Source organism: Ranitomeya imitator, chromosome 2 (genome assembly GCF_032444005.1).
Source record: "Ranitomeya imitator isolate aRanImi1 chromosome 2, aRanImi1.pri, whole genome shotgun sequence".
Classification (NCBI taxonomy): domain Eukaryota; kingdom Metazoa; phylum Chordata; class Amphibia; order Anura; family Dendrobatidae; genus Ranitomeya; species Ranitomeya imitator.
Window position 1 is genome coordinate 611,150,849 of NC_091283.1, and position 72,089 is coordinate 611,222,937.

Genomic DNA, 72,089 nt, shown 5'->3' on the forward strand with positions numbered 1-72,089 from the left:
TCAGCGTACTCAGGACAAACTGGACAACAACTTTTGGGGTCAAATTTCTCCTGTTACCCTTGGGAAAATAAAAAATTGCAGGCTAAAAGATCATTTTTGAGAAAATAATTTTTTTTTTTTTAATTTTCATGGCTCTGCGTTATAAACTTCTGTGAAGCACTTGGGGGTTCAAAGTCCTCACCACATGTCTAGATTAGTTCCTTTGGGGGTCTAGTTTCCAAAATGGGGTCATTTGTGGGGGATCTCCAATGTTTAGGCACACAGGGGCTCTCCAAACATGACATGGTGTCCGCTAATGATTGGAGCTAATTTTCCATTTAAAAAGCCAAATGGCGTGCCTTCCCTTCCGAGCCCTGCCGTGCGCAGTCAATATATGTGGGGGGCTGCCTTTTCCTTTGGGGAATTTCTCTGAGGCAAGGTAGGCTTTATTTTCTATCTTTAGGGCTAGTTAGCTCTTAGGCTGTGAAGAGGCGTCTAGGTCGTGTTAGGTACGCTCCACGGCTATTTCTAGTTGTGTGATAGGATTAGGGGTTGCGGTCGGCAGAGCTCCCACTTCCCAGAGCTTGTCCTGTGTGAGTTTAACCATCAGGTCGTTCCAGGTGCTCCTAACCACCAGGTCATAACAGCTCTCCAAACGCGACATGGTGTCTGCTAACAATTGGAGCTAATTTTCCATTCAAAAAGTCAAATGGCGCGCCTTCCCTTTCAAGCCCTGCCATGTGCCCAAACAGTGGTTTACCCCCACATATGAGGTATTGGTGCACTCAGGAGAAATTGCCCAACAAATTTTAGGATCCATTTTATGCTGTTGCCCATGTGAAAATGAAAAAATTGAGGCTAAAAGAATTTTTTTGTGAAAAAAAAGTACTTTTTCATTTTTACGGATCAATTTGTGAAGCACCTGGGGGTTTAAAGTGCTCACTATGCATCTAGATAAGTTCCTTGGGGCGTCTAGTTTCCAAAATGGGGTCACTTGTGGGGGAGCTCCAATTTTTAGGCACACGGGGGCTCTCCAAACGTGACACGGTGTCCGCTAAAGAGTGGAGCCAATTTTTCATTCAAAAAGTCAAATGGCGCTCCTTCCCTTCCAAGCCCTGCCGTGCGCCCAAACAGTGGTTTACCCCCACATATGAGGTATCAGCGTACTCAGGACAAATTGGACAACAACTTTCGTGGTTCAGTTTCTCCTTTTACCATTGGGAAAATAAAAAAATTGTTGCTAAAATATAATTTTTGTGACTAAAAAGTTAAATGTTCGTTTTTTCCTTCCATGTTGCTTCTGCTGCTGTGAAGTACCTGAAGGGTTAATAAACTTCTTGAATGTGGTTTTGAGTACCTTGAGGGGTGCATTTTTTAGAATGGTGTCACTTTTTCGTATTTTCAGCCATATAGACCCCTCAAACTGACTTCAAATGTGAGGTGGTCCCTAAAAAAAAATGGTTTTGTAAATTTCGTTGTAAAAATGAGAAATCGCTGGTCAAATTTTAACCCTTATAACTTCCTGGCAAAAAAAAATTTTGTTTCCAAAATTGTGCTGATGTAAAGTATACATGTGGGAAATGTTATTTATTAACTATTTTGTGTCACATAACTCTCTGGTTTAACAGAATAAAAATTCAAAATGTGAAAATTGCGAAATTTTCAAAATTTTCGCCAAATTTCCGTTTTTATCACAAATAAACGCAGAATTTATTGACCTAAATTTACCACTAACATGAAGCCCAATATGTCACGAAAAAACAATCTCAGAACCGCTAGGATCCGTTGAAGCGTTCCTGAGTTATTACCTCATAAAGGGACACTGGTCAGAATTGCAAAAAACGGCAAGGTCTTTAAGGTCAAAATAGGCTGGGTCATGAAGGGGTTAACATTCTAAAGATGCCTGAAGTTATGACTTTATGAAATGATGAGACTAAGGCTGGGTTCACATTGCGTTAATGGGAAAGCGCTAACGGACAGCGTTGCACGGCGAAATTAACGCCGTGCAACGCGTCCGTTAGCGCGCCCATTCACAGCAATGGGAACGCGCAGCACTAGCGTGTGCCATGTTCGGCACGCGCTATGCGACGCGCCGGTGTTTCCTGGCGCGCCGCGGATGCTGCTTGCAGCGTCCGAGGCGCGCCCGCGGTCCGTTCCCCGCTCTTGCAGATCGGGGATCTGCGAGAGCGGGGACGTTACCGCGACCCCGGGACGCGGCCCCATTAAAAACATTGCGTTAGCGCAACCCGCTAGCGCTAAACGGGTTGCACTAACGCAATATGAACCTAGCCTAATTGTTATTACCTTAAATGGGATGATCGTGGATGAGTTGTACTCCCCATGAGTAACCCCTTTAAATTTAAAGTTATTTTCACATGAGCATGTTAGGACCAGCAGGATTTGAGGCTACAATATAATGTTTAGTAATAAATTCAGGCTTTAGATCTTTTCTGTATTTTTATTATAATTTATCTCCTGTGTAGAAGATGTTTCTTTATACACATATGTAGAAGTCATTGTGCAAAATACTTCAAAACATAATAACTTTAATCTGTACATTTGGATAATATAAATCTTACAAAGGTCTGTTGAAAAACACCAAATTATTTTGATAAACCACAGTATAAGACAACACCATGACCTTCCTTATATTACATGCCTCTTTTACAGTACATTCATTCTTTTCGAAAAGCAAACTAAGGCCTTATGCACATATACAGTATAAGAAAACAGAATAAAGAATACTCCTATTGTGTTGTCTTTAAAGACAATTTTTTGGAAAATTCATAGTCTGGGCAATAAATACAGGAGAAGAGCCCTCACAACAGGGTCATTCTACTGGTTTAGGTTCATGGCACCATGACCCACCTTGTCTTAGGACAAAAGGGTTTGGCACTTGATAGTTACTCATGCATGTCCTTTACAGAAGAAGAGGGTGTCCTAAGCCTTAGGATAGTTTTTCTTTGCTCTGTTTTTTTTTATGGAGAAATTAACACCTCCCATGAGGAAAGTTCCTATCAAAGGTCTAAAAAAAAAAAGTCACTTTCTAGCGACTTGGATGGACCCTCATAATGTAAATCTCCCAACCACAACTGTAGAATGATCAACTCTGTAAGGGAGTATTATTATATTACCATAAAATTATTAGAATTAAATATTTCAAACACTAAAAGAAAAGTTCACCATACACGGGGCAAAAGTTTGCTTTTCTTGCCTTACGATGTACATAAAAAAATAAGCTTCTGCAAGTCATATTCATTTCACAGCTACCAGATTTAAAATGACATTCACAAAAAAATACAAAGAATTTTAAAGCGCTAAAATCACAGAGCTTCTTACAAAAGTGAAAACTGTACAAACAATGATTGTGAAATGCAATACGACAAAGGCTACGTGGAAGGTGGAAAGTGAAGGATGCATATAGTTGTAACCGATTTCTTAAACTGACTTAATGAATAACGAATGCACGGGCTGACATATTTAATAAGAGGATAGTGCGGAATATAACATTGATGTGTCAGGTAGATACTGGCGAGAGAGTTTAAATTTAAAGTTCACCCCCTAAGACAATAATGACATCCCAGGTTCAAAACTTTCGAACTACTAAAATATCATTAAGGCTAGGTTTAGATTGCGTTAGAGCAATCCATTTAGCGCCCAGCGCTAGCGGATTGCGCTAACGCAGTGTTTTAAAAGGGGTCGCGTTAAACGTCCCCGCTCTCGCAGATCTCCTATCTGCAAGAGCGGGGAACGGACCTCGGGCGCGCCTCGGACGCTGCAAGCAGCGTCCGCGGCGCGCCACAAAACACCGGCACATCGCTAGCGCGTGCCGAAAATGGCATGCGCTAGTGATGCGCGTCCCCATTGCTGTTAATGGGCGCGCTAATGGAAGCGTTGCACGGCGTTAATTTCGCCGTGCAACGCTGTCCATTAGCGCGGTCCCATTAACGCAATGGGAACCTAGCCTAACTTAGACATCTTGAAATGCTATACTCAAGAGGAATAGGGTCAACTGTGACCAACCAGATAATGTAGACTTTATTACAGTAGATTTTAAACTCTATTAGATTGTTCGTTTGTTTTTTTTTAAAAAAAGATCCAGATGGGTAAATGCCAAGGGGGAACTTAAAGGGATTATTTATCTTATAACACATATTTGAATTGATCACAAGACAGAGCCACCATGTCCAAGCATTAGACATACAGCTATGTGCATCATTATTTCCCCTTCTGATTAGCTCTCGAAGTAAACCCCTAAACTTTCCATTACCAAATGGAGGCCAAATAGAGACTGAGCTTTTCCATTTGGTAGAGCAAGTAAAAAAAGAATATATGTTAAAGCATACACCCGGATTCAGATATGACGTTACGTTGCCGAAATGAGCGGCGCACATACCATAGATTTGCGTAGGTGGCAATGATGCTGCTCGAGCAAATTATGTTATCACGCCACAGGGCTGACTAGTCTGGGGAAACTAATGCCCCAGTGTCAAACCTGCACCAATACAATACAATGTGAACATAGCCTTATTGGTTTTAGTGTGCACACTGTAATTCTTCATTTTGCCTGTGGGGGTGCTGCAGGGAAATTTAACGACTGCTGATCACTGGTCATTCCAATATCTTATCAGATTACTTTGTAAGAGGGGTCCTTTTTACAAAAAGAGATGGTAAAAAACAGATAACCATTTTAATAAAATGTTGGTGTGAACTGTAAAAACGGAAAATTTTATTTAATCCAGACTACCTTTTTTTAGTATTTTAAAGCACCGTGAGATATTTTATATATAAGGAATAGAGATCATGGTAAACTAGATACAGCTCCATATAAACTTGACACTTTATACATGGAGCTTATATTCTTTCTAAAGTGGAGATTTGTGTGGCTAAGATTATTGCTTTAGGCATAAGGAAAGGGTAATAATGATCAGAAGCTATTACGAGTCCAAATGGTTTCTTTTAGTTGTACAAAAATTGCAAATGTGATATAAAAGTAAAACACAGGAAATATATGTTATGGTGAATATTAATAATTTACAATTGTAATGAACAAAGGAAAAGAAATACAATACTTTTTAGTAAATTTTCACATATATACAGATTAGTTGCCGACTTAAAGACAACTGAGGATTATGGCAAGGAAATCTATTTTACAGAGAGAAAAAAATCTAGGATGGGGAATGTCTTTTGTAGTAGTCTGTGACTCTTGACGTTAATAGAAGGTTCTTTGTGCTCCCCGGTGTCACCGCAGTCTGAATCCAGAGCAGATGGCGAGGGTACTGGAAAAATGTGCTACAGCAGGTTTTGACATAGTCAAGGAAAGCCGTACCCTTTAATAAAGCGCCTTGCAGTATGGAAAGTGCTACGACCAACAAATAGAAATAAAAAAAATAATAATAATAAAGGTAAAAAAAGAGACGTTGCAAGTTCTTTTATCTTCTTTCAGTAAAGTGCTGATGACAGAAGTAGGTTGGTATGTGTTTAGTGCTACTCGGCAGAAATGAAGGTGTCCATGTGTTTCCATTGCCAGTCTGAATCTTACACAGGCCCATGACGGGCTTCATATTTTGCCAAAATGTTTTTGCATTTGCCAAGCTCTTTCCGAAGGTCGGCAACCTCCAGCCGTAAGGCAGAATTCTCCTTCTCGAGGAATGAGGCCCGGATGGCAATCTGGTTCTCTTTGAGCCTGCGTGCATCTCTTGATCTCTTGGCAGCCATATTGTTCTTTTTGCGCCTTGCCCAGTATTTTTCATCCTGCTCATTTGTTCAAAGACAAAATGGAACATGTTAGACTTTGGGACCATGGAAAAGGGAGGTGACAGATAACGTGGAGTAGGGAGAAAACTACCACATCTAGATTTTAGTCAGAAAAATACAAAGCAGAGTAATAAAAGGTAGAGTTATCAGAAGCTGACGTAAAGGTTCAGTAACTTGTCCTATCTCACGGTATACTTTCTCTGATCTAGTTACTGCAGTTAATCATTCTGTCACCCGAGCCATGCCCATCCTCATATTAACAAATTGCAAAATGAAATCTTTTAATCCAGTCCCGCTGTATCCAAGGTTGGCAAGATGAGATCACGTGCTCTCGAGAGGCGACTGACTGGGTTAATCTCCTTACCCCGTCCCTAGAATCAAACCACCAATCAGCCTACTTTACTCGAACAGCGAGCCAGGATTAAATATTCCAACGAGTGACCACAGCAACTGATGTGATTAAAGGAAAACGGAGGCTCTTTGTTACACTGGCAGGGATCTAGCTGGCTCACTGGTGCTTAGCGATAAAATCATTTTAATTAGCTTGTATTTCCGTTATTGCAGCACATGAATTGTTTTTGTTCCAAAGGATTCAGGTTTCCCATGCAAACAAAAAGTTGAAGAATACATCCAGATAGATTTCTGAGCATGTCCTGTTCACGTGTGAGGATTAGCGGTTAAGCTGTGAACATCCTGAGATACAGTTTGTCATTAAAGGGGACCAGTCAATTTGAAAATGGCATGTGATCTTCAGGCAGGATGTTATTGAGCAGGAGAAGCTGAGCAGAATCATATACATTGTTGTGGGAAACGTTTCTGTATAACTTGTATTTTATTCATTGAAATCCCTGGTGTCTGTACACATAAGAGTCCAGTTGACGATCCTACTAGTGATTGACAGTGATTGATCTTCCATGCATGACTGCTTACAGAGATATCTGTCAATCACTAGTAGGACCACCCACTGGAATCTGGAAACATCAGAGATAATTCATAAAATACAAGTTATACTGAATATTTTCCAACAAACATGTATATCATTCTGCTCAGCTTCTACTCCTTTACATTGTGCTGTCCACAGATCAGACTGTATGTTTGAGGTGACAGGTTCCCTTTAAACAGAATCTGTCAGCAGGATTTCACACCTAAAACTATTTATATGCACACGTAGGTCTTTCAAAGATAAGTTCAGCAACACCTTTAAAAGGCCAGTCCATTCCTACATTACTGAGAAACCAGCTTTTGAATTGATTTTCAAATGAGGCTCAAGATCTATCTGTAGATCTGAAGCCTCTGTCACTCCAGCTTGATTCTCCACCCAACGCTGCCTCCTCCTGTCTGACTGATAACTCCTTTACCTAAAGCAGTGTTCCCCAACTCCGGTCCTCAAGAGCCACCAACAGGTCATGTTTTCAGGATTTCCTTAGTATTGCACAGGTGATGCAATTATCACCTGTGCAATACTAAAGAAATCCTGAAAACATGACCTGTTGGTGGCTCTTGAGGACCGGAGTTGGGGAACACTGACCTAAAGTCAGACATCATAGAAGTGGTCAGGAACAGGAAGATTCCGAACTGAGTAAGGAATAGAGCTGGAGTGACAGAGGTTTCAGCTCTACCATAGCCCTCAGCCTCATTTGCATATAAATTAAAATGCTGATTTCTCAGTTATGGAGGAATGGACTGGACATGTAAAGTGTTGCTGGACTTGAAAGAGTTACATGTACATAGAAATAGTTTTGGGGGTCCTGCCGACAGCTTCCCTTTAAAGAGACACTTCCAAGTTTACACATGTCTCAACAAATGTAGTCTTACCTAAGTTTTAGCTACCTTCTACTATACAAATCTGTGATTTTAACAAATATATATCTAGTGACAATTCAAATAGTCAAAATATCTACAGTACCTACTAAGACATAATCCTTGGTCACAAGCCATCATCACTAAATATGATGCACATTAGAAATATTCTAGGCAGAACATTTAAATAAGCATGGTCAAGTCTATGATCACCTTAAAGCCTGGCATGACCAAGAAAACTGTACCCCTAAAGTTTTAGATGACATACAGTACTCATGGACAACGTTCCTTTGTGTCTCCATAGAGATTTATACTGTCTCTATGACTATTAATATCTCCTAGGAATAATGAAGAGAATAATTCAAAGGCACCAGCATGCACAATCACACTTACTGTAGTCTCCTGTGCCACCTGCCAAATATTCATTCCCTCCTAAAATGCATGTCAGTTATAGAACAAATTTTGCAATACAAGTATTTTTATACACTCACATGTCCAGTCCTCAGCTACATTGAACATCATGAGGTACATTGTACAAAAATCTGATAAAATTGAAAAAAATTATCTTGGGCTGTCTGGGTTCTTATAATATTGGTGTAAAAAAAATCCCCTTAAAACTAAAATAATTATTCAGCTCTCAGTAATATGGCTTCTTACAGGTATCAAGTGTCAAGGATAGGATAGAAATCAGATTCTGTTAGAAATAAGCAGGGCGACATGCCTTAAATTGCGTTTGGATAAGGCGTCCTGCTTTGTCCTGACGGTTTTCAATCCCATTCTTGAGACCAAACATTGGCTTTGAAACAGAGCTTCAATACAGTCATCTGAATGTAGCCCTAGACCAGCAAGAACATCTTGTGCACCGTTTCCAACTTACCTTCAGATCTTCTGGTATGAAGACCTTGCGGGCCTTCTTAATCATTGGCTGAGGCTTTAATTCTTCTTCGGAAAACTTGCGTTTCCTGGGGTCAAACATCTCTTGACCTGGGATACTGGACAGGGCAAGATCTGCTGGGTCTGGTTCATATCCTACGGCTACTTGGATAGTCTCTGGATCTATTGGACTTGGGGTGTTGCGGTTTCCTGGCAAAATCTGACCTGAAAGACATTGCCCAATTAAGGAATATTAGACTATTTTAGATTATTTCTAGATGATAAAAGAATTGTAATTACAGAGTACAGCAGATTTCCCCATACTATATGTAGCTGTTCTTTTTTTGCTTATTATCATATGTACTAAAGCCATTTTACAGTTCTATGTCGTCAGGGTTATGGATTTTATGCCCCTAACTGCATATATAGGAACAGAGGGTCTTTTCTTGTTAAGTGACAACTAAAAGTACCATGATCTATCATAAGCTGAATAAATGCATATATATAGGAAGACAGAAACAACAAGCACGTCATGACTTGGAAATGGTGAACACATAAGGCTGCCGTCACACTATCAGTATTTGGTCAGTATTTTACCTCAGTATTTGTAAGCTAAAACCAGGAGTGGGTGATAAATCCAGAAGTGGTGACATGTTTCTATTATACTTTTCCTCTAATTGTTCCTCTCCTGGTTTTGGCTTACACATACTGAGGTAAAATACTGACCAAATACTGCTAGTGTGACGGCAGCCTAATAAACAGACTTGTTCTTTACAGGGAAAGACCAGCACCTCCAGAGACAAATATAGGAAGAGGATAATGGCCTCTTTGGAGTCCACCATAAGCTGAGCAGCCTAGACAATATAAATACCAGTAATGCACAGGGCATTTTTCTTGCCCATTTCGTCTTTACAGTACATTTAACCAAGCTCCTGTTCTATTTTCTACCTTGTTACTATGGGAAGTTCTCCAGTCTGAGAATATGCACAGCTCATAGCCCGATGTTTTACTTATTTGGCTTTATTTCCCCAATAAATAGCAAAACTTAAAAATTCTATGCTGCAAAAAATGTTTTCATTACATTTATCATCTATTGCAAGGGAAAAAAAAAGCTCATCGGAGTCAAAGTCGTAGGCCACGTTCACACATTCAGTATTTGGTCAGAATTTTACCTCAGTATTTGGCTTACAGATGCTGAGGTAAAAAACTCACCAAATACTGAACGTGGCCTTTAAGAAATTAACAGCAAATTCCTTGAACGGAACCATAAAAAGGATCCAGTTGTTACTGTGCAGGCGAAAAAGGAGTTGCCTTTTATCATGTTTGCGTATGCGTTCTCACAGACAGTTGTCTTACTGCAAAAATAACTTCTTGTTCCCTGTCGAGGCGCTGCATAAGGTATACAATTCTGTAATTCTTCCCCTTGAGAAAGCGGTGTTATAGACAGGTGAAACGCGCGTCGGGGTATCTACACCCGGTCCAGGACCCTCCCTGCATTTGGTAAGCACTTTTTTTTATTCCCTGGTCTGCATATTGACAGAATGATCTGAGAGTTATGGCTGGGTTCTTTGGCTTGCCATTTATGGGCGATGTACTACTGCACTTGCACCTTATTTAATGCAACTATTGTACAGAGTGGGCAGGTGCAATTAGCAGGGTCCTCTTTTTCTGTGTCATTTTCCTGCAGAGATTTGTTTTTGATTTATTGGATGATATGATTTATTATGTTGATTTTTTGAATTATTAATAAATTTACTATTTTTATATTTTTATACCTAATTGCTCCTCCTGATTCCTCCGTGTGATATATATTGATTTTGGAGTTGGTTTGTTTTTTTGTTTTTGAATGGGCTATTTTTAGGCCCTGTTGTAATGTTTACAATATGCTATTGAGGTTTTTGTGTATATATATATATATATATATATATATATATATATATATATATATATATATATATATATATATATATATATATATATATTTATATATTTAATCAACCTACAGTTGTGCTCAAAAGTTTACATACCCCGGCAGAATTTTTGCTTTCTTGGACTTTTTTAAGTGAATGTGGATGATAAAACCAAAACTTTTTCTCCACTTATGGTTAGTGGTTTGGTGAAGCCATTTATTGTCAAACTACTGTGTTTTATCTTTTTAAATCATAATGACAACCCACAACATCCAAATGAGTGGAGAAAAAGTTTAAAAGTTTTGGTGCTATTCTCAGGAAAAAGGACAAGAAAGCTATGTTCCCTTATAATATAGCGAGTATCTTCCTTATTCCAAAAAAATACAGAAACATCAGATATTTTCTTTCTATCACTCCAAAGTATTAAAGCAAACAATACCAGTGTCTGCCACTAGAGGACAGCAGTCAGTCAGTTTACTGCTCAGCCACATCTATGAGCAGAACTGTCATTAAACAGCTGAAAATCCTGATTAAAAACCCTGTATTCTGGAGGCAGCAATCAAACCGAAAGGGTAGAGAAAGCAGCCTGATTAAGGAGTTGTCCAAGTGCTTGATTGGCGTGACTCTGAAATTTGCCAGTGACAGAAATAGCTTTGATGAAATCACATGATCTCTTCAAAGATTGGATACATTTGATTTAATCCTAGTTTAACCTCTTCTACGCTGCAATATTGCTATGCTAGTAGTTAGGATACATATCTCGATATCACCATAAAATATAAAAAAAAAACATGTCTTCTGGACTTGCTGTACAATAAAATCGGCTATTCACATATTATCATAGTAGGGACAAAAGGAAACGATCACGTCGTACATGCAGTCCGATCTGTGGCAGGACGGTAAAGAGAAGGAGAAGCTGAGCAGAATTACATATAGGTTTGTGGGAAAGATTCAGTATAACTTGTCATTTATTCATTGAAATCCCTGGTACTTTTATACATGGGCGGTCCTACTCAGTGATTGGCAGCTGTCTCTGCATGCGCAGTCATACACGGAGGACTGTTAATCACCGAGAAGGACCGCCCACCGGACTCCTATGTCTACAGACACCAGGGATTTCAGTAAATAAAATACAAGCTTTACTAAATGTTTTCCCATTAAAACGTACATCGATCGGTTCAGCTCCTCCTGCTGTATTACATCCGGCCTACAGATCAGATGCCATTTTCAAACTGACAGGTTCCCTTTAAGTAAGCCTTGGTTTCTAGCTCATGGTACAAATATTAGGTGCATTATAACCTGCTATAATATGACCCACTGGGCATGTGGACTGCTACTTTCATCACCAGTGGACAGCCAGCAGCCGATTGATTAGGTTGGACTTATCAGTTGGCATAGTAACCGATAGGTCACAAAAGATAAACCGTATTTCCCTCTAGCTTTGACTGAAATAACATGTCCTATATATAAAAGCCATACATATACAGTACAGACCAAAAGTTTGGACACACCTTCTCATTTAAAGATTTTTCTGTATTTTCATGACTATGAAAATTGTACATTCACACTGAAGGCATCGAAAGTTTGAATTAACACATGTGGAATTATATACTTAACAAAAAAGTGTGAAACAACTGAAATTATGTCTTATATTATAGGTTCTTCAAAGTAGCCACCTTTTGCTTTGATGCCTGCTTTGCACACTCTTGGCATTCTCTTGATGAGCTTCAAGAGGTAGTCACAGGGAATGGTTTACACTTCACAGGTGTGCCCTGTCAGGTTTAATAAGTGGGATTTCTTGCCTTATAAATGGGGTTGGGACCATCAGTTGTGTTGTGCAGAAGTCTGGTGGATACACAGCTGATAGTCCTACTGAATAGTCTATTTGTAGAATTTGTATTATGGCAAGAAAAAAGCAGCTAAGTAAAGAAAAATGAGTGGCCATCACCATCAAGAGCTACAAAGAAACTGGCTCACATGAGGACCACCCCAGGAAAGGAAGACCAAGAGTCACCTCTGCTTCTGAGAATAAGTTTATCCGAGTCACCAGCCTCAGAAATCGCAGGTTAACAGCAGCTCAGATTAGAGACCAGGTCAATGCCACACAGAGTTCTAGCAGCAGACACATCTCTACAACAACTGTTAAGAGGAGACTTTGTGCAGCAGGCCTTCAAGGTAATATAGCTGCTAGGAAACCACTGCTAAGGACAGGCAACAAGCAGAAGAGACTTGTTTGGGCTAAAGAACACAAGGAATGGACATTAGACCAGTGGCATACTGAACCAGCATGGCTACCACAGCATCTTGCAGCGGCATGCTATTCCATCCGGTTTGCGTTTAGTTGGACCATCATTTATTTTTCAACCGGACAATGACCCCAAACACACCTCCAGGCTGTGTAAGGGCTATTTGACCAAGAAGGAGAGTGATTGGGTGCTACGTCAGATGACCTGGCCTCCACAGTCACCAGATCTGAACCCAATCGAGATGGTTTGGGGTTATCTGGACCGCAGAGTGAAACCAAAAGGGCCAACAAGTGCTAAGCATCTCTGGGAACTCCTTCAAGATTGTTGGAAGACCATTCCCGGTGACTACCTCTTGAAGCTCATCAAGACAATGCCAAGAGTGTGCAAAATAGTCATCAAAGCAAAAGGTGGCTACTTTGAAGAACCTAGAATAGAAGACATAATTTCAGTTGTTTCACACTTTTTTGTTAAGTATATAATTCCACATGTGTAAAGTTTTGATGCCTTCAGTGTGAATGTAGAATTTTCATAGTCATGAAAATACAGAAAAATCTTTAAATGAGAAGGTGTGTCCAAACTTTTGGTCTGTACTGTATATCTCCATGATGACATTGGTTATGATGGTTCTTCATCAGATATCACAAGGTTCAAGAAATCGGGGACAACTGCGACAGAAATAGGCAATAGCAAATAGTATTTGAAAGATTTTGAAGAAATCTTTTAAGTGGTGTTCAGATCTCTAAAAAAAAAAAATCATCTAAAACCTTTGTGTGAACATAGCATACCAATCAGTAATGGTCCCAATAGCTGAACCCCAAAACATAAGGGACAACTTATAAGCAGGAAAATCTATCAATATTATACATCTGTAGCTAGGGAAAGTTGCAGGAAAACTCCGGTCAGAGCTACAGTGAGGCCAGCTGGCAGATGATGACAAATCAAATAAATCTATTCATTAGGGACTGATTTTAAGATATACTGAAATATCTTGTAAATTGTCCATAAATCCACATTTCTGGGTATAGCTGAAATCTCAGTATGGTGTAAACGTGTTGGGAGTCTTATTTGCAGGATGCAGTCATTCGGGGTGGAGCTGCTAAAAGCAGTTCACAATCCTAATTTTACTCTGTAATCCTCTCTAATGTTAAGTCTTCACAGTACATGCAGGCATAGGGGCTGCACAGCACATACGAAAAGGCAGACAGGTGGCAGATTAGACGTGGCTTATCAAGAGGGCACACACAGGGAGATGCCACCCAGCGGTGATAGATCAGCGGGACACATGTCCAAGTTATGTCCCATGTAATTTGGTTCCATTTCCACTGTACCAATTGTGCCGATGCCACTGCAATCTAAGACCTCATTCAGACATCATTTTTTTGCATGAGTTTCATTGGCGTCCTTGATCCAATCTTCATCAGTGTTTCGTTATTGTTTCAGGTCCACTCCGAAGCCGGCCTGAAAATGCTCCCTCAAAATAATGAGCAGTGGCATTTCTGTGTAAAGACAGCTTGCTGTGCATATGTTCGGTCTTTTGAGCGACTTTTAATCACTTTACATTTCCAAAGCGGCTAAAAGAAGTGGCCTCTATTCTTCAGCCATTTTTCCACTCTACAGACATTCCATACTTTAAAATACAAGGCAACGGAATGGCTCAAAACAATGCAGACAATCAAAAATGACAAAAATGAGGTCAGGAAACAAAAAAAACCCTAAAAAAAATATTCATGGGAAAAGAAAATGCTGGCGTTTCCTAAAGCGTCTTCCTCTTGTTCGCATGTAAAAGACGTCTTGTGCATCCACCCTGAGGGCTCATTTACATTGGTTTTTGTCATATCAGTGCTATCCGTTTCTTCCATGGACAGCACTCATCCCTATGATATTCTATGGGGCTCTTCACATGTCCGATTCTTATCCTCGGACCGAGTGGTCCACAGAAAATATCAGTGACATGTCTGATTATGATGCCGAGTTTCAGGAAAAAAAATCGGTTGAACAAGTTTATGAATCCGTGAAAAAACAATGGACATAGAGTGACTGCAGACTTTTGTGAAAAAAATAAATAAACCCTTTAAGCTCTGCTCTTGTTTGCCACCATCACAATCCCTTAGAGCTTGCAGGATTGATCCTTAAAACTTTCTTGCCTATCAAGTCTTGGAGGTAGAGATTGATTGTTGTAGATTTTAGACAAATGCTCGATAAGCCAGATAAAGAGCTTTCACGAATCATTAGACAAACCACCAAAACAATGGCCACCTTGTTCCTGACATTTGTCTCAGCTTGACTTAATGATAAGACTTTAGGAAACTGCTGCCAGGCAATGCCAGTAAACCACAAGTACAGCACAGAATATCCCAATCTAAGCCTCTTCCTATGAAAGACAACACCATGGTGTGGCTCCGATGCTTGGTCCGGTAGCACCTGTCTTGCCTATGTCTCTTTGTTATTTCCTGTTTTTCTCTTCTTGCCCCCTTCCGCACGTGCTCCATATTGGTGGTATCTATTCATCATAATCCAGGTAGAAGGTAAGATGTCATGGTAACAAAGTGTGCGCCAACTATTAGGAAAACAAGCGCGCGACTATATCCCAGGCTTTATTTCCTATGATACTCGCCATGCTTAAGGATGCTATATTTAGGAAACAGATTGTACTGTTTACACTCAGTAAATGGTGACCAGACCGTACAAGGCTGATGGCGAGATACCAGGATTCTGCCGGGAAATGAGAGGAGGCCGATCACTTACAGTACTTACTGTAGATTGCTTTCCGAGTACAATAAATACACTTATATTGTCTTTAGTCAGAGATCTTGGCATGTGTAAAAGCTAGGACACTATAGACATGTGCATAAATAAGTCCGAGAACGTATTCCCAAGTGCAATGGGTGGTAGGCTTCCGCTAAGTACATCCATCCTCCATGGTATAAGGAAACTAGCAGCCGCTGCACCATCAGCCTGCATGGATGGTTCTCCTCATGCAGTCTTTATTCACAACACTTGCTTGCCCAGTTCTCACTCTACCAATTTAATGAATGCCTATCGGACATTTTTCATACTTAAACTGATAGGCAACTGCCTAATATTTATAGAAAACTTTCATAGCGGCATTCCAGCCATCTAATAGTTTATCTGGTGGCAATTTCATCTACTTTGCATCTAGATATTCCATTTTCCAATTTACTTTACTCTAGGGATGCCATCACGCGTACAAATTTGTGCAGTGAATTTCAAGCAAAAGGAAACGCAAATCACATCAAAACTCATGACAAAATCCTCACGGGTCACATGTGGATTTGTCATGGATTTTGATGCCAATTTTCTGTAGATTTCTTCGATATGGATTACAAAGGTTAAAATCCACTGCATAAACTGACAAGCTGAGGATTTAAAATTTTTTTGCATTGCATGGACGATTTTTCATACACTAGCTCATCCACTGGACTAAAAAAAATAGTAATACACTGAAAATTCCACCTGTAAGTTGGGTTGGAAAATGTGCAAGTTTCAACACACCATATAGGTTTTTGCGTTCAGCTCACCTCTGCAGAATTCTAGGATTCCTTTCTTTTCCTCAATCCTGTGCAAATTTGTGTAGCAAATTTCACATAAATGCACAACAAATCCACATCAAAACTCATGACAAAATCGCCAGGGATCACATGTGGAGTTTTGAGGCAGATGTCCTGTGGATTTCTTCAATATGCAATGCAAAGGTTATAATCCACTGCATTTACAGAGAAGCTGAGGATATAAATCCGTGCAGTAGCTCGGTTTCGACTATAGATATTTTTGGGATCAGTTTTGGCACAATATCTCATCCATTTGACTAAAAAATAGTAATACACCGGAGATTCCACCTGCACACTGGATTGGAAAATATGCAGGTTTCAACATAACATATAGGTTTTTGAATCCGTCTCACCCGCACACTTCTTTCATGATTTCTTTCTCTTCCTCTATCCTGTTTCCTGTCAAACACTATCACAATGACATCTGTACTCGCCAACATCTGGAATCCCAGAACTGATACATAGTACCTGTCTGATAAAAGTAGCATAACCCTCAATGGCCACTTTTCTGAAGTAGACTTCCTATAAAATTTCATTTTCCCCCTTGCATGCTGACTCAGGTCCATTTTTGTTTATTTAGGCTTCTTTCACACATCAGTTGTTTGGCGTCAGTCTATTCCGACATCGTGACGGATCCGTCAAAATTGTTGAGAAAACGGTTCTAACAGATCCGTTGTTATGACGCATCTGCGTATCTGGGAAAAGTATCTATTTTTTGGAGCATGCTCAATTGAAAAAGCAGATTGGGGCGACGGATCCGCCAAATGTCGGTCGCGACGGATCCGTTGCCCATAGGTGGCTATTCTAGGAAATGGCGGACACGACTGATCCGTCGTGAACCGCCATTTCGGCGCAGACAAAAAACGTTGCAATGTCCGTCAATGTGTAGACGACGTCTGCCAAATTTCGAAAGATTCGTCACATGGCAGATGGAACGGACGACCATCCGCCACAATCCGTCGCTAAAGCAAGTCTATGGGAAAATAGCGGATCCGCTATTTGATGAAAACGGCGGATTCAAACTGACGCCAAAAGACTGAAGTGTGAAAGAGGCCTAGATATAAAATTGTAAAATAGATTAAAAATGGAGAACATAGTGAAGCTTAAACCTTTTGTGTCTACAACTGAGGTAAGATGTCACGTAGCAAACGTAGCAGTGTAGCATTATTAGATGTGCTAAGATGTAGGTCAGAGTATGCTCCATTTACTTCAATAAATTCCAGAAAATGCCACTCAGGAGCTGTTTAGGAAGTTTGATCCGTTAAGCTGAAAAATTTGGGCTAAGTCTGTTCAAAAACAGCTCGTTATGTAACATCGTTTTTTTTTTTTTTTTTACAGCTGAAGGAGGTATGGAGCAAAAATACACTGCAATAATGTGTATGACAGGGTCACAAAGATGTCTTAAAATAGAAGTGAATTTAAGGATGACCTTCAAAATAACAGGCTATTGGAGAAACCGACAGATTCACTGTTTAGCCATAAGAATAAAACAATGATAATCTTGTGACAATGGCACCTGTCCAGGAGTAGAAAATATTCGGCAGCAAGAGAACAGTCAGTTCTTCATATTGATGTGCTCGAAATAGAGGAAAAAAAAGGGCAAGTGTAAGGATAGTAGACCAGTTTGTGGATGGGTAGGTCAAAGCCAGATCTTGTGGTATGGTGTGCGGTGGTTAGTACCTGCCGTACGAAAGACAACTGGTGAATTACAACAGTACTTTGGGCACAAAAAGCTCATTGATTAGGAGTGAAGACTAGCTCATCATGTCCGACCCTAAAGAACAGCTACTGTCACACAAAGTGTTAAAAAACATAATGCTGTCTATGATAGACAGGAGTCCGGACCGCGTATTGCAGCTTTCTGCCTATGCGGCGGCGTAAGTGCATACTGATCATATTGCCCAGGCCCTGTCAATCTCTGCAAAACCATTAGGGCTTGCTTATATGTTGCACAGTTTTCCCCACTAATTTTTGCTGCAGTAAAAATGCAGCGTTTTACAGTACCAGTAAAGTGAATGAGGTTTCTGCAATGCTCATGCTACTTATTTTTACCTTGCACATTTGAACCACCAAAGTTTTTTCTTCAAATCTGCGGCGTGTCAATTTTTTCGGCGATTTTGCACCATTTTTCACTCATTCAAATGAATAAGAAAAAAAGCGCATATAAAAAAGCGCATGTAAAAAAACGTATTTTATGCAGGTTTTTTTTTTTCTGCCGACAGCCTTATTTTTGCTGCAGAAAAGTCTGAACATAGCTGGATTATGGAGCAATGGAAAAAAAATGTCCAAAAATAATAAATTTAAAGATTTCATTGGAGTAGGAAAATAGTGCACAATAATCGCAAATTTGCTCGTATATACGTGAATATATGGAAAAAGATTGCGAACTAAAGGACATTACACTCATTTATGGAGAATATACCTATTAAGGAAATGCTCCTGTTTTTCATATGGAATTACAGGCCGTTAAATGTTTTTGATGCATACTATTCGCAACGCAATGGAAAAAAGTGGTCTGGTCTGATGAATCATGTTATCTTTTACATCATATGGATGGATCGCTGCAAGTATTAAGCTTGCCGGGAAAAATAATGTCAGCAGGATGCAATGTTCTTAAGACCACCTCTTTACAGTAATGCACCCAGTCATGAAAACTAGTGCTAACAACAAGGTGTTTCTCCATTGCTTGTGCTAAAAAATGATAGAAATAACTTGTTGAGCTGTTAAGAATAGAATCCTTTTGACCTGATTTTCATATAAATTCCATATAAGTTTCTTACAATGTTTTGGCTTAAGCTAGGTTTTTTTTTTTTTTACAGTTTTTGGACAGATAGATTGTTCATAGTCGATCATTTTGTCACATACTCTAATTTTGCATAAAGTAGCATACCTATCCATTTATAGACATTTGAAAAGTATTTGCAAGTATTTCCTGGAGGGAAGTTTTGACAATCTCTTGTCTTGGAGCTTCAACTTCCGAGGACTACAGGCTATGGCTATGCTCACACGTTCAGTATTTGGTCAGTATTTTACATCAGTATTTGTAAGCCAAATCCAGGAGTGGGTGATAAATGCAGAAGTGGTGACATGTTTCTATTATACTTTTCCTCTGATTGTTCCTCACAAGGTTTTGGTTTACAAATATGGAGGTAAAATACTGACCAATTACATAGTCTACTTTGTGGTTCCTAGTGGGTTCCTGGATTCACAGCAGGGTCTCAATGGTTCAATCAGCACCATTTTCAATATGGCAAACAAGAAACCCTGTCCTGGGGCTCAACTTCAGAACGTCTCTAGATCAATATATCTCATCTTTGTAGACCCTCTGACACTAGAGCACTATGACAAGGAGATTATGGCGTTTCTTCAGGCTATATTAAAGAATGGAAGTTTTGGAGAACTTGTTAGAATCATAAGCGGTATTAAACAGAGCTGCTGGATATGTTGCCGCCATGAGGTACAATCATGTATTATACAATATAGTTCTCAGGGATAATTATGGACAATATCTCTCCTCAGAAAGGGACTGGATTCACCTTGGAAACACCGTGTCTGCGAATTGAGATACTGATTTGGCTTTTATCCTAAGTCATATTGCACAACTCGTTGAAGGGTTGATTATGACTTGTAGGATCGCTACTTCCAACAGGTGGCGCTATAGAGTTTAAGTCCTCTTTTTCTCAGAAGAGGCAATTTGCATATTATATTTCCCAGAGGAGCATTGCACGGCAAATAAGCCTCCTTACCTTGACAAGCCAGAGATGGTATGTCACTCTCCATAAGGAGAAACGATACCCCTTAGACACCAGTCCAGAGCCTCTCACCTAGCCAAATCAGTTCTCATGCTTCGCACTGACGAGGGCCAACAGCCCGAAACACCGTGTCTGCGAATTGAGATACTGATTTGGCTTTTATCCTAAGTCATATTGCACGACTCGTTGAAGGGTTGATTGTGACTTGCAGGATCGCTACTTCCAACAGGTGGCGCTATAGAGTTTAAGTCCTCTTTTTCTCAGAAGAGGCAATTTGCATATTATATTTCCCAGAGGAGATAGATAAAACTACAGGCCTCCTATTTTTTAGGATGATGTTTTCAATTATTGTCATACAGAACCTTATAATAGTTCACAGAAAAAAAACAAAAAAACAGCTATTATTCCACTAGTCAAAACGCGCCAGTTTCCATGGAGACAATGAAAGTAGAAAACTTCTCAGACAAATGTTCAGCTTCTTTTATAAAATTAGTTGCTGATAAACTTGACAATCTTTTCTTAACTGCTTGTTTGCCAATATTGTTAGATATCTTGACCTTGGAAATATCTGTCTTTTCTTTTTTTTTTTACTAGTATCAGTTCTCCTTTCTCATCATGAAAGGAAATTAGTTTCCAAGCCTCAACATTTAAAGGGGTTTATCAACATCACTGCCATGTTACAAAAACAGTGCCATATTTGTGGAAATGTCGAGTGTGGTACTGCAGTTCAGCCGCACTGATTTGAGTAGGCCACAGCACCAACAACCTGCAGACAAGTGTGATACTGTCTGGCTTGTTTCAGTAGAGCAAATTTCACATCACAACAGCGACTAACAGTGGGTCTCCTGATCTGAACGTACAGCCTCATGCACAGATATGACTTTGAGTTTGTGTCGGGAGACTAGCCACCAGATCGGGAACTGCGGTCGATATACAGACCATAAAATATGCTGATCTCTGGGTTCACACTGCGTTAGTGTGACCCGTTAAACGGACTACGTTACACCGTGGCATAACGCGGTGTAACGTAGTCCGTTAACGCTGCCATTACTTTCTATGGCGGACGCATCGCTAGCGCACGCCCATAATGGGCATGTGCTAGCTATGTGCCGTCATTGAGTGACGGACCCTGAGATGCGGGCTGCAGTGTTTCCGGGTCCGTCGCGGAGCTAGCAGATGCTCCATCTGCGCTAGCGCTGTGCCAACGTTGGCACTTGCGTTAGCGCAGTCCGTTTAATGTATGCGTTGAACGGACTGCACTAACGCAAATGTGAACTTAGTATGTTCTCCACAGTTCTAACAACCTCCTCAATGTATGCTGCATAAACCTATGTTGTTTTTTTGTATAGGTGTATGAGTAACACACACTTTCAACTTTTAGCACAGTTCTCCGAAAAGGACTACTGCTATAAACAATCTCTTCTTGTCTAAAGGATCCCCAGACAATAGGCTGTTACCATCATATCCTGCTGCTGGGATCCCCCTTACAAATAGCTGTCATCTATTAAGTAATTAACAAAAAATTGGTTTTTTTTAGCAGTGCCGCAACAGGGTGATATGAAGCATTACACTCAATGACATGAATGGTAAGTCTATATAATGAAGACTTCTTACACCTGCCATCAACTCTAATAATGATCCTGATCCTCTAATAACTCACAATTGCCCAAGGGGTATTTCAAAACTAAACAACCTCTTTAATTACAATGGCCTGCACAGATATGAGTTTATTGGTCGAAAAATGATCAATTCATTTGTATCTAGGAATTGATTGGTAAAGTTTAATAAGGTGATCCTAAAATATGATAGTACAATTCACTTTATAACCCAATCGCGCTTAGGCTATGTGCACACGTCAGGATTTCTTACAGAGATTTCCCGAACAAAACCGGACATTTCTGCAAGAAATCCGCATGCGTTTTTTTTAGCGTTTTTTGCCCGTTTTTTTTGCGGATTTTTTGCGTTTTTTCCGGAGGTTCCCAATGCAATAATATAGTGGGAAATTCGCAAAAAAAATGTGCAAAATTAATGAACATGCTGCGTTTTTTACCGCGATGCGCTTTTTTCGCGGAAAAAAAATGCAACATATGCACAAAAATTTCGGAATGCATTATAAATGATGGGATGCATATGTATGCGTATATGCGTATTTTAAGTATTTTTATCGCGTTTTTATCCTGAACGTGCGCACACAGACTTAGGGTATGTTAGATAGCAGTGTGTCCACTTCACATTACAATTTGTGCAACCTTGAAGTTCCACTCTCTATTAAGAGCTTTGTTTTCACATATGGACCTTTCCCAGCTACTTAGATAATCATTGCCGTATAGCGAGATAAAGTATAATAATCTTTTAAAGCGTATTTTAGTTAGAAAATAACAATGTCATAGTCATAACTTTCTTTTACTCCTTCTCTTTTTGCTTGGGACAGAAGTTCCAACCAGTCATCTTCTACAGACAGCCATGTTATAACTATATGGTGACTTTGGTCACCGGTCACAGAAGGAGCATATACAACAGATTGTTTCCTCTTGGATTTACCAGACGCGTTTCGAACGCAACTCCAATCTTAGGCTTGGTGTGAATGGATGCAGTTGCATTCGAAACGTGTCTGAAAAATCCATACTTACCCACGTCCCCCTCTTACTTCAACAATACTGGAGTTTGCTTTCCCCATATGGATGATTTTGCTGTGATCTTAAACTAATAGAATAAAAAAAAATATATTTTTAACACGTCTATGTAATTAAACTGGAAGCTGGTTCACCTTTTTTCTCTCGCATCTGCACAACTCTGTGCAGTAGGGTGGACTGCGAGCTTCCATATTGATTGACCTACTTGAAATGTGTGCTGGTTTTTCTTTCTTTTTACCTTCTAAAAGCTTTATATGCCTGCGCAATCATTGTTTTATTGCTTTTGTGCTCTGATCTGCAAACTATTCCATACTTTCTTCACATATTTGATAGATTAGGAAATAATAGGGGACTGCTAGAAGATAGTTTAATCCCTGCTACTTTCTACTGCTACTTTCAGGTCCTCCTGACAAAGCTGCATGCAAAACGCGCGTCGGGGTACTTGGCAGTGTGGTCCCTAATACATGATGGCACTTTGTTGCTATAGCTGTCTGTGTATATGATATGTGGTTATACGGGCACTAATGCAGGGGTTTTTTTTTATGACTGATTTAAAATATATCTTAGAGACATGGTTATTTACTTGTTAACATTATCTTATATACTCAGGGACCGCTTAAATCTATACTAAATCTATACTTATATAGACTTTATGTTCCTCGTTATATAAGGAACTTTAAATTTTATATAGACTTTATGTTCGTTATATAAGGAACTTTAAATTTATGGTATCATTAAGTTGCTATACTATTTGACTTGTATATCTTTATTGTCTTATATAACTGACCACACTGCCCATTTTCGTTTTAATCAAGTTTTATGGGGTTTTTTAATGATTTTTTTTTCTTTTGAAGTTGCGTTTAAATTTTGCCTTTTACTATAGTTGTTAATTTTTGAAAAATAATAGTTAATAATATATGTTTTGGTAGTAATTATAGTACTATATTCTCTTGTCTTAAGTAATGTCAAATTTGAAGGAAATGACTTTCTAAAATATAACTCATTTTTCAGCTAACACCTACAAAGTTGTACTGCCTAAAAAAATGTTGGTGTTCCCAAATTTATCATTGGTAATGCTCATTTGTGCTACAGCATATTCACAACATAACAAGCACATAAAATATAGACAAATAATCATAATAAGAGAGATAACCTGGTGGTAAAATAAATGACCACAATGTCTTAGAGCTCTTACAAGGAAATAAATAAATGAATTCCAACCATTAATTGCATTTTTCTTCTATCGGTGGAGAACTGGTTCTTCCGAAGTTATTTTAATGTGGTATGATTTCCGACTTGGTGGTAGTACAAGGGATTTTTTTTTCTTCTAGGAGCTTATTATAATCTTGACATTCATTGCATTCTAGAAAAAAACTTCATTTTGGGACCACATTAATGTATTGGACCAGTTGCATTACTGTTTTTCATCAATAGGGCTCTTTATGTCCATCTCAGCCCCAATGAGGTAACCAAAAAAGCACGGTTTCCATTTTACAAAATAATTTGTTGGAAAGGTTCCCCCGAAAGTGCACAATCACAAGTCATTTCACAGCTTGGGCTCTCAACAGTCAGCTCTAATCTATTGTACCTAACAATGAGTGTTTTATATCCCTGCAGTGCCCCCACAGTACAAATTAAGTATTGCAGTGTGTAATAAAATGAATAGGCTGTCAGTGTAATGCAGTGTAGTACTGGGTCCTCCAGATAGAGAAATTCCTGATTTTAGATGTTCTGAATTCTCCTCCATTAGTTCGGAATTCCCTTCATGCATACAACTTAACCCTAGAATGGCCTTTATAATGGTTGCAAAGCTCGACAAACCTAGCACATTTTCCATTAATATCAGATCCATTTGTTTCTCGTTCTGCACTTGTTAGCATCTGCTGTGTCCGGCCAAAACCTGAATTCATTCCTGATAGATTCATAGGAGGATTTTTGCTTGGCAGTGGATATTATTATAAGAATGGAACCATTTAAGGAGTGAAGCGGCTGAAAGGTCGGAAATAGTTTTGTGTGCAGAATCAGTCACATTTTCTGCAGAAAAAAGTCTGAAATTAACAACTCTTATGTTCCAAGCCAAGCTAGCCTGCAACGTGTTATTGTACATGATGAGGTCTTAGTAATTTTTTAGGGCACAGTAAATATCTCAATCGGGCCCAAGTAAATAGGTTTTCTTTTCCTGCTTTATTCATCATTCTTAAATCAGCTAGAGTACAATATCAAATGTCATTTTTCAAGTTGAATAACGATCACTTCCTATGGTCTGCTCTGGATTTGGTCTTTTTCTGGATTTTCTGCTAAACTTATACATGTACGTTATCAGAAAAAAGTCTCACAGGGGATGTATCTATCTATGTTTATGTGAATATGTGGCATCACTGAGATACAACATTACATCTACTAATTCGTTCCCTGGTCGGTATGTTTGTAGGCCAGACCTGGACCATAAGGATCATTGGGCTAATTACATGCAGAGATTCCTGTACCTTAGAAAGTCATTACATACTGTACATCTTAATGAATGGATGTGTGCGTGGCCACATGTGTATTAACAATGGCAGCAGGACGGGTGTCATGTACCTTGGTCCTAGAGGTAGATCCTCGTCCAAAAGGTAGGACCTACATCTGGCCAGCTCTCTGTCGCTGCTACGTCTCAGTGTTTTTGCTGCCTCGTTGACCTCATATTAATAGCGCACAGCACCACTGCCACAGATCACTGACTTGTGCTCAGCGACTTGTGGCGTCTATATCAGTCAATCTGCTGAGCTCAGTGATTGTCTGCAGCAGTAATGTGAGCTATCAATGTGATGTCGACGCTTCAGACAAAACATTGAGATCGGAAGAGTGGTGAAAAGTCAGTGCTGAAGCCAGGAAGGGGGAGCACTTTCTGATTTTATTTCCCATTATAGGAAACATTTGGAGTCCACTTCTCTAGAAGTGGAAAATCCCTTTAAAGCCCTGAATGTCTAAAATGAATTGTCTTCTTCTCTCATGTTAAAATTCTATTAGTTTGCAATACCCTACTTTGTATAGTTACCGTTCCTTTGCTTCCCCTAGAGGAGCCACTTGGTAAATTGATTCTTTAATGCTGGTTTCTTTTATTAAAGGGTGTATTCAACTTAATTTCTGTATTACAGACCTAAAACGAACATGCTGGTAGTTGATACCTACCCGCATGTTCTACCTGATGCCGACATCATTGATTGCTCTTGCTGGAGATTCAGATGCTCCACGTCAACAGAGCAGCTCTTCCGGGCTAATTTGTTGACAGGGCGTCATGCTGATTGACAGCCGGCTCACCAGTTAGGCAGTGGGAAGCTGGCTGTCAATCAGCATGATGTTGGCATTCATGTCACATCAATAGAACAAAATGGAAGATGTCAATGTGACGTTGACTGAATTGGCAGCAGGAGCTGTCTGTGGCGGCAGAGACCAGTGCCTAGCACAACAGGCAGGTAGGTAACAATTATCTGATTGTTGTCACGATACCCGGGTATAAATGCTGCAGGGGAAACTGCACCCAGCAGCAATGGAGCTGAACCAGAAACCGGGTAACTAACATGAACACCAACAGGACCTTTCACATGAGACAGAGTGACCAGGTAAAGCAGAAGGACCTACGATCATGTGACAGAGTGGGAGGCGGTCAGGGGGCGGAGCCAGACACCGGGGAAACCGAGAAGGAACAAGCATAAAAGAATAGTGAAACAAGCCGAGATCGTAGCCAGGAGATTAAAAGATACCAACAGGGAGAGTCAGAGAATAGTCAGAAGCCAAGCCAGGGGTCAGTAATCCAGGAAAGCGAATAAAGCATGTAACAGCAAGACACAAAGCAAGCCAGCACACACCACAGAGGTCAAGCATACAGACTGCAGAAAACCTATAGCTGACAAGGATACCAGGTTAGGAGGGAGTATAAATAGCCCTCCCATCTTGAAAGAGAGGCTAAGAACATTAACCCTTGAGAGTACAAGACATGACCTTGTCCTAACCATGACAATTGTTAGTTCTTAGGCCCATAGTAAAAAAAAAAAAAAAATAGTACCGGATAACCCCTCTAACATAATTACTATTTTAAACAATTCAGGAAATAGACAGACATAGATTAGGAAATTGCTTACAATGTACTGTAACTCCCTAATATACTATTTCCTTTGCCCCAGAAAGAAAGCCGCACTTTATTATAATAAGGAGGAGTTTGTTTTTTTTAATATGGCCTGATTTTCAGATCCACGACTAATAATAACTCACTGTTCCTCGGTCACTTCCGATCACGTGGATTAGGTGTTTACAACCAGCAGCGGCATTAGACTAATAATAATAATCTTTATTTTTATATAGCGCTAACATATTCCGCAGCGCTTTACAGTTTGCACACATTATCATCACTGTCCCCTATGGGGCTCACAATCTCAATTCCCTATCAGTATGTCTTTGGAATGTGGGAGGAAACCGGAGTGCCCGGAGGAAACCCACGCAAACACGAAGAGAACATACAAACTCTTTGCAGATGTTGTCCTTGGTGGGGTTTGAACCCAGGACTCCAGCGCTGCAAGGCTGCAGTGCTAACCACTGCGCCACCGTGCGGGACTATTAAGTGAACAAGCAATTGACTGTAATAATTATTACTGTACATGGTGTACTGTACAAGGAGTTTACTGTAGTCTTCCCGTGAGTTATTACTAGCAGTGAAAGTAAGTGGAAGTTGAAGCTTCTTTCACAGCATAAGTCATTCAACGTGACAGGAGCTCACCAGATTCACTCCCACACCCGGGGCACAGAACGTACCAGCCTACTGCCAGCCAGCGTCTACTGGAACATCCACATGTAGAAACGCTAGTAAATATGGGACTTGGCGCGTCGCCAGGGCACACACACTGTACACACTGTACAGGAAGTACCCGCACTTCCTCGCTGCTCCTCGTGAATAAGACGCTGCTTACAAGCCCATGCCTGTTTATCTTTAATAAACAAACATTGTCTATGCCAATAAAAAAGTACACCGGGGATAAATGTTTAGATATCAGATATCCTCAGTGTACTGTAATAATTAGTGCTTGGTAATCACTTATAGCAAATGATGTTGTTAGACCCTGATGAAAACCACTGTATAATGAAAAAAGATATTACTCTTTTATTTACAGTCGGGAAATCATAATTTCAACCCATATAATAGTGTCAAGATAATACTGCCATTTAGAGCCCACATAATGAAACTTTATAGTGGGCATATATTACTCGGTAACCAAATAATGGGTATTTAAAGTGTGTTCTCCTGAAATGACAGTTACACTTTAAAGGAAATCTGTCAGTAGAAGCTGATTAAAATGATATCTGCAATCTCATGTCTTATTCCAGAGAAATCCACTTTTTTCTTAATATGTAAATGAGTCATTAACATCTATGGGCCAGACATAGATCTCCCTGAGAATCTGCCTCCAGAGCTTATTTAAAAAGGAAGAGGGGATTACCGGTGTGGGACATATAGATTAGCAGAGCAGACTGTCAGTCATTACATGTCTCACACTGCTAATGACCCCTTTCATTTAAAATAATCTCTGGAGGCAGAATCTCATGCAGACCAGTGTCCAGCCCAAAAATCTTATCATCTCATTTACATATTAGGAAAAATGTGAATTTCTCAAGAACAAAACATTGGATAGTAGATATCAAGGTGCCAGTTTCTTCAAGTTTCTATGACCTACATCCCCATACAGACTGATTAGGAGGGTTGATCCGACTGACAGATTCCCTTTAAACAGTCCACATAGTAATGCCATATAGTAGTGAAATTCAACACCTCACATTTGCTCCTGTGCTTGCCATCTTAGCGGAAAACTAGTAATTGGGGACAATTATGGACAATTATCCAGTTTACCAACCCCCAAAGTCATCCATGTTAAGAGCTATAATGCAAGGTATATTGGATGTCACCTGGAATTGCATGTAAAATGAGCTAAGAAAAGGCTGTATATTGGTGATTTTTTCCAATGATACATTTAGGCATTATACAACTTTTTCTAAGCTCTGAATTGTAATACTGCTTGGTTGGTAAAACCTCCTGCATATTAAAGTGCAAGTTATCGGGGAATAGATAACATACCTAAAATAACCGCAGTGTTTAAAATGCTACCAGACCAATGTCCTTGATGTTTGTAGACACATAACCTGTGTGCGGGGTGGTGCGGAAGGACTTTTTTTGCTTTTCTATGATTTTGTAAAATGTATTATGTAAAAGGTAACCCAATTCAAAGATTAAAGTTATCCAAGCCATCGAATTTTGGTTGGACCTGTTGACCATCTAAAGTGTATGGGGCCTCATGATCGGTCATAATAAAGTTATATCGCTCGACCCTTGATCCATCCTTCCATCCATCCACAACCAGGGGTATCCGGTAGCCACTCACATCACTCAGTCTATTGAAAACAAATGCATGTGTATGAGAGTCAGGAGAGATAACTGTCGTTCGGCTGATAGCTATCTAAGGCCTCTAGGTCTCTTTACACATCAAGTAAAGTAAAGTAAATAAGGCAGCACACTGCAGTGCTAGAACATACAAACTTGAAATACAAAATTTGAACTGCATTACTGCACTAGAAATACAGTTAGGTCCATATATATTTGGACAGAGACAACATTTTTCTAATTTTGGTTATAGACATTACCAGAATGAATTTTAAACAAAACAATTCAGATGCAGTTGAAGATCAGACTTTCAGCTTTCATTTGAGGGTATCCACATTAAAATTGGATGAAGGGTTTAGCAGTTTCAGCTCCTTAACATGTGCCACCCTGTTTTTAAAGGGACCAAAAGTAATTGGACAATTGACTCCAAGGCTATTTCATGGACAGGTGTGGGCAATCCCTTCGCTATGTCATTCTCAATTAAGCAGATAAAAGGCCTGGAGTTGATTTGAGGTGTGGTGCTTGCATTTGGAAGGTTTTGCTGTGAAGTAAACATGCGGTCAAAGGAGCTCTCCATGCAGGTGAAACAAGCCATCCTTACGCTGCGAAAACAGAAAAAAACCCTTCCGAGAAATTGCTACAATATTAGGAGTGGCAAAATCTACAGTTTGGTACATCCTGAGAAAGAAAGAAAGCACTGGTGAACTCATCAATGCAAAAAGACCTGGGCGCCCACGGAAGACAACAGTGGTGGATGATCGCAGAATTATCTCCATGGTGAAGAGAAACCCCTTCACAACAACCAACCAAATGAACAACACTCTCCAGGAGGTAGGCGTATCAATATCCATTTCTACCATAAAGAGAAGACTGCATGAAAATAAATACAGAGGGTTCACTGCACGGTGCAAGCCACTCATAAGCATCAAGAATAAAAAGGCTAGACTGGACTTTGCTAAAAAGCATCTAAAAAAGCCAGCACAGTTCTGGAAGAACATTCTTTGGACAGATGAAGCCAAGATCAACCTCTACCAGAATGATGAAAAGAGAAAAGCATGGCTAAGGCGTGGTACAGCTCACGATCCAAAGCATGCCACATCATCTGTAAAACACGGCGGAGGCAGTGTGATGGCTTGGGCATGCATGGCTGCCAGTGGCACTGGGTCACTAGTTTTTATTGATGATGTGACACAGGACAGAAGCAGCCGAATGAATTCTGAGGTATTCAGAGACATACTGTGTGCTCAGATCCAGACAAATGCAGCAAAACTGATTGGTCGTCGTTTCATACTACAGATGAACAATGACCCAAAACAAAGCCAAAGCAACCCAGGAGTTTATTAAAGCAAAGAAGTGGAATATTTTTGAATGGCCAAGTCAGTCATCTGATCTCAACCCAATTGAGCATGCATTTCACTTGTTAAAGACTAAACTTCAGACAGAAAGGCCCACAAAAACAGCAACTGAAAACCACCGCAGTGAAGGCCTGGCAGAGCATCAAAAAGGAGGAAACACAGCGTCTAGTGATGTCTGAGTTCAAGACTTCAGGCAGTCATTGCCAACAAAAGGTATTCAACCAAATACTAAAAATGAATATTTTATTTAAAATTATTGAATCTGTCCAATTACTTTTGGTCCCTTTTAAAACAGGGTGGCATATGTTAAGGAGCTGAAACTCCTAAACCCTTCATCCAATTTTAATGTGGATACCCTCAAATGAAAGCTGAAAGTCTGAACTTCAACTGCACCAGAATTGTTTTGTTTAAAATTCATTGTGGTAATGTCTATAACCAAAATTAGAAAAATGTTGTCTCTGTCCAAATATATATGGACCTAACTGTATGAAAAATGAGAGCGTTTAGCGCATAAAAATGGCCAATTTTATGTGTACCTGGTAGCCCCTTTACGGCATCTCTCTTATACCAGGTCCTACGCTTGCCTTACCTCGCTGAGAATAAACGTCTCCATCTGAATGGGTACATGTGAAACCTCTTCCTAGACTAAAATTCTCTCTCTCTATGGAGGGGTATTGGACCTGCTGTAATTAAAACACCTGTAGGCTAGGAGGCGGAGTGCACGATCAGAAGGCTAGAGAATACATTTCAAAAACCTTACCTGCACATCCAAACATAGACTCAGTGTGAACAGTTGGCGACTCTAGGTTCAGCACCTGTTCACACTGAGTCTATGTTTGGATGTGCAGGTCAGGTTTTTGAAAGGTCTTTACACATCAAGGGAAATGTTTAATTAGAGTCCATATTTGACAGATTTCAGAATTACGTATTGTTTGATTAGACTAAAGGACATTCGAATAGATACAACAAAAAATCACAGGGGATGCACCAAAGCTTTTTCATCTTCTGTCAAGTTGTGATCTTGGAGTACAACTGCCTTATCACATGCAAAATATTAATATGCATGATTGCACCGAAAGTTCGGTAAATAGGATGGGGTCCATTATGTGTATAAATTAATATTCCAGCAGGAATTCTTAGGTCCACGTTCTGGTATAATAATAACTCCACAGAAAACATTCTATGTCAGCAGTTTATAATGCCGTGAACTAACTCAACAGTTGGGATCAGAAGTTTCTGATCCCAGCTATAAGCACCATGCACCACCAGGCTCCGGCTACTGGGTATTTAAAGATATACAGATAAGTCAAGGTGAGCCAAGGATTAGTATACAATGAGCTGAGAATTAGATGAACGTGTATGTAGAGATCAGAGAACTGCTCATTTTATGCATTAATGTATGCAGTATATATATTAGAAAGAGGAGGTAGGGGAGAGAGGGAGGGTTAAAAGCATGGATGAATCCGTTGCCTGTTGGTGATTGCAGCTGACAAGAGAGAGAGACCAAGGTAGTTACCGGCACAACCAACCGGATAAAATGTTAACTTTATTGAATTAAGTTAAAAAAATCCATTAAAATAGCTGTGATCAGAATATAAAGCCAAAAAGACAAAGTACAAGCAGTACTTGGCATGTCTAATGAATTGTAAGCTTGTATGGGAAGGACTCTGAGCATATGTGTCTTGTAACTAAGCATTGTGCTCCGAAGAATAGTATGGAATTTGATACTGGAAAAAAGTTAAATGCACTATAAAAATAAAAAATAAAAACAATATTAATAATATGCTAAAAATATATTGTGTGAATCCTTTATTGTTATTTAATTATCATCATAGCAGTGGTTAACACTGTTGCTTTGTAGTGCTGGGATCCTGGGCTTGAATCTCACCAAGAATGTTTGTATGTTCTCACCATGTTTGTGTAGGTTTCCCCGCTGTTCTCCACTTCCTTCACACACCCCAGAGATATACCAACAGGAAACTTAGATTGTGAGCCCCAATGGGGACAACGATGACAATATGCTAATAAATAAATCACTAATGTAATTGGACACAGTCAAGGTCATGGTCCTTTTCTTCTCACCCCGTAGACTCACAACCAGTAACTCGCAACTCCCACATATGTAAATAGATAGGGCTTTCCAGATATATGTCACACCAGTTGGCCACTGTAGCACATACACATTATATAAGCAGACCAGCATATTTAGCTTTGGGCAGAATGGTTGTCTGATGTGTACAGATGTCCAGATTTATAATAGTAACCTACATTTACTACAGTAAGAAAGGAGTTATTGTTCTTTTAAGTATTTGTCCACGCGCCTGTTAGCTTCAGGATGAATTCTCTTTTCCCTACTAAAGTCTAATTGAACTGAATGTGCTGTAAAGGCCTTGTGACCAGGGTCAAACTCTTGTGACGCAACCCTGCAGCCCTCAGGGACGGGATTACTCCTTTAAATAAGTCTTAATTGTTGATCCACCACTACAATACAACTACTCTTTTGTTTTTCAAGACTGATATGTCGGGATAAAATTGGGAACTGAAAAAAAAAAAAGACTCTACTATGTTGGCAAGAGCAAGAGAACATTTTATACCTTCCTAATAAATCTTTTTTTTAACCATCCCCCAAAAAAACACAAATGTGCCCCTTCGTGACTGGGCAGTTTTTTGTTTCGTATTTTTCTCCCACTCTTAAAAGAGGTATAATTGTTTTTTTCCTGTCGACATTTTTGGATTCATTTTACTATATAATATTCTGAAGAAAAAACAAATGGGAAAAAAATTCTAATTGGGGTGAAACTAAAAAAAAGGAAAAAAAGCTAGCTATTCAGGTTATTCGGGCACATAACACATTTCGATCACTTTGTCTTGAATTTTTTAAGAAAAGTAACTAAAAAATGTAGATTTTTTTGGGGGGTGGCATTTAACATATGGTTTAAATGATTTCATATTTTGATAGACCAGACTGTTACAGACAGATCAATACCAGATGTTTTTTTTTCTGCAATTTTGAATTGGAAAATGGGTAGTGATTTCAATTTAATTTTTTTAAAGACTTTTCAGTTTCTTTTTTTTAGTTCCCTTAGGGGACTTAAACCTGTAATAATTTGAGGACTAACATGGCTGTACTTGGGACCTTTACCGCTAATTTCCGCCCTGGTAGCCCATTTGCACCCTGTGATCGCATCCTGAGCCGCCTCCAGACATGCGCACAATGACTGTGATGTACAATTAGGTTAGGGTGGACAAATTTGATTGTTACATTAAGTATGTAGTGGTAAAATATGTAGAGAGGTGAAAACGATGGGTGCGAAGAGACAGGATCTGCGATAGGACTCCACACATGACATGTGCCTCAGGACAGTGAGTAAAAGGGGTAACTTTTTTTGTAGTACTTTTGACCTGAGTTTTCTAGGATGTTGATATTGATGATATATCATTAGTATAGGCCATCAGTGTAAAATAGGTTTGGGTCCGACTCATCTGACTAAAGGAAGTGGTGATACACCTGGTAAACACTGAAGAGGACATGGCTCATTCAACCAATGGAATGGTGATTATGATGGGCATCAGCTTCCTATTGAGCTAATGTGGATGGAATATCTCACAACAACCCCAGAAAACCCCTTTAAGATTCAAAGTCTTATTGCTCCTCTGTGGCCCTGAAGGAACACTAAAACGATTAGGGCGTTGTGGAAACCTGACATAATAAGCTGTGCAGCAACAAGTGTGTAAATCACCGGTCACACCGCAAGAGTGGAAAAGAAGCATGAAAATCTTGTCAAGACTTTATTTTTAGCTGAAATTCTCCAGAGCTAATAGATGAAAGCCCTGAACAGGTCAATGAATAGTGCATATGAAAATAAGAATGTTTGTAATATATTTTTTCTGCTATGACTGATCTTTCATTCTCAAAATTCGCAAATCCCGGTGTAACATCTGTATTCGGTGTAGATAGATTTTTACATTACTAATATAGGAATTCAGGAAACGTTGCAGCAGAATGTCTATCGACCTTACCCTCTCCATACAATTATAAAGCACCAACTGTCCTCCCTTCTATCACAGTAACAGAAAAATATGTCTTCACTGAATACAGATTTTACAAATTTTACCCACGAATTGAAAAATTAGTCGAAAAGCAACAAAATAAAATTTGACTGACAACATGGGTGACAATGTGGCTTATTTGCATGAATACTACTGATTTAAGAAATACAAATTAAAATGACGGTTATTCCGTAAGGGTGTGCCATAGGTGAACCCACAAATGGCGCACAGGATGTAAGGCAGTGCATGGTGGTCTAAGATACGTTAGTATGGAGTCATACCTTCTCCCTTCTCTGTGACTCGTAGACGGATATGGGCCACTTGCCCAATCTCTGAGAATAATAGTAATGGACAAAAATGAAGTCGCAGAGAAGAAAATGGCAAATTAAGTTTCTCTTTATCCAAATGAGCACTCTATGTAGTTTTCTCTAGTAAAGTATACAACCCAGAATGCATCAGTCTACCTACTAATCTTGGTATTGTAGTTTTTGTGACATATGACCTATCAAGCATCAATAGGATAACAGCCATGCATTGTGTGCCAGGCTATGTACATGAGTCCTTGAAGTGAGGTTTCTAATCGTGAGAATACTTTATACAATTCTTACAAACTATTGCAAAAAGAACCGCGCTGTATCCCAGTGCGCGGCGCACTCGCACACTGGGATACAGCGCGGTTCTTTTTGCAATAGTTTTGCCTTTGCCTTTTGCGCTGTCCTTGGCTTATGATGCCCAGCTGGTCTACAGCACATACCCACTGCAGCAGGTCCCTATAAATTGGACGCTCATGACCGCTTACAGAGCACCCCTTCACATCCAGTTTATGTTAAAGAATGTTCTGATGAAGGTCCTGTGACGAACCGAAATGCTCTTAACCATTTTTGTCTGGATGCACCAATAAAAGGAAGCTCTTTTTTTGTTCAAATACTGAGTGCCAAGTTTATTATTATATTTTGACGGGTTGGATACCTGACTTGAGCACCAACAACACTTTTACTATAGAGTGCCGTATTACTCTATACCAGTCATCAGTTGATCGCTATTAGTTTATCACCTGAACCCCGAGGGTTCACTTATGGTCACTGGAGGGAGGTCTCTCTGGCCACACACATATTCCCTGCAGTGGAATAGCTGGACATATAATAAATGGACAGACTGTGTTTACCAAACTAGGACCTACTCTTATTTAGCAGTAATCTGCTCTGATGTTTAGGCAAGTACAGTAAAACCGAAGTGGATTTTCCATCTGAATGTGCAGGATGAAAATTTGTAGTGTACAAAAAATCTTACATTGACTTGGGGTATGGATTTTAAGAAAATTCCTGATCAAGACCCTGTCATAAGCTATCCCTGATTGTTGGTTGAGGAGCTACAGAAGGCCGCAGTTACCCGTAACGACAAAAGTTGATTAAAAGGAGCTCCCAGTTTCAGCAACAAAGTCTCATTGATCATCTTTTCTCATGTAGATCCATACTCTGGGGATCTTAAACTAGCCATCATCCACAAACAGTTTACTTTATTGAAAGTAAAACACTCGCAATCCATTCTTGAGGTCTAAACTTGCAAATTGCCTCTTCAGAGAGAAAAAGGGGTTTGAACTCTAGTGCATCCATTGAAAGTAGCAATCCTAAAAGTCCTAAATATCATCCCTTTAACGAGCATTGTCATGACTTGGGATGATAAAAGCTAAACCAGACTCTCAATATGTAGACAGTGTTTCAGGGTATCGCTCCTCATCAGTTCAAAGTATAAGATCTGATTCGGCTGTATGAGAGGCTTCTGATTGGGATCCAAGGAGTGAAGTTTCTCCTTGTGGAGAGTGACATGTCTGGCATGCCAATGTAAGGAGGCTTATGAGCAATGCAATGCTCCTCTGCGAAAGTAAATATTCAAAATGCCTCTTCAGAGAGAAAAAGGGCTTGAACTCTTAAGTCATACGGCAAGGCTCATTAAAGGGTCGATATTGACTTTTAGGATTGCTACTTACACTGGTGGCACTAGAGTTGAAGTCCTCTTCCTCTCTCAAGTGTCAATTTGCATATTTAATTTCCCATAGGAACATTGCATGGCTTATAAGCCTCCTTATAAGCCAGGCATGTCACTCTCCACAAGGAGAAACATCACCCCTTACATCCCCATGAGGACTAAACTGTAATGTGGTGCATTTTTTAACAGCTATCTATAATGCCTGAGACCTGCTTCCAATTGTGTTACTTGTTCATATCCTTCTGAGGTATAGGAAATTTAGTAGATTACATCGGTCCTAGTTGACTTCCCTGTGTAATTTCCAAGATGGATGTAAAATATATAAAGTAACTACTTTCTCTTCAGAAGAAGAGGAATTGAACTCTATAGCGCCACCGGTAGGAAGCAGCAATCCTAAAAGTCCCTATTGACCCTTTAACGAGTCTACCAATATGACATAGGATAAAAGCCAAATCAGAATCCCAATTTGCAGATACGGTGTTTCAGGGTATTGCCTCTCATCAGTGCAAAGTGTGAGAACTGATTTGGCTAGGTTCTAGGCTCTGGACTGAGATCTTAGGGGTATGTCAAGCCGGTATGTCACTCTCTACATGCACCATGAGAAATTCCAAGGCACGTCCGTCTTATCAGTGCAGTTTTTATATCCAGGCAGCCTTTATGTGGTGTGAATGAAAAAAGTTTAGCAACCACTTAGCCACAGACGTCTGTTCCCCGACTGAGCAGTGTAAGGAGACAGCACAGGGTAGAGCCATGTGTACAGATCACACAGTAATCTGCACTCACATGAGATGAAATGTGAGCAGACGCATTGAAGAACCGTGCGCTCACACATGTCTCAATTACAGGCTGGGTAAGTAAACACGAGAGAGGCGTGTTAAGTGTCTGCATACACCTGTTAATTATCCTGCCGTACAAATGAGGCTTAGAAAGGGAAGAGGTTTTTATTTCATTTTTTCCCTTCAGCGATAATCTGTTTTGAAAACGTACAATTAATTGTTTCGCTCCGCTAGGCACCGGAGTATATTTAAAGAGAGATTTCTGTGTAATCCCGCCATTCTTAGCCATGCATATAGCTATACTTAGTAGCGATTAGTGAGAGTGGTGTCTTGGCTCACAGCTTTGTTAAGCCTTGGATTGCTAACAACAAATTGGTTTTACTCCGAAAGGCAAAAATGTATGTGAATAGAATCATACACTGTATATATTGTCCTGTTAGACATGTGGCATTCATCTGGCTTCTATAGTGAGTATAAGGCTACATTCACACTTCCTTCTGACCCGTTCTAGTGCTGTTTTTCTTGGACAATACACGGACCCATAGAGTTTCATTTATCCATACACACATCAGTTTCAAAAACGGATCCGTATGTCCGATCCGTGAGAGTCAGAGCATGCCCTACTCAACAGACTCAGCCATTAAATTCTTTAGGAAACCATGTTGAAGGCAGATATTCAGTTCCAGACAAATTTCATCCTATTTTCACTAATATATTATTAAGAGTCAATGGATGAAAAAGTTCAGAGACCAAAAATGGATGCTACCAGGATATCTGAGAAAAAAAAAAACAGTCTTTTCTTCTAAGACTTTGGGAGACACTAGTTTTTAGAAGAACAGCTCACGTACTGGCATCTACTTGTCGATGCTTTCCTTCACTCAAGACAATAATCCAATTTACCGTCCTGTGACGATGGCCCTTGATTTAGCAGCCAACCTTGAACTTCACAACCCAATGAGTCTAATGGTAGTAGGGATTGTGGTTATCTGATTGACAGAGATCTAGTGGTCACCATTTATGGTGGGTCTATATCTTAAAGAATATCTCCAGATACATTCAATACCTACTTGCCCAATTAAGACCAGTGTTTCGCAAGCTCCAGTCCTCACGGACCTCAACAGATCATGTTTTCAAGAGTTTCTTAGTATTCCTCAGGTGAGAGAACCTTTTGTAATTTCTGATGCTTTGATAATAATTCCAAAACCTCTTGACTACTAAGGAAATCCTGAAATCATGATCTGTTAGGGACCGTGAAAACTGGAATTTGAGAAACAACGATTTAGACTAATAAACTGGGTGACAAACTGTATTTGTTCCTAAGCTTTTCACACTTTACACAAATGCTTCTCCTCCCAGCAAAACCCACAAAGGCTGCATATATCATTAAGGTAACTTTTATACAGTATATTTGCACTGACCTTGAAATCTAAGAGAGTTCCTACGCACCATGTACAGTAAGTTATTTGTTCCTACAGAGTTTACAGAACTATAATTTATCACAAGGACAAATTACTTTGAAATTCAGTTTTACATATATAACAATAAAGACAACACATATTTCTAAAAAACACAATATATAGCTCGACCACACTGCATAAGAATAATACACAATCTACAGGGGTCACTGGACCTGGCCCAGGATGTCAGGCAGTGTTTTTACAGATGGAACTATGACCCTTGTAATAAAACAGCTCAAATAATACTGTTCATGAACATTTCTATTTTTCCACTACATTAATAAAAGTAATCACAGTACACAACCCCTTGTGGCTTCTGTTGCCAGAGGCTACTCGGAGAGGCAGCCAACATACATATGGCACCCAGCATATTTGTAGCTTAAGTCAGTGACTGTACTTCATCTGACTTAGAAATTGTGCTAGTAAAGACTATGTGCCAACATCATGACTGATAATTTGCTTTTAACAATGAGACTTGAGTGACAGCACCCTAATTTTTATTCTGGAATTCATTGTGGGTCACAAATTCCAACAAAGTGATCTTCTCAAATATATCTCTGACACTTCTGTAGACCATTTTTAGACAAATTTCCAAGATTTTACCAAGAAAAGATTTCCCTCCCTCTCGGAGTGAAAGACTAAGGCCCCGTGGACATTAATGTCAATTCATTATAACTGAAATGATTGCCTTAATACTATATTTCATCACACATACACATGAGAAAAGTTATTACTCCAGCTTTATGGACACTCTTAAAACAAAAAATCATAAGCTTTTAAATCATTGTTGAGATGATGAAGCCTGTGTTCACTACTGTTGATCGTTGAGGGTCTGGATCCAGAGAAAAACATGATGGCTCTAATTAAAGGGCAGAAGAGCTCAGCTTATGCTCGAACACAAAGAGCGGTGTGCAGAGTCGATGGAAAGTCTAGTGGGTTCATCCACCACTTAAGCTGAACTCTTCTGCCTTTAGTATTAGTAATTGGTGGGAGTTTTAGGATATGGATATCCAATGTTCTACAGGGGCTACAACATATCAAAAGTTATTTAAAAGTCTAGGTAACCATTAAACTATGGAAGGTCACGGATTTGATGTTTGTTAAAATTATCCTGATTGTCAAAGACAACTCAAAACTTTTCCTTAGCTGCCATTTATTACACTTTCTAGTGCTTCACGCCTCACATCCACAATAGTTCAATGAGCTCTTTCAGAATAACTGGCAGATAATACGATGGAATTCTGACTACTCTCTGACATTTTTGGAACCTGCTGTATGTTAGGAAAAAACTGAACAGTTAAGTGATGCTTGAGTTGCCTTGATGCGTACAGCTACTTGGAGCCATGGCTTTATAAGGACAAAGTGCTTCAACAGAGCCTGATGGCTTCTGAAGGAGGATGTGGATGCACAATCCACGATTACGACCAGCCTTGAGAAGGACAGAGCTCTCAAATAGCGGTCCTCAAGCTTAAAACTGCTTGCCCATGAATAACGGTACAAAAAATGGTCACATGCATGTAAAACGGTTTCTATAATGTTTCTATATCTATGTTGTTTCTTGGTTTTTTTATAGAGCATCTACCCCTACTTTTAGGAAAAGCTAAATGAGGATGAGTCTGGGTCAAGTGTAAATGGCAAATGTAGCCAAAAAAATCTATTATGTGAGAAGATGTCTGTAATCCCAGACCAAGTTTGTCTACAGAATGGGGACCGCTTAATTATTCCGGTATGTTTCATGTTATTTGGATAAGATATTTCTCTTATTACTACTTTGACACAATATATAATTGACCTTGATTTGAATGGACTTTTCAGATTCCCGAGAAACTTTTAGCTGAGCTCCCAACATGTGATCTTCTCATACATGACATCTCTGACACCTGAGAATCTAAATGAACTCACAGCTGTATCGTTCACAAATTATTTGTCATTGTAGCATTTGTTCTTACATTAAAAGAAGAAACACTTACAGGGTCTTACTGGACTGTGCATACAGTTCTGGGGTACCAAGCCTGGCAGGGCAGATGTGGATGCCCGACTGCTCAGATCAATGACAGAAGGTGGTGTCACCGGAGCCTGTTGGAGACTAGGCTGATGGGAGCTCAGGTCATGCGAGGACTGACTTGGTGGAATACCATTTTCGGAGAGAAACTCTTCCAGGTCCATGTACTCCAGCTGGAAGGTATCTCCATCATACGGTAGGGTCTTGTCCCAGAGCGTTGGCCCCAAGAAAGCCGACTGTGGGACAGTGGAACTTGACGTGTCATCTTCAAGCTTCTTTTCCTTGTCTTTTTCTTTACAGAAGGCTAAATGGGTAAAGATGGAATCTTTTAATATCGGATAATGTGTTATAGCAAGACGTCAAAATACGGGAAAGCTGATATTTTCTCAGGCTCATTGTGTAACGTGTTTGACACCAGCAAAATGAAACATTGAGATGCATATGACAACTGGGAAGACAACAAGAAACTGAAATATTACCATTTTACATGTTGTTCTTCAGGTTTTTGGATAGAGCTTAGGATGACTGTGCCATTACTTGGTGACTGAATCATGCACCATTTTACATACATCATACATCATTAATATACACATCATATTTATAACATCATACATCATGTATACATACATCACGTTATACATCATTAAGATACACATCACATGAATAACATCATACACCATTAATATACACATCACATGCATCACATCATACATCACAAGTATTGGATCATACATCATATGTATTATATCATACATCATTTATACATATGTCACATGTATTACATCATTTATGCATACAACATATATATATATATATATATATATATATATATATATATATATATATATATATATATTAATGATGTCTGATCCAATATACATTATACCATACATCACTCATCAATATAATACTTGTATGAATGATGAATCTTGTGTGTATTTTACAATCTGAAGAACATAAACCCCCCAAAGAGGTAGAAACAAAAGTTTTCAGGCTTGTGCTCACATTACTCTTCAGATTTGCAGGATTGCTGTAATCTCATTATGTGATCGGTTCGGTGGACATCATGTGATTGGTACATTCTGCCGCCTCAGTTATTTAACCTCATCCGTACAAGCCGTTCATGGCTCAGGTAGAACTACAGACCTCAGAAAAGCCTTGAGCAGTGGGGCAGCTAGGTGTATTCCCGGCATTAGTGATGTGTGTGCAGAATGCATGGCTACTTTTTGCTGGGATGTTGTAAGAGTTTGTGTCATACCGTAATATGTACAGATGTAGCAGAGGGGATCATACCGTAATATGTACAGATGTAGCAGAGGGGATCATACCGTAATATGTACAGGTGTAGCAGTGGGGATCATACCGTAATATGTACAGATGTAGCAGAGGGGATCACACCGTAATATGTACAGATGTAGCAGAGGGGATCATACCGTAATATGTACAGATGTAGCAGTGGGGATCATACCGTAATATGTACAGATGTAGCAGAGCGAATAATACCGTAACATGTACAGATGTAGCAGAGGGGATCATACCGTAATATGTACAGATGTAGCAGAGGGGATCACACCGTAATATGTACAGATGTAGCAGAGGGGATCATACCGTAATATGTACAGATGTAGCAGAGGGGATCATACCGTAATATGTACAGATGTAGCAGAGGGGATCATACCGTAATATGTACAGGTGTAGCAGTGGGGATCATACCGTAATATGTACAGGTGTAGCAGTGGGGATCATACCGTAATATGTACAGATGGAGCAGAGGGGATCACACCGTAATATGTACAGATGTAGCAGAGGGGATCACACCGTAATATGTACAGATGTAGCAGAGGGGATCACACCGTAATATGTACAGATGTAGCAGAGGGGATCACACCGTAATATGTACAGATGTAGCAGAGGGGATCACACCGTAATATGTACAGATGGAGCAGTGGGGATCACACCGTAATATGTACAGATGTAGCAGAGGGGATCACACCGTAATATGTACAGATGTAGCAGAGGGGATCACACCGTAATATGTACAGATGTAGCAGAGGGGATCACACCGTAATATGTACAGGTGTAGCAGAGGGGATCACACCGTAATATGTACAGATGGAGCAGTGGGGATCACACCGTAATATGTACAGATGGAGCAGAGGGGATCACACCGTAATATGTACAGATGTAGCAGAGGGGATCACACCGTAATATATACAGATGTAGCAGAGGGGATCATACCGTAATATGTACAGATGTAGCAGAGCGAATAATACCGTAATATGTACAGATGGAGCAGAGGGGATCACACCGTAATATGTACAGATGTAGCAAAGGGGATCACACCGTAATATGTACAGATGTAGCAGTGGGGATCACACCGTAATATGTACAGATGGAGCAGAGGGGATCACACCGTAATATGTACAGATGGAGCAGAGGGGATCACACCGTAATATGTACAGATGGAGCAGAGGGGATCACACCGTAATATGTACAGATGTAGCAGAGGGGATCACACCGTAATATGTACAGATGGAGCAGAGGGGATCACACCGTAATATGTACAGATGGAGCAGAGGGGATCACACCGTAATATGTACAGATGTAGCAGAGGGGATCACACCGTAATATGTACAGATGGAGCAGAGGGGATCACACCGTAATATGTACAGATGGAGCAGAGGGGATCACACCGTAATATGTACAGATGGAGCAGAGGTGATCACACCGTAATATGTACAGATGTAGCAGTGGGGATCACACCGTAATATGTACAGATGTAGCAGTGGGGATCACACCGTAATATGTACAGATGTAGCAGAGGGGATCACACCATAATATGTACAGATGTAGCAGAGGGGATCATACCGTAATATGTTCAGATGTAGCAGTGGGGATCATACCGTAATATGTACAGATGTAGCAGAGCGAATAATACCGTAATATGTACAGATGTAGCAGTGGGGATCATACCGTAATATGTACAGATGTAGCAGAGGGGATCATACCGTAATATGTACAGATGTAGCAGAGGGGATCACACCGTAATATGTACAGATGTAGCAGAGGGGATCATACCGTAATATGTACAGATGGAGCAGAGGGGATCACACCGTAATATGTACAGATGTAGCAGAGGGGATCACACCGTAATATGTACAGATGTAGCAGAGGGGATCACACCGTAATATGTACAGGTGTAGCAGAGGGGATCACACCGTAATATGTACAGATGGAGCAGTGGGGATCACACCGTAATATGTACAGATGGAGCAGAGGGGATCACACCGTAATATGTACAGATGTAGCAGAGGGGATCACACCGTAATATATACAGATGTAGCAGAGGGGATCATACCGTAATATGTACAGATGTAGCAGAGCGAATAATACCGTAATATGTACAGTTGTAGCAGAGCGAATAATACCGTAATATGTACAGATGGAGCAGAGGGGATCACACCGTAATATGTACAGATGTAGCAAAGGGGATCACACCGTAATATGTACAGATGTAGCAGTGGGGATCACACCGTAATATGTACAGATGGAGCAGAGGGGATCACACCGTTATATGTACAGATGTAGCAAAGGGGATCATACCGTAATATGTACAGATGTAGCAGAGGGGATCACACCGTAATATGTACAGATGGAGCAGAGGGGATCACACCGTAATATGTACAGATGGAGCAGAGGGGATCATACCGTAATATGTACAGATGGAGCAGAGGGGATCACACCGTAATATGTACAGATGGAGCAGAGGGGATCACACCGTAATATGTACAGATGGAGCAGAGGGGATCACACCGTAATATGTACAGATGGAGCAGAGGGGATCACACCGTAATATGTACAGATGGAGCAGAGGGGATCACACCGTAATATGTACAGATGGAGCAGAGGGGATCACACCGTAATATGTACAGATGTAGCAGTGGGGATCACACCGTAATATGTACAGATGTAGCAGTGGGGATCACACCGTAATATGTACAGATGTAGCAGTGGGGATCACACCGTAATATGTACAGATGTAGCAGAGGGGATCACACCGTAATATGTACAGATGTAGCAGAGGGGATCACACCGTAATATGTACAGATGGAGCAGAGGGGATCACACCGTAATATGTACAGATGGAGCAGAGGGGATCACACCGTAATATGTACAGATGGAGCAGAGGGGATCATACCGTAATATGTACAGATGTAGCAGAGCGAATAATACCGTAATATGTACAGATGGAGCAGAGGGGATCATACCGTAATATGTACAGATGTAGCAGAGCGAATAATACCGTAATATGTACAGATGGAGCAGAGGGGATCACACCGTAATATGTACAGATGTAGCAGAGCGAATAATACCGTAATATGTACAGATGTAGCAGAGCGAATAATACCGTAATATGTACAGATGGAGCAGAGGGGATCACACCGTAATATGTACAGATGGAGCAGAGAGGAATTTGTTGTCTGGCAATAACGCAAAGAACTAGCAATGCAGCCAGGATGCATGAAATCACAAATCAGTTCTGCTACATCGTCACCTAGTGCTACTAATAATAACAGTCATGAGAATAATACAATAAAATACAAAAATATTAACATAATAATTCTAAATTGTTAATAATATAATAGACAAATAATAATAATACAATAATACACTAATAGTATAATAATAGACAATATAATAATAATAATAATAGACAAATAATATAATAATACAATAATACACAAATAATATGGTAATAATAATATAATAGACAAATACTATGCTAATAATAATATAATAATAGACAAATAATATGCTAATAATAATAATAATAATAATAGACAAATAATAAGCTAATAATAATAATAATAATAATAATATAATAATAGACAAATAATAAGCTAATAATAATAATAATATAATAATAGACAAATAATAAGCTAATAATACTAATATCGGCCGTCTCTATAGTTACCATCTTCGTGATGGAGGGGCAGCTTCAGAGGGTTCTCCAGCAGAGACTTCAGCACCCCGTAGGTCGGAGGTAGAAAAGTTGGGTTGAGCGGTAAGACCCGCGACATCTTCTCCATGTTGGATGCTGTGCAGGGGTCTCAGGGCGGAGGCGGCAGGAGATAGCAGGCTGACCCGTGCACCGGATAGTACAGACTTGTGCAGCCCGGTGACCGTCACACTGCGCTCCTGTCTCTCCCACTGCAAACCCAGCTCTGCGCTCAGAGGCTGCGATCATCCCCATCTCGATGTGCCGCAGCTGACAGGCGTGACGTCACGGCCACACCTCCTCTCCGAAAAAGGAAAAGTGGGCGTGCCTTCGTACTGTTCCACTTACTGTACGTTGATATCCTGGTTCTAGTTGCCGCCTCACTGCTTTTTTTCCCTCTTCTCGTGTTTGCACATTACACCTTTATTTCCCCTGCCCGGCAATCTGAATCTTGCATTACTCTATAAAAAAAAAAAACGATTCCGTCCCATGGAGAAGAGATCTCACAACCTGTGTCCACAATGCACCTATATTGCCCTAAAATAGGCTTTGGGATTAGGGTTACATTAAACGTCATGCTTTCCAGATGCGGTACTTTTAACCCCTTCATAACCAGGCGATTTTACATTTTTGTCCTTTCATTTTTTTTAATTTTTCATGGTTTTTTTTTTTTGCGTAACCCTTTGAAAGATAAGGTAATCAGGTTCATCCCTTTATGACCTTACGGCAGGAGGCACATTCAACGTATAAAAAATCGGTTCGATTTTCACGGCCGAGAATCGCACGAGTGTTCGCCATATGGTCATCCGTGTGTAATCCGTTTGCAAAGCGATTTTAACATACAGCAGTTCTCTGTCATTGACACATCGTTTTAAAATGAAATATTCTTTGTATACAGGCATTTTCCCACGCTCCAGAGATCAGAGCGGGTCAGGCCGGCAGGGAGCGCAGCATCAGTGACGTCACCGCAGCATCTCATTCATTCACCAGCAGTTTGCAGCCGGGGCATTGATTTTACAGAAGCCGACAAATGAATTACCAGCTAATCTTCTATTTTTCTCTCTATGAAATATAAAGACATATATATATATATATATATATATATATATATATATATATATATATATATATATATATATATATATATATATATATATATATATACACGTCAGTAACACACATGTGGCACCCCTAGGGGTATTTGCCACAAAAATAGTTACTGACACTAAATACAAATACTAAAATAGCAAGACTGCACTACCACCTCCGGCCAGAAGGGGGAGCTCCAGAGACTCCCCTTGATCCATTCTGGTCTGAGAGAAGAACTGGCAGTTGGGCTAAGGAGCTGAAAGCGAGAGGTCATACAACTGAATTTCTAACAGCCCTATGACGGTTTCCAGGCCCAAATCACCGGCCTGAGGAGAAATGGGACGGAGAAAAAGGACATTGTGAGAACCGGGTAGCATTAATCACTACCCAGAACAGGCGCAAAGACGGATACCGGATCCGTGGCTGTATTCATTATATATAATACAGCAACCGGAAAAACGTGAGGTGATATCAGCTTCACTAGGGCCGGACGCAGCAACAGACACAGAGTTCAGCGGTACTCCTGGAGGGGGTAAGCCGATAAAAGGACTCAGGTTGCCCGTCGAACCAGGACCCGGAGGGGACAGATTGGGCCGGCAGCCAGTTCACATACAGCAGCAGGGCCACATAGAAACTGCGTACAATAAGAGGCGAAGACCCTGACAGGGTCAAAGTAACTCAGAGTTCCCATACAGACTCCGGTGACAGGACTGGTTGTAAATCCCTTTATGTTGAAGTAAACTGGTTAAACGTTTCAGTGCCTCAGTCTTTCATTTGGACAATAGCCATCTATCCAGGATCGGGATCATCACCGCTGGGAGAACCTGCTGCTGATCAAGTAAGTGCCTGTTCCCTCACGATACCCCTTACACTGTGCATTGCCTGAGACCACAGCACCGGGTCAAGCCACCCGTGACATCCCCCTCAAGAGACAGACCCCATTGGTCCGGTGCTGGGTACCCCGGTCTCCTGGGCGTCACAATTGGCGTCACGAACAGGATTCAGCCAGCCCGTATACCGGGTATTGTGTGCCGTGATTGGAGCCCAAAACTGTGAAAACTTGGATGAAAAATCTTGAAAATTGACTTTATTAAAGAAAATTCCATTTCCCATTAAAAACTATTGAAAGTGACTTTTCCCCATTGGTTATAATGGAGTAAAGATGGCCGCCATCACCTCATAACCGTTAGGCACGAGACTGTTAATTGAGCTACGCCATTACCTGACCCCAGTCTGACTGAAAAACTTCAGAATCCGCCATTACAGAGCGCGTGGCGGGCGGGAGCAGCAGGGGGCGTGTCATTGTGGGTGGCACCAAGCTGAGCGCTCTGACGTCAGAGTAAGGGGAAAACCAATCCTGCTGCACAGCGGAACGAATCTACACTATCCCGACGGAAGCGGAGGACCGGAAGGGTCCGGATTAACTAAGGGGGCACAGTATGTCGCAGCACGGAGACGCCGCAGCACCCGGCGACGCTAATGCAGCTGAAAGGCAGAGTGTCGATAGAGAGTCCGGTAGCGCAACGGTGCAAGGAGTGGCGCCCATCATGCCGGTGCTGATGCCATATACCCCGGGTGGCCTGTGGCTTCCAATGTATGAAGGCGAGCCTAATACCCTTGACGATTTCAGAGAAAAGATGCTGGCCCATTTTGACATGTTCCCCGTGGGTGAAGTTCAGCATGTTAGTCTCCTGATGATGCAGTTAAGTGGCCATGCTAAGCGAGAAGTTACAGCATGGGCAGCTGATCTAAAAGGCACTGTTGAACGCATATTTGCTGGATTAAAAGCTACATTTGAAACCACTGCCAGCAGCAAAGCTAAAGTACGATTCTTTAATTGCAAACAAAAAGCTAATGAGGGCGTGAGAGACTTTGCCTTAAACCTGCAGGAAGCCCTTAAATCACTTACACTGGCTGAACCCATTTTTAACACCGGAGCGGATAAACTGCTAAGAGATCAATTTATTGAGGGACTCTACACCCCTTCTCACCGGGGGCATGTGAGTATGCTTGTTTTTAAGAACCCTGAATTGACATTTGCCCAATTAAAGGAGAGCGCTATACGTCTCCAGCTGGCAGAGGCACCTCGGGATCAGGATCCTGCGCAACCCATGGCAGAGGCACCTCAACAACAGGGAGTGCAAATGACATCAGCTATGTCCGGGGCCATTGCTAAGCCCCTGGGGCCCAGTACTAATGAGGCTCTTCAACAAAAGCTTGACTCTTTAACTGATATTGTTGCTTCAATGGCTAAAACCATGCAGGAGATGAGAGGACCCAAGATGGAGTTGGCAAACCGTAGAGAGGATGTTCCATGGATGAGACCCCGGAAATACCCGACATGGAGAGGACGACCCCGCGACCGCTACCAACCGGATGGACAGCCCATTTGCCGCCGTTGCCAGCAGCCAGGCCACTTTGCACGAGATTGTGATTTAAATGGGAATCCCCTGGGAATGCGGGCCGCTTCACAGGAATGAACTTTCAAGGCCCAACACCCTGGCACGACGGGTACATCGGAGGACGACCCATTATCCCTATCGTGCTGGACGGAATTCCCCTCAACGCTTTGCTGGACACAGGTTCCCAGATTTCATCTATACTGTATATCCTTTATAAGAGGTACTGGGCTGATGCAGATATTGATAAAGGACCCTCTGATGTCGAACTAGATATATGGGCCAGTAATGGTAATTTGGTACCGAAACTAGGATTCAGGGAGATGACCATAAAGAATGGTAAAGTAGAATTGAAGAAACAGGGTATAATTGTTGCTGATGTTGACCGGCGTAACTGTGAACCAACTGTATTGATAGGAATGAATGTGTTAGAGAGCTGCTTTTCCGAAGTTATTTCTGTCTTACAACAAATTGCTGAAACTGCCCAATCCTGCCAGCAGAGAGTTCTCCGGAGGGAAATAAAAGTATTGATGTTAAGGCAAGAGGTAGAAGTTGCAGGTGGAGAAATCGGCAGTGTGAGGGTAAGTGATCCAACGTCTATTGTAATCCCACCAAAAACAGAAATGCTGGTATGGTGTAGAGCAGCCATTTGGTACTAAGGGACGAGATTATCAAGCCTTAATAGAACCAGTGTACACCGACAGCAGGCCCACTATACTCACAGCACGAGGGGTAGTCGAGGTACACCGGGGACGAGTGCCGGTACGACTTTTGAACTGTGGAGAGGAAGAGGTCACTTTGCCAAGGTATGCTACAGTGGCAAAGCTATATACTGTTGACAACAATGCCATCACAACCATTGAGCCCTTAGAACCAACCTGTCAGGTGGAAGTCAACAGCTCAGATGGAGAATTGGAGGATTGGTGCCAACAGCTACACGTGGGCATAAATTCAACACCTACCCATCAAAAACAAGGGGTGTACAGGCTAGTGACGGAATATGAACAAGTCTTCAGTAAACACCCATTGGACTTCGGACGGATAGAAGGGGTGGAACACACAATCCCCACCGGTGACCATCCCCCAATAAAAGAAAGATATAGACCCATACCGCCCGCTCACTATCAATGTGCAAAAGATATGCTGAGGGAGATGAAACAGGCCGGGGTAATAAGAGACAGCTGTAGCCCCTGGGCGGCCCCTCTAGTGATTGTCAAAAAAAAGGACGGAACCATGAGAATGTGCGTAGACTAACGGCGGATTAATAACATCACCCATAAAGACGCCTACCCCTTGCCTAGGATAGAAGAGTCCTTGAATGCTTTGAAATCTGCTAATTATTTTTCCACCTTAGACTTAACAAGCGGGTATTGGCAAGTCCCTGTAGCTGAGAGAGATAAGGAAAAGACGGCATTCACCACACCAATGGGTCTATGTGAATTTAATCGCATGCCATTCGGACTCTGCAACGCATCCGGTACCTTCCAGCGGCTGATGGAATGCTGCCTCGGACACAAGAACTTCGAGACCGTCCTCCTGTACCTAGATAATGTGATCGTCTACTCAAAGACTTACGAACAACACTTAAAAGACCTGGCAGAAGTGTTCGAAGCCTTATCCAGGTATGGCATGAAAATCAAGCCATCCAAATGTCACCTTCTCAAGCCAAAGGTACAGTACCTGGGACACATCGTGAGTTCGGAGGGAGTAGCACCGGATCCCGAGAAAATAAGCGCCATAAGGGATTGGCCAAGACCTACCAACGCAAAAGAAGTGAGGCAATTCTTGGGATTGGTGGGTTACTATCGCAGATTTATAAAAGGATTTACCAAGTTGGCAGCACCCTTGCAAGACGCCTTGGTAGGGCAGACGAAGAAACCTTCAAACCGAAACCCTCCTTTTCAGTGGAACGACGAAAGGGAAGACTCCTTTGAACAACTAAAGAAGGCACTAACCGGAGAAGAGGTTCTGGCATACCCAGATTACCATCAACCTTTCATCCTCTACACCGATGCCAGTAATGTGGGACTAGGAGCGGTGCTGTCACAAAAGCAAGAAGGTCGGGAGAAAGTCATCGCCTCTGCAAGTAGAAAGCTCCGGCCAACTGAAAGAAATTCAGAAAATTACAGCTCCTTCAAATTGGAACTACTGGCAGTAGTTTGGGCTGTGACTGAACGTTTCAAACACTATCTGGCCGCTGCAGAATTTATTGTCTATACTGACAACAATCCGTTGACCCATCTGGACACAGCCAAATTAGGTGCGTTAGAACAGCGATGGATAGCCCGGTTATCTAATTACAACTTCATAATCAAGTATCGAGCAGGTCGCAAGAATGGAAATGCCGATGCCCTATCCCGGATGCCACACTTGAGAGATGTAGAAGAAGAAACGGGGGAGCTTGAAGAAATTGAACTACCAGCCTTCCATCATCCCAAGGCAAAACATCATCAGTCAAATACCTATCAGAAACAACAAGAGGTGAATTTTAATCCGTTAGCACACCATAGATGGGCTGACACCCAAGACAGCAATCCGGCTGTGAAGTTGGTGAAGGAACTGCTGACTGAGCAAAGTGCATATCCCGATGAGGATGCCCCAGAAGAGACGCATCAACTCTGGAAAGAGAGAGGCAAAATGTTCCTGTATCAAGGGAAGCTCTGTAGAAGGTACACCAATCCGAAAACACATGAATTGGTTTGGCAGATTATCGTGCCTAAACAAGATGTGAAGATGGTCCTCGAAGCTTACCATAATGGTGCTGGTCACTTCGGTTGGAAAAAGTTAGAAGTACTTCTAAGAGAAAGATTTTATTGGGTCGGGATGAGAAAATCAATCGAACAGTGGTGCAGAAACTGTGGCCCGTGCAACCTCAGAAGAAACGATCAAAAGAACCAAAGAGAACCACTGCAGCCCATTATCACCAAACAACCACTTGAACTTGTAGCCATAGACCACGTGAAGTTGACACCAAGCCGGTCTGGCTATGTCTATGCCTTGACCATCGTGGACCATTATTCACGCTTCTTGGTAGTAGTACCCGTAAAAGATCTGACAGCAAAAACAGCAGCCAAAGCGTTCCAAACGTACTTTTGTAGACCCCATGGATATCCGGAACAGGTTCTCACCGACCAAGGTACAGCCTTTGAATCAGAGATCTTCAGAGAATTCTGTAATATGTATGGTTGCAAAAAGATCCGGACGACGGCCTATCATCCACAAACAAACGGCTTATGCGAGAAGATGAACCATATTGTAATAGAACTACTAAAGACTTTACCTGAGGCAGAAAGGAATCAATGGCCAGAGAAATTGCCTGACTTGGTGGATCTGTATAATCATGTCCCGGTGAGCTCCACCAACTGCACCCCAGCTTACCTTATGCGTGCAAGACCCGGCCAATTACCAATCGATCTAGAAATGGGAATTCTGAAACCAGACGCAGAAGTTCAAGACTCCAATTGGGATATCATACAGCAAAAGCAGTATCGCCAAGTGCAAGAGAGTGTGGAAAGAAGCCTTCAGCAAACTAGAGAAAGACAAGAGCGAACTTTCAACCAGAATGCTCTAGCGACCCCATTAAGACCGGGTGACCAAGTGCTCAAGAGAAACCGTCGAACCAATAAACTAGACAATCAGTGGGAAGCCGTACCCTACACAGTTTTACCAACAAGAATGGATAATCCTAAAATGTGTCTCATTAGCAAAAACGGAGGCTTAACATCTGTACTAGTGTCAAGAGACAATCTTAAATTATGTCCGGAAGCATAGAAAGAGCCAGAAGTTGTCCAGCCAGAACCAGAAGTTATTCAACCCATGCAGGTCCAACCAGTAAAGGAAAAAGAAGAGGAAATGTATCACACCTGTATAGGAGACTTTCCCAAAACCCTACTAACATACCATGGTGCAGTAGTGGTTCCCATGGTGGCCTTTTACCCAACACCGAACCCAATACCAGAAGTCCCAAGACAGGAAGAGGCTGACCCCGTACTACGGGAGGTTCCAGGCCAGGAAGAACAGATTCCTGATCAGAGTAATCCCATTCACGGTGGACTTGCCAACTCCATAGTCGTGGAATTATCTTTAGCAGAGCGGGCAGATACTACATCCGCAATAGACAGTAGTACACCACATGAAGAGACACCGCTATTACGTAGATCACAGCGTAGTACCCAGGGTCAATTACCGGCCAGGTATGCGGATTACCAACTATAAAACTATAGTCATTGTTATCATTCTGCAACGTTTAAGCCCAGTACCTACAGAGACTTGTGTGTATGAACTTATTGCATATTCTTGAACTTTTTATCAGCCTGGAGGCACTAAATCAAAGCTCCGGAAAGACTGCTTTTTGAACTTTGCTTTTTGCTCTTTTTGAACTTTCTTTAGACTTTATATTGGTAACTCCGTTGGAAAAATGGAACTAAATTCCTGGACACAAAGTGCAGTGCCTTTCCTAGTACCTTCAAGGATAGAACTGTATTAATGGACGCTATTTGAAGTGACTTTTTACAGAACTCTATTTTTGTTTCCTTGAGTGGTTTTTGTAACTTTTCATTTTTAAGACTCTGTACATATTAATTGTTATTTCAAAATGTTATCGTCCCACAGTCCCGGAGTACTGTTCTTAACTAAGGGGGAATGTGGCACCCCTAGGGGTATTTGCCACAAAAATAGTTACTGACACTAAATACAAATACTAAAATAGCAAGACTGCACTACCACCTCCGGCCAGAAGGGGGAGCTCCAGAGACTCCCCTTGATCCATTCTGGTCTGAGAGAAGAACTGGCAGTTGGGCTAAGGAGCTGAAAGTGAGAGGTCATACAACTGAATTTCTAACAGCGCTATGATGGTTTCCAGGCCCAAATCACCGGCCTGAGGAGAAAAGGGATGGAGAAAAAGGACATTGTGAGAATCGGGTAGCATTAATCACTACCCAGAACAGGCGCAAAGATGGATACCGGATCCGTGGCTGTATTCATTATATACCATACAGCAACCGGAAAAACGGTTCACTAGGGCCGGACGCAGCAACAGACACAGAGTTCAGCGGTACTCCTGGAGGGGGTAAGCCGATAAAAGGACTCGGGTTGCCCGTCGAACCAGGACCCGGAGGGGACAGATTGGGCCGGCAGCCAGTTCACATACAGCAGCAGGGCCACATAGAAACTGCGTACAATAAGAGGCGAAGACCCCGGCAGGGTCAAAGTAACTCAGAGTTCCCATACAGACTCCGGTGACAGGACTGGTTGTAAATCCCTTTATGTTGAAGTAAACTGGTTAAACGTTTCAGTGCCTCAGTCTTTCATTTGGACAATAGCCATCTATCCAGGATCGGGATCATCACCGCTGGGAGAACCTGCTGCTGATCAAGTAAGTGCCTGTTCCCTCACGATACCCCTTACACTGTGCATTGCCTGAGACCACAGCACCGGGTCAAGCCACCCGTGACATCCCCCTCAAGAGACAGACCCCATTGGTCCGGTGCTGGGTACCCCGGTCTCCTGGGCGTCACACACACACACACATCTATAATATAACAGTGGGAGCGTCACTCTGTCCGAAGCCTTTATAGACTGCGCAAGCGCGACGCACCGCACCTGCGCAGTCTGGACAAGAGTGACGCAGCCGAACTTAATTATCCCCCCCCCTAATATATCGGCCGTGGGGGCTCCACCCCCTCCCACCCTCTGTGCTCCACCCCCCTCCCACCCCCTGTGCGCAGCCCCCCCTCCCACCCCCTGTGCGCCCCCCCCGTGTGCCCCCCCTGATTAAAATACTCACCTAGCTTCCGGATCCCTCGCCGCAGCGTCCTCTTCTGGCCGCAGCCTCTCCTGTATGCGGTCACGTGGGGCCGCCGATTACAGTACTGAATATGCGGCTCCGCCCCTTTGGGGATGAGCGTGGGGGGGGGGGGGGGCACCGGGGGTGGCAGGGGGGGGGAGACCTGGATCTGCTTTTTAAACTCTAATATTCATATGTTCCCAGCAGCAAAAGCTGCTGCAGGGAACATATGAATCGCGGCTTCAGCACCAGTGGGGGGGACAGCGCTTAAATGTAGCGCTGTCTCCTGCACGGCACACGGACTGCACACGGACAATGTCCGTGTGCGGTACGTGTTTTACACGTCCAGCACAGCCACCCCCAGCACAGCCACGCACAGCCGCCCCCAGCACAGCCACAGCCACGCACAGCCGCCCCAGCACAGCCACGCACAGCCACCCCAGCACAGCCACAGCCACGCACAGCTGCCCCCAGCACAGCCGCCCCCAGCACAGCCACGCACAGCCGCCACAGCACAGCCACGCACAGCCACCCCAGCACAGCCACGCAAAGCCGCCCCCAGCACAGCCGCCCCCAGCACAGCCACGCACAGCCGCCCCAGCAGCCACGCACAGCCACGCACAGCCGCCCCCAGCACAGCCACGCACAGCCGCCCCAGCACAGCCACGCACAGCCGCCCCCAGCACAGCCGCCCCCAGCACAGCCACGCACAGCCGCCCCAGCACAGCCACGCACAGCCGCCCCCAGCACAGCCGCCCCCAGCGCAGCCACGCACAGCCGCCCCAGCACAGCCACGCACAGCCACAGCCACGCACAGCCGCCCCAGCACAGCCACGCACAGCCGCCCCAGCACAGCCACAGCCACGCACAGCCGCCCCCAGCACAGCAGCCCCCAGCACAGCCACGCACAGCCGCCCCAGCACAGCTACAGCCGCCCCAGCACAGCCATGCACAGCCACCCCAGCACACCCACGCACAGCCGCCCCCAGTACAGCCACGCACAGCCGCCCCCGCCATGCACAGCCGCCCCCAGCACAGCCACGCACAGCCGCCCCCAGCACAGCCGCCCCCAGCCCCCAGCACAGCCACGCACAGCCGCCCCCAGCACAGCCACGCACAGCCGCACCCAGCACAGCCACGCACAGCCGCCCCCAGTACAGCCACGCACAGCCGCCCCCGCCATGCACAGCCGCCCCCAGCACAGCCACGCACAGCCGCCCCCAGCACAGCCACGCACAGCCGCCCCCAGCACAGCCACGCACAGCCGCACCCAGCACAGCCACGCACAGCCGCCCCCAGCATAGCCACGCACAGCCGCCCCCACCACAGCCGCCCCCAGCACAGCCACGCACAGCAGCCCCCAGCACAGCCACGCACAGCCGCCCCATGCACAGCCATGCACAGCCGCCCCATGCACAGCCACGCACAGCCTCCCCCAGCACAGCCACACACAGCGCCCCCAACACAGCCACGCACAGCCGCCCCCAGCACAGCCACACACAGCGCCCCCAGCACAGCCACGCACAGCCGCCCCCAGCACAGCCACCCGCACTCGGGCAGTAGAGCCGGAGAGAGAAAGATGGGAGCAACATATGGCAGAATGGAAACAGGAACAGGCAGAATGGGTGCAGCACATTACAACAGAATGGGGGCACAGGATGGCAACAGCACATGACAGAATGGTTGCGTACCATGGGAGCAGCACATGACAGGATGGGGGTGCAGGATGGGAGCACATGACAGGATGAGGGTGCAGGATGGGAGCACATGACAGGATGGGGGTGCAGGATGGGAGCACATGACAGGATGGGGACGCAGGATGGGAGCACATGACAGGATGGGGACGCAGGATGGGAGCATATGACAGGATGGGGACGCAGGATGGAGCAGCACATGACAGGATGGGGGTGCAGAATGGGAGCAGCACATGACAGAATGGGGGCGCAGGATGGGAGCAGCACATGACAGGATGGGGGTGCAGGATGGGAACAGCCCATGACAGAATGGGGGTGCAGGATGGGAGCAGCACATGACAGAATGGGGGTGCAGGATGGGAACAGCACATGACAGGACGGGGGCGCAGGATGGAGCAGCACATGACAGGATGGGGACGCAGGATGGGAGCAGCACATGTCAGGATGGGGACGCAGGATGGTGCAGCACATGACAGGATGGAGACCATATACTAATATAAATGCTCGCCACCCGGGCGTAGAACGGGTTCAATAGCTAGTATATATATATATGTGTGTGTGCATGTGTTACTGACGTGTATATATATATATATATATATATATATATATATATATATATATATATATACACCTATACTATGTGTATATTTCTATTCTATTTATTCTATTCTAACATGTCAGCATGATTTTTACAGTAGCCGCATATGTATTTCTGGCTTTTCAAAGGACACTGGTGCGTAAAAATTGGACAGCACTCGCATGGTGCGAGTACTGTGTGATTTTTTTTCTCGCACCCATTGACTTGCATTAGCGAGTCTCGGACGATGTACGCATGAAATCGCAGCATGCTGCGATTTCACTCGCTCATATAATATGGCCGAGAAAAAAAGAGGTGATGTGAGCTTCCCCATAGATTGACATTGGTCCGAGTGCTATGCGATTTTTTTTCTCACGTAGCACTCGTTCGTATTCCTCACTAGTGTGACTCCGGCCTAAGTGATGCTCCAGCAGTGAGAAATGACGCTTTGAAGGTTTGTGTCTGTAAGTGCGTTTTGGTGTGAGGATGCACTTACAGCTCCTCAGCCTCACACTGTGTTCCTGGCTCCAATACACAGCAGGGAATGTGCCCCTAACAGCCGTGGGTGGAATCGCAATCCACCTGCGGCTGTTAACATGTTAAATGCTGCTGTTAATCTCTAACACTTGACATTTAACATGCCCTGACCTGGAACTGCGTCACTTGCTCGGCGCCCCTGTCACATGATTGCAGGGTGACGATGGATTGGCATGACAACCGAGGATCTGCAGGAGAGCCTTGTGGTTGTCATTGCCGATCTGCTATGAACAGATGAGTACTTTTGCTACACAGTCTCCTAAGGAGACTATTGAAGCAAGTAAAAAGTAAAAAAAAATTGTTTTTAATAATATTAAAAAAATGTAAAAAAAATGTAAAAGTTAAAATCACCCCCATTTGCCCCATTCAAAATAAAATAATTGAAAAAATTGAAAATATACATATTTGGAATCACAATGTTCAGAAACGCCCATTCTATCAGTATATAAAAGAATTAATCCTATCGATAAATGGCATAGTGAGAAAATTAATCAAAGCTACAGAATAAAGTTTATTTTGTCGCCGCAACATTGACCTAAAATGCAATAACAGGTGATCAAAACATTGCATCTATCTCAAAATTATATCAATAAAAACATCAGCTCGGCGTACAAAAAATTAAGCTGTCACCCAACCCAAGATCACGAAAAATGGAGACGCTATGAACTTCGGAAAATGGCACAATTTTTTATTTATTTATTTATTTTGATAAATTTTGGAATTTTGGGGGAAAATCATAATGGCAGGTCATTTTTAGCATGTAGTGAACATGGTAAAAAAAACAACAAAAAACAATTGCACTTGTTTTTGCTATTTTACGCCATTTGGAATTTTTTCCCCGTTTTCCAGTACAGTATATGGTAAAACCAATGGTGTCGTTCAAAAGTACAACTCGTCCCGCAAAATCAAAGCTCTCCCATGGCAATATTGACAGAAAAAAAAAAAAAAAAAGTTATGGCTCTGGGAAGAAGGGGAGCAAAAGACGAAAACGGAAAAAATCCCAAGGTGGTAAAAGGGTCAATGCTGCCCCTACCCCAAGGGATTTTCTCACTGCCAGTTCTACCCGGTATTGGCTCAGAACCTTCACCGAACGCTCTTGCCGTTGATTCAGCTGCTCTGTGTCAACAGAGCGGCTCTTACTCTTCGGGCTGAAAAAGGAAAGCGCCAAAAAAAAGTCTTTAAAGGGTTAATTTTGCTAATAGACTGAATTTCCAATGGAATTGCTTTTCATTGCTCCTATATGTGTTTGCATTGATTGTATTTATCAATAAACCTGAAAATGAACAGACCTGGAAAGAAGGGGTGGGTTTCACAGCGGCAGCTTCTCCATTGGCAATAAACGGCCATCATTTGATGACTTTCATTCAGAAATGTAACTTTTGGAAACATGTAGCAATGACAGACCACTGACACGTGTTCTTCCTTGTGTCACTCCTTAAATTAGGAATGAAAACAACTATTTCCTAAGACACAAAGTGTACAGGACAGGACTCCGCCTGACTCACGAGCGACGCAGCGGCACCTTTATAGAAACACTTACATGGTAACCGTTGATATATGGAATACAAACTAAAGCAGCGGTTACCAATAGTACACATGAAAATAAGCAGCTTTGTAATATATGCTTAGTAATATAGCTGTTTTGAGCAGCCGACATGTGCCGCTAACAGTCGTGGGAGGAATCCAGATCCACCCACAACTGTTAACCTGTTAAAGGCCGCTTACAAACTCTGACAGCGGCATTTAACACGCGCATCCGGAAAGCGTGCCGGAAATCCCGCCCATCGGCGTCTGTGTCACATGACCGCGGGTCAGCAATGGGTTCGCATGACAACCAGAGGTCTCCAGCAGACCTCTATGGTTGTCACTGCCGGATTGCTCTGTTTAAGTAACAAAAAATGTTCTTAAAAATATTTAAAAAAATATAAAAGTTCAAATCAACCCCCTTTTGTCCCATTTAAAAAAAACAATAAAAAATCAAATAATACACATAGTTGGTTTTGCCGCATTCAGAATCACCCGATCTATCAATATAAAAAATAATGAAAGCGATTGCTAAAGGGCGTAACAACAAAAAGTCAAAACGCCAGAATTATATTTTTTTGGGTCACCACAACATTGCATTAAAATGCAATAACGGGCGATCAAAAGATCATATCTATGCCAAAATGGTATCTTTTAAAACTTCAACTTGGCACGCAAAAAATAAGCCATCACCCAACCCCAGATCACGAAAAAATGGAGACGCTTCGGGTATCGGAAAATGGTGCAATTTTATTTTTTTAAACAAATTTTGGAATTTTTTTTCACCATTTACAGAAAAAAGAACCTATACATGTTTGGTGTCTATGAACTCGTAATGAACTGGAGAATCATAATGGCAGGTCAGTTTTATTATTTAATAAGCATAGTAAAAAGGCAAAACAAATAACAATTGTGGAATTGCACTTTTTGCAATTTCACCGAACTTGGATTTTTTTCCCCATTTGTAAGTGCACGCTATGTTAAAATCCATGGTGTCATTCAAAAGAACAACTCGTCCAGCAAAAAACAAGCTCTCACATGGCCATATTGATTGGAAAATAAAATAGTTATGGCTCTGGGAAGAAGGGGAGCAAAAAAAGAAACACAAAAACCAAAATGCCTCTGGTTATGAAGGGGTTAAAATTCTGAAAACAAATCATTCCTTGGGGAAAAAGAAGCAAAATTGACATGTTCTAACAGGACTGACATGTTTTCACCATGCATCAACCACAAAGAAGATACGGCATTGCCCACCAAATGGAAACAGAGGGGGCAAGTACCGACATGGATGTTCCGGTCATAAGGACCTCATGTTAAAACTGATCTAGTTCCAGTGACAGAACCAATTTTGTCCTTAATGACCAGGCCAAATTTTACAATTCTGACCACTGTCACTTTATGAGCTAATAACTCTGAAACACTTCAGAGGATTCCACTGATTCTGAGATTTTTCGTGACATATTGTACTTCACGTTAGTGGTAAAATTTCTTCGATAAGACTTGCATTTATTTGTGAAAAAAATGGAAATTTTCTCCAAAATTTTGAAAACTTTGCAATATTCAAAATTGTAATTTTTGTGCCTATAAATCAGAGAGTCATATCGTACAAAATAGTTCATAAATACTATTTCCCACATGTCTACTTTACATCAGCACAATTTTGGAAACAACATTTGTTTTTGTTAGGACGCTATAAGGGTTAAAAGTTGACCAGCGATTTCTCATTTTTCCAACAAAATTTACAAAACCATTTTTTTTAGGGACCACCTCACACTTGAAGTGACTCTGAGGAGCCTATATGACAGAAAATACCCCAAAGTGACACCATTCTAAAAACTACACCTCTCAAGATACTCAAAACCACATTCAAGAAGTTTATTAACTCTTCGGTTGCTTCATAAGAACTGAAGCAATCAGGAAGGAAAAAATTTACATTTAACTTTTTTCACAAAAAAATTTAATTTAGAACCAAACTTTTTTATTTTCACAAGGGTATCAGGAGAAAATGGACCACAAAATTTGTGGTGCAATTTCTCCTGAGAATGCGAATACCCCATATGTGGGGGAAATCTACTATTTGAGCGCACGGCAGGACTCAGAAGGGAAGGCGCACTGTTTGACTTTTTTAACGCAAAATTGGTTGAAATGGATGGCGGACACCATGTCGCGTTTGGAGAGCCCCTGATGTACCTAAACAGTGGAAACTCCCCACAAGTGACCCCATTTTGGAAACCACAACACTCAATAATTTTATCCAGGGGTATAGTGAGCATTTTAAACCCACAGGTACTACACAAAGTATGATAACATATGAATATGTCGTTATGTGTTTAGCGCTAGTGCTCGCTACTCCATGTTGCATCGTTTGCTCGTGTATGCACCAAATATCGCAGGTGTTAGAGTGACATGCTCCAGTCCCTGCCCCGCATGTTTTGTGGCTTTTAGACACCCCTAAAAAAGCATGAGGGGATATGTGATTGGATCGCCCCCAGACACAGGGCCACGCGTTTCGGTACCGGACCTCTCTGGTTCGGTTCTGTCGTTGTCATGGTGGCTAGACCCGGTCCGCGACCCTGCTAAGGGGCGTCCAATGGAGGTGGTGGTACAGTCTGTCAGGGGTTCGTGACGCCACCTGTGGTGTTTGGTCAGGGTGACCGACGCTGCTGTGGGGTCTGCTGGGGTGATGGAATGGCAGCTGGATGGTATACCTTCCCATAGGTGAAGTAGGTCCCCAGGGCTTCCCAGTGGTGTAGGTAGCGATGGTGCGAGGTGCAGGCAATAACGAGGACACAAGGTTGCAGTCTCTTTACCTCTTTACTGAAGACTTCAGGATCCTCAATCCAGAGCACGTTTAACAGGGCTATCAGAGACCGGCCGGTCCGATGGGCACATCCAGAGTTTCCCTCGCAGATGGAAATCGTTGCCTACCACTAGCGCCTGTGTGTTGTAGTCCTACCCTGCTGAGCATTCGGAATAGTCCTCACAACTGCTGTTCTCGTTTGTTCGTTCTCTACAGCTCTCTCTCTCTTTAGTTCCAGATGTTACTAGTTTCTCGTCCCCCAGATATGTTTTGGCTAGGACGCACCCGTATGACGGGAAGGCTTGGAGGTCTTCCGGGACCCTAGAGACGCCCCTCTCCCAATGTTGCCCCATATGTCTTCTTAGGAAATTTAAGGTAGACAGCCAACCTATAATTAACTGTCCTGCGGAGTTCGAAGTAAGGCCTGAAGTCAGTTACTCCCGCGGTGTTCCAGCCACCGGCTACACGCCTCAGTAGGATGTTGCCTCGGTCTCACGGCACGACTCCTACTGGTACTCCTTTTTGCTTGATCTCGTTTACACTGTTCCACAATATCCTTCCCTTTCTTATCTCTTTCTTAGGATACCGCCGCAAGGAAGTGCAGGAGCGGTTCCGTAACGTTCTGTTCTGTTCGCTAGGCTCCTGCCAGGTTCCCACGCCTGACAGGGACCCCCCTGTGTCTTTTCCCCGCAACACCCCCTGCCACGGGATGTTGCCTGAATCCAACCCAGTCAGCTTCTGACTAACTTCCTCCCCAGCCCCTAGTTTTACCAGTGTGAGGAGTGGCCCAATAAATAAAGCCTTTTTCTCCCCCTAGTGGCCGGAGTGTGAAGTGTAATGTGTTCTGGTGATACCTGGTCAGGAGAATTCCTTCAGTGCCATCAGACGTACCATCACTCCCCTTAGTGGCAGAGTGTCATACTGCAACGACCAGATCTCTGGGGCGCTGCATGATACTCAGTGCATACCAAAGCAACCAATGTAATCTTGAGTAACGAGTACTTGCGATTAACACTAGCCATCATATCGTCATCACTTTATTTTTTACTTTTAATAATAATGATAATAATAATCTCTTTATTTATATAGCGCCAACATATTCCGCAGCGCTTTACAGTTTTTGCACACATTATCATCGCTGCTCCGATGGGGCTCACAATCTAAATTTCATACCAGTATGTCTTTGGAATGTGGGAGGAAACCAGAGTGCCCGGAGGAAACCCACGCAAACATGGGGAGAACATACAAACTCCTTGCAGATGTTGTCCTTGGTGGGATATGACACTAACCCTAACACAACCTTAACCCCAACCCTAACACAACGCTTAAGCCAACCCTAACACCACCCTAACCCCAACCCCCACAGTGATCAAAATGAATCAATAGGAAAAATGTCCTATTGTTGCTGGGTGCCAGCTGTGCATGCGCCACCATTTTCTTCTAGGAACATGACACATAGGGCTGGGAGACGGAGCAAGAGGATCCGGGGATGGCGGAGGTATGGGACAGGGGGGGGGGCACGTCACAGGGGCCCGCAAAAACCAGCCCTGATCAGGTTCTCTAGGGTTTCAGCTATTCCTTGCAGTTGAGACCCTGGACATTTTCCGTCACTGGGGGGGGGGGGCGTTATACCCTGATTTCTCAGCGTCAAAAAAAGTGGCTCTGAAGAACAAGTACCCTTAACTGCCGCTGTTAAAAGGCGTATCGACAGTCATTAAGGGGTCAAAGTTGTCATGGCTTAAGTTACTATATGACTGCAGACTTGTGAATCCTTACATCGTGCACACTGTGCACTGTCAGGATTCTCCAGTGATAGCACCAGGAGCACGGCAAGTATGTAATTTGCATATATACGCTCATGTGCCGACTAGATAGACGCAGCCTCGCTTAGTGCAAGTGTATTGAGTGAGGACGGAATAAACTAATCGGAATGTGGCCAGAAGTATGCAAATTGTATACTTGTGGTCACATGACCACCAGTTCTGGCACCAGCAGTGGAGAATCAGTGTGCACAATGTGAGGATTCATAAGTCTGCAGTCACATAGAGTAACTGCAGACTTGTAGCTTAAGGTCGGACAACCCTTTTAATCTCATTCTGTTAGATTTCCTTAGAGTGTTCGCTTTGAAATTGATGTTATCTTTCCCCAAACTCTTTAATCCCTTCGCCATAGTCCAGTTGGCATTTACGTGCATGTCAAGTGGCAATTCTGTTTTTTTCTCCACATCTGAAGCTCTGCTGTTTCTATTTCTTCCAGTTGTTACCTACGTACCTACAAATTACACTGGCTATCACTGATGTCAAGTGCTCAGTAACCTGTATATTTGAAATCGTAATTTGCCTATGACTCATGACTGCAAGAGCTTGTTGTTTTACCTTTCGAGCTCAGTCACATCCAAACATGAAAAAAAAAAGTTCCTATGGATAACTATACAACCAAATGACAGTGTTTTGCTCTCGAACAGGTGCATGTAATACCCAGCTGAAAATATTCAGAGTTTAAGTGCAATTACGAATCATTATTAGGCTTTTGAACATGTAGTTGTCTGCTGAGATCTCCAGAGCTCAATGTGAGATAAAATGGGAACCTTGGTGGTTCTAAAGAAACACATTATCCAGTAATTGGAGTCTCTAAATACAAAGCATACAGTGCAGTCAAAAACTGTAGGTACATTTTTACTGATTACCGCATTTATTTATTCTGACTTTGTTAAAAGCAAATCAAATGGCTACAGCTTGAAGAACTGGGGGTGATTCTTCACTTCCTCATCAACTTTGCTTGATTTATAAGACGAGCTACGCAATAGAGAAAACAAAAAAAGAAAAGACCACACAAAGCAAAACACTTTTGACTCCCGAGAAGAGACTTTCATGAATAGATTTAAGAACAGTGAGTACGTGGGGCAAATTATTTAATACGTTGGTTATATTTAATCGTGTAAGGGCTCTAGAGAATGATGACGAGCAGGAGAACATATCCATTTTTCCTTTCAAGGTGATGGAACTGCATTTTTTGTTGCATCGACGTTAAAAACTTTTTATTGGAATTATGTTTGTTTCAAATTCTAGGCAAATTGTCAGAAGTGTTACAGGGGTTCTCTAGGACTTTATTCCCAACATAGTAAGTTACTCCTTATCAATGACCCCGAGAATGGGGCTCTGGAACTGCGAGCAGTCTTCAGCAGACATCAGGGGCGGGTTTGACCAGGGAAGGTCAGAGGAGGATATGCCATACCCCACTGGGGCCGGTCACTAAGCAGCTGATTAAGGCCTCCAGGGGCCCGGCATGCTGTATATGTGCAGACTGGCCTCATCACATTGGAGTACACACACCCACTGCTCCATGTGTGCGGCCGTCTACTGAGGTAGAGGGAGAGGAGCTTGGGTGCGGATCAGACAGGAGGCCTTAGTGAGTACGAGCTTCAGCTCTCTCCTGATGCAGGACCGAGTCCTGTATTGCGTCAGTAATGCTTTCTGAGATTTATAGCAGGAGTTTGAACTTTCAAGGTCACCCTGTAAGTGTAGCACCCCAGGAGTTCGGATACCACAGTAGTGCTACCTTCCTCTCGGGGAGGGTAGTGCTATGCCTGGAGACAAGAGAGATTCCCTTTGGCAGGCTATCACACACACACAACACCTTACAAGTCCATGCCAGGAAGGGGAGTTCAAAAGTCTGTTTTAGGGCAGCTTCCCTGGATAAAGATCCTGGTTTGGAGGGAGAGCTAGACAGTTGGTCCCAGGAGACCAGTGAGTGCAGTTCAGTCTTTACAGGGAGTCTGTGAGCGAGGACAGACAGGAAAGGAGCAGAGAGGAGATACAGGACCCAAGGAGGCTACGAGTAGGCCTCCCAGGAGTCAGTGCGCAGAAACCAGGTACCGGGAACCCGAGGCATTTGTGGAAATTCTAAGACATAGAGCAGAACCGGAGGGCATAGGATTACACGGGCATTGCCCATTCACACCTGTGGTACAGTAGCACCCTGGTGCCTGGAGTCACCATGCGGAGACCCCCAGTAGGTACGGCTCAAGCTGCCTAACATACAGGTACCTGTCCCAGGACAGGGGAAACAATTAGGACCTTGTTTGGAGCACTTAGTGGCAGCAGGGACATCAGACACAGCAATCGCAGAGTGGAAGGCCCCCAACCTGACTTGCCAAGGGGATTCCACTTGTCTTTGGACTGCCTGGACTCCTAATGTACCTATTGCCGGTGTCCTGGACTGTGGCCTACCATCTGCAGTAAACCAGTTAAAACGACTTACAACTTGTCTCCTCCATTTATTCATCGGCACCTACCATAATCTTGGCCACACACCATAGGACCCCTGGGGACCCCACTTCACCTGTGGGAAGTGTAACACCTGTGCTGCCACAACATCCCCCAGGGGACCCCTTCAATGCAGCATTGGTCCCACTACTGACCGAACACCTCAGGTGGCGTCATGACAGACTTTGAACATTTTCCCCTTTAAAGACTGTTCCACTTTAACGTTGAGCCCCAGAGCCACGGACCGGGTCGCAGCCACTGTGACATCCCCACCTGCAGACCGTCAATATTTTTCCGTCAATATGGCCATGTGAGGGCTTATTTTTGGCGGCATGAGTTACACTTTTGAACACAACCATTTGTTTTACCATTTCATGTACTAGAAAACAGGAAAAAAATACCAAGTGCGGTGAAATTTAAAAAAAAAGTGCAATCCCACACTTGTTTTTTGTTTGGCTTTTTTTGCTAAGTTCACTAAATGCTAAATCTGACCTACCATTATGATTCTCGGGTCATTATAAGTTCATAGACATCAAACATGTCTAGGTTCTTTTTTATCTAAGTGGTGAAAAAAAATTCCAAAATTTGCTAAAAAAAAAAATTGTAAAATTGCGCAATTTTCCGAGATCCGTAGCGTCTCTCAGGTCAGGTGAAGGCTTATTTTTTGCACGCTGAGCTGACGTTTTTATTGTTGCAATTTTGGTGCAGATACATTCTTTTGATTGCCCGTTATTACATTTTAATGCAATGTCGTGGCGACCAAAAAAAGTAATTCTGGTGTTCACATTTTTTTCTCGCTACGCTGTTTAGCAATCAGGTTAATTCTTTTTTTTTATTGATAGATTGGACGATTCTGAATGCAGTTGTCTCCTGGTGCTGCCATCTCTCCTAGTGCTGGCATCTGTTCCTGGTGCTGCCATCCTGGTGAGGAGAACAATGGCTATGTAAGTATAGAAACATTGAAAATGTCTGTCTCTCAATTTTTTTTCTGTTCCTTTTAGACTGGTTGTCTCCTGGTGCTGCCATCTCTCCTAGTGCTGGTGTCTCTCCTAGTGCTGCCGTCTGTCCTGGTGCTGCTCTCTCTGCTGGTGCTGGCATCTGTCCTGGTGCTGCCATCCTGGTGAGGACAATACTGGCTATGTAAGTATAGAACCTTTGAAAATGCTTGTCTCTCTTAATTTTTTTTCCTGTTCCTTTAGACTGGTTATCTCCTGGTGCTGCCGTCTATCCTGGTGCTGCCATCTGTCCTTGTGCTGCCGTCTGTCCCTGTCCTGTGCTGACTGCTGTACTATTGGACTACTGCCTGTAATGTAAGTATTGGTGTCCATTTTTTTTTTAAGTTTTGGGCTACATTGTGTTTGGCTCTTAACAAGTTTAAATTTTGTTTTACCGTATTTTTTTTTCTGTAGTGTTTCACTTGACTGCTGCCTGCTCTTCAACCATGTCCTCAAGTGAAGAATTGACTGCTTCCCAGGGTGGATGTGACACCGATTATGCAAACACATTTGCTACAGTGTATTAGTATTTATTGACTGGCAATACTATACATGTGTTAAATCATGTAATTTCTTTACAGGTACCTTCCAGTGATGAAGAGCAGGAGCAGTTGAGTGGAAATAATTCTTCCCAGGGTCATCGGGTTCATGTGTCTCAGGAGGAAAAACATGGTGTAAGTATTCTTTTCATCAGAGTTGTAATTGTTTTGTTTTTTTTTTCATTTTTACTTTAGATTATTTTGTTTTATTGCATCTATAGATTCCACAATGGGAAGAAGCCAAACGGGACATTGACAACGAGCAACTAATTAACCTTGTGAAAGAGCAAGTACCGTTATGGGACATCCGTGATCGTCAGCACTCCGACATTGTTGTGATTTGACGACTCTGGGAAGAAGTGGCCAGATCGCTGTTGCATGATTGGACCGTGCCACGCCACATAACAGAAATGATTTTGGTAAGTATTGCAATGTGGTGTGACGCGCCAGTGAAACTCTAAATGTAGGTGCATTGGTTTACAATTAATTTTTTCCTTTTTTCCCCTTTCACAGTGAAGAGAATAAGAGTGCGTTGGTGCTCGATGAATGATGGCTTCAATAAGGACATGAGACAGGAGAACCAGGTTAAAAGTGGTGCTGCTCAAAGGATAATAAGAAAATGTAAATACCACCGTAACCTTGCTTTTCTGAGGCCTCAGCCTGCTACGCAAACGGGAGTATCTTTTGTGTTGTCTTACTATTATTTAACCTTTTTTTGTTTTTTTTTACTAATGTTTTTCTTTAATTTTCACCACAGAACCTGGTGCAGCACAACACAACCTGGATCATCCTCTGTTAAAGCGGCCCCTCATCGACCAGCCAACGAACGAATGAGCGCAGTCCCAATCATCCACCAGCGATGCAGCAACCTGTCAGGCCTCACAGGCTGAAGAACAGGCAGCCGCCGCTCCATCAGGTTTTCCCCTCTCCCAGCCCTCTGCCGCTGCTTTGGTTGGGTCTTCTCGTCAGCAGCAGAGGGCCTGGGAGAGGTCAGTCATGCCTGAGTTTATGCACTTAAGCTCAGTCTTCCAGGATGGGATTAATGTGCTTGGTGATAGACTGAACAGTGGGTTCACCCATGTGGATACTCTTCTACAGGATGTCAATAAACACCTTGACCGCCTGGAAGCCGACCTTGAGAGAGCAACGCAACATTTTTTTCTTCAATAGTGCGGGAAGTGTTGGAAAACCTTACTCCTTAATTCTAGCTCAACATCATGCAGGTCTGCCATGTTGCTTACAGCCATGCATTGCAGCAGCCTCAAAGCTACAATCCACAGACCGGAGGATATTACCAGCAGCCGAACATCTACTCTCAAACTCCCACAGCACTGAACTATCCTCCACCACCTCCAGTTCACAGATCCACCATGCTGCCGACTTCAATATCCCTGCAGCCAGCAGCATCCACAACGCTCCCAAGTTCAGCACCCCTGCAGCCAGCAGCATCCACCACGATCCCAAGTTCAGTACCCTTGCAGCCAGTAGCAGCCACTATGCTGCCTAGTCCTGCATCACGCCAGAAGACTGCTACAGAGGCTACCACTCCCATTCGGCCAAGAAAACAAAGTTCTAAAACTAAATACATTACCACCAGGACGAAGACCCGGAGGCAAAAAAAACCCTCCCAAAATTGGGCCCACCACCTCCACCCTCACCTACCAATGTGTCTCTGTTGTCAAATGTGTCACTACCTTCCCTTGTGTCTGTCCCATCCAGTTTGTCTATCCATTCCCATGATTCCATCCATGATCCAATCCTTCAATTTGTTGCCACTTCCCCTGTAACACCTTACACATCATCTAACACCCAATACTAACAGCTCCACACCCCCAAGGTCCACCCCATCTCACCCTCAGACAGATCCACCCCATCTCACCCTCAGATAGACCACGATCCTAAACCCCAAATTTTTTTGTTAAATAAATGTTTACTTTCTTTGCACAATATCTGTGCTTTCTTTGTCTCTTTAAGCGCCGCCACCGCAAACACACACGTGTATATTGTATTGTTGAGGGAACTTGTGACGGTTGTTTTACTACATGTATTTTATTATTTAATTCAGCAAACATTATAGGTATATTTAAACATGATAGGTACATTTTTACATTACTGGTACATACTTAGTGGCTTAAACCATTCTGTCTTGCCATGCCACACGTCCATTATCAGAAATAAAGTATGCAGCAAATTTATCCCTCATCTGGGCAACTTCCACTGTAGTCCTCAGAGGGTAATCTTGGTAATCATGCAATGTAACAGGTTGCTCAGGTTCTAAGTTGGGTTGCTCTTTTGCCAGGATGTAATTATGCATAACAGCACACACTTTCACAACCTCATCAATTGTCTCAATTTTTAGATTGGTTGGTGTTCCCAAAATGCACCATTTAGATACCAGCAACCCAAAGGCACGCTCCACAGTTCTTCGTGTCCTTGTCAGTCAGGAGATTCCGTTCAGTGGTACCTGGCAGCTATACGGAAGGCCTGCAAATCTCTTATCTGACAATACTTGTGGGGGCGGCGCTAGTCTCTGCACTCTCATTCTTTACTTACAATGTGCAATGAGAGTGCGCTCTGTTGTCGGGTCATCATTTCTGACCAGAGCCGATGAGAGAGCACATTGTCACTGTATAATGAGGACAGTATAATGAGGGGGCACTATAGAGAGGGGGACACAGTGAAGGAGGGGACCGACTAGAGGGACAACATGAGGCATAGATAGGCAGATGAGGAGACAGTTACAGCATAGGGGGAAAAAGTGGTGATGGGACAGCATGAGGAAAGAAATTAGTGGAGGTTATATTTTTGGAGTTATATTACATAAGCGCGGAAGGTGTGGAGGTTTTGGTTCATAAGGGCGAACGTTATGGGAGTTATAGAATATAAGGAGTAACTGTAGCTTATAGCTCATAAGGGAGGCCAGTAAGGAGTCAATAATTTATAGGAGAGGACAGTGTAAAGGCTATGTACCATAAGAGGGACATTGTGGAAGTCATATTTTGTATGAGAAGCTCAGAGAGGGGAAGTTATTACATTGGGAAATGTGGTGCCCCAGGGTCCTGGTCGTTGCAGTGGTATTGCTTTCCTCTCAGGAGAGTGATGCTACGTTTGGAGGCAATGAAGGATCCAGCTAGCACAATAAATGCAACATGTTCACACTCCCGACCAGAAGGGGGAGCTCTAAGCCTGTTTTAAGGTGAACTCCCCTATAAGAACATCCTGAACTGGAGGGAAAGAGTTCAGTTCCTGTTAGGGAGACAGAGGGAAAGGAAGCAGAGAAGCTGTGTAGCCTGAAGTGCTGCAGTTCCTGGGAAGAGACATTCAGAAGGCAGAACTGTATTGCAGTGAGCGTGCAAGGAAGTCAGAGCAAAGGAGAGGATACCAGATGGGGATCAGCCCTGCACAGGCTGCCTCCTTCTGAGGCGCAGAATCCCGGTAGCCGGCACACCGAGGGAGTAAGAAACTTTATGCTTTACTTCAGAGGCTGGCAGGACAGCTAGTTGCAGGTTACCTGTCCGCACCTACACCCAGGAAGCACGGTGACACCCCTCAGAGGCTGGGGCGTACTGGAGTCCCTACAAACAGCCTCAAGCCACGAGTCAAACGGGTATTGTCCTATTCAACTATGGGGGACAGAGAGAGAAACACCACATCTGTGAGACCCTTATGTGAAGCCATAGGCAGTAAGGGACTACACTACTACAGCGCAAGGGAAGGCTACTGATTTCCACCTGGACAAGGAACACTGAGGGAGCAACAGTCCTTTATGCCTTGCTCCAGAGACCGGCAGTACAGCTAATTTCATGTTACTGATCCGCCCCTACTCCCAGGAGGTAAGGTGGCACCGCTTAGAGGCTGGGGCATGTTTGAGTTCCTGCAAAATGCCTCAAGCCACTGGTCATATGGGTTTGTCCTATCCATCTGGGGGAAAGAGAGAGAGACTTAACATCAACAACATCTACAACATCTGTGAGGACCTTATGAGAGGCTTAGCAGTAAGGTACTACAACACCAAGGCGCTAGAGGAAGGCTACTGATTTCTACCTGGACAAGGGGAGTCTTGATTTGCCTCCAAACCATCCAGACTCTGCCTGCCCTGTGATCTGGTGCCCTGGGCTGTGGATGCTGAAGTTTTCAGTAAAGGTAGAGAGACTTGTGTTCTCGTTCTTCTCCGCACCTCTCACCATCCACCATCTACACATCGGGAAGCCCTGGGGTCATACTTCACCTGTGGGAAGGTATACCATCTAGCTGCCATAACATCACCCCAGCGGACTCCTTGAGGCCAGTCTCACACGTCCAGATAATTCCGGTACCGGAAAAATCGGTACCGGA

At 42.5% G+C, this 72,089-nt stretch overlaps 1 protein-coding gene across 2 annotated transcripts; it reads right to left on the minus strand.

Moving 5' to 3' along the window:
• Window positions 1-2,423: 2,423 nt before the first annotated feature.
• On the minus strand, window positions 2,424-45,829 carry HLF (HLF transcription factor, PAR bZIP family member). Of its 2 annotated transcripts, none has more exons than XM_069752457.1 (4): window positions 45,527-45,829; window positions 40,520-40,855; window positions 8,414-8,634; window positions 2,424-5,736 (listed from the first exon to the last, which is right to left on the minus strand). In XM_069752457.1, the coding sequence occupies exons 1-4, from the start codon at window positions 45,639-45,641 to the stop codon at window positions 5,518-5,520; spliced, it is 891 nt and encodes a 296-aa protein (XP_069608558.1). In that variant the 5' UTR covers window positions 45,642-45,829; the 3' UTR covers window positions 2,424-5,517. The 2 variants fall into 2 exon arrangements, with proteins under 2 accessions (XP_069608558.1, XP_069608559.1); XM_069752458.1 differs by having other exon boundaries at window positions 2,424-5,733; window positions 45,527-45,780.
• Window positions 45,830-72,089: the final 26,260 nt, after the last annotated feature.

Bases quoted from the DNA above. Each gene is read 5' to 3' on its own strand.
- HLF (XM_069752457.1), bottom strand. From the start codon at position 45,641: ATGGAGAAGATGTCGCGGGTCTTACCGCTCAACCCAACTTTTCTACCT. The intron at 8,635-40,519 runs GTAAGTGTTTCT...AATGTCTTTCAG, and splicing joins GCACAGTCCAGTAAGACCCT to GTCAGATTTTGCCAGGAAAC. The intron at 5,737-8,413 runs GTAAGTTGGAAA...TGAACAAATGAG, and splicing joins TCATACCAGAAGATCTGAAG to CAGGATGAAAAATACTGGGC.